General features: G+C 40.5%; 1 long non-coding RNA gene across 1 annotated transcript; it reads left to right on the plus strand.

Annotated features, from left to right (window-relative positions):
• Window positions 1–16,864: 16,864 nt before the first annotated feature.
• On the plus strand, window positions 16,865–31,180 carry LOC138066626 (uncharacterized). The gene is made up of 3 exons (XR_011139912.1): window positions 16,865–16,955; window positions 30,078–30,132; window positions 31,146–31,180. It is a non-coding gene; the product is annotated as an uncharacterized lncRNA (long non-coding RNA).
• The last annotated feature ends 40,909 nt before the right edge of the window (window positions 31,181–72,089 follow it).

A 72,089-nucleotide genomic window follows, 5' to 3' on the forward strand; every position in this document is an offset into this window, starting at 1 on the left:
GAACGCTAGTCCTGGTTTTCCCAGCAGTTATCGGGGAATGCAAAAGGAGGCCTCTCCAGGAGGAGGCTGGCAAACTGAAAAGCGGCAAAAAACCCCAGGCCTTTCCCCAACTATGATTGAAGAGACATGAGTGACGGACACCAGTGATGAGAGAGTGAAACAATACTGAGTAATTTCTGGGCAGTGGCTTCTGCCCACCACCGCCAGCAGCAATTTTATTAATTTTTGAAGGTATTTTCACAAATGAGAGTGCTTAGTTGGTATTTGAAGGGGGAAAATAATGTAATATTTATTTATAACTATGAACCCTTCCCTCTCTGGAGAAGAGCACATTTTTGAGAACGTAGCAGGAATTTGTTACAAATGTGGTGTTCTAGGTCCTCTGGAGTTAGAAGCAGTTCTTGCTCTGTGGTCTAAGAGCAGAGAAAAATAAAAAAGCTGTGGGGAAGAAAAAGCCAAAATTGCATCCAAGCTTGGACTAACTGAATATCCTTCAACTGCTGAGCTCTGCAGTAGATCATAATCTACTTTTGCTCAGGTGTAGGCTTCCACGTGTAGAATAACATTTGTATAATTCATATAGCAGTATAATGAAATAAAGCATCAGGACAACTGAGTTAATCACTCTTACGCTTTAAAAAGCAAAATAACCCTGTGCATTAGATTATTGATATTTTGAGATCTGAAGTGAACATGTGGAATGTACACCTGAGTGTCTTCAAACAAGTACTGCTTGCATGTCCCACGTGCATGTCTCCTTAAAACAGACCTATGAGTAGAAAACTGTTGTAGGGATTTGCAGGTGAATATTTAATCAAGTGTGCCACACGTTAAGCAAAATGTTGCATCTGATGGGGGAGTGGGGGTTCAGTCTTCACTGATCTTCCAGTGTTCTAGTTTTAGCCATTTTTTGTTGTTTCCTTATATTTAGTCATTAATATAAGGGAAAAGGGAACAATCCTGCAAATCCTTGTGGATCAAAACTGTGTTGAGGCTAAGGAAACCAAGGGTTTGTTAGTGTTCCCAGGGGTGCAAGTCATACAAACTGATTTGCAGAGAAGGAAGTTACTCTGGTAGTGACATTTGAAGCACCACCATACTGTCACAGGAGCATTCATAGTTAAGCTACCAATCAGATAAAGTAACTTCAGATCAATTTCTTTTTGCATTTTATGTTTTCAACTCAATAGCCTTCCTTTTTTTTTTTTTTTTTTTTTTAAAAAAAGGGCAGGGGGAGGGGGAAATAAGTGCCCCCGAGTGACAATTTGGAAAATGTCTCTGGATGAATAAAGTGTTTTTGTAAAACATAAGCTAACAGCTGAAGCCTACAGTTAAAATGACTTAAAATTGCACAGCTGGAGTAAAGTGCCGAATTATAATTTCTGTTTTATTACCAATTTCAATTCCTCTACATTAAAACTTAATGAAAGCGCTATTAAGAAGAGCACAGCCCAGATGTTACTGCTACTTTTTTCCTTTTGCATATAAAAAAATAATACCTAATTTCTCTTGGAAAACACTGTGGAGATAAATGTAACCATCAGAATTGGATTTAAATGATGTTGCTACAAGTATGATACACTTTCCATTTCCCTGAACCCTAAAGCCTCTTACGGTGTCTCAAGTACAATGCACTTTCCAGAAGTCTGTGATATATTTGTAGAATTATGTAAAGTTATCACTCAGAGCAACTTTACAACACTTTACCGGCAAGAAAATTAAGATTGCTTGGCCTCAATTGGAGAAAAGCAAATAAAGTTTGAGCACAGTTTCAGGTAGCTTCTCGGATGTTACAGATTCCCAGAGATGCCTCTATTTTCACGAGATATTCTGGTTTTTAGGATCACAGAATACTTTCAACCGGAAAGACCTCTGGAGGCCTCTAGCCTAACCCTTTGCTCAAAACTGGGCCAGCTTCAGAGTTAGATCAGGTTGCTCACAGCCTTGTTCAGTAGAGCTTTGATTATGTTCAGGGGTAGAGAACCCATAGCCTCTTTGGGCCCTTGTTTCAGTATTTAACCAGCCTTATTCTGGAAAAAATTTCTCTCGAATTGGAATTTACTGTGCTCCAGCTTGTTTCCGTTCCCTCTTTCCATGTGTCTGTGCAGCTGAGAAGGCCCTTCTCTATACCTTCCCAGTAGGTAGCTGCAGGCAGCGGTGAGGTCTCGCTTTCACCTTTTTTTTGAGGCTGAACAAGCCCAGCCCTGTCAGCCTCCCTTTGCACACCATGTGGTCCAGCCCTCTGGCCATCCTCATGGGCTCTGGGCTCGCTCCAGTATGTCTGTGTTGTCCTGAGGAGACCAACTGTTGACGTGGCACTCCAGATGTGGTCTCACCAGTGCTGGAGAGAGGGGAAGGATCATCGCCCTCGACCTGGTAGCTGCCTTCTTGCTAACGCAGCCCAACGGCTGGCCTCTTTTGTGGCAAGGGCACTCTGCCGATTCATGTTCGACTGGTTGACCTTCAGGACTCCCCCAGCCCATTTCTGCAAAGCCCCTCTATGTCCAATTGGTGCCCAGCATAGCTTCTTATAGCAGGGCACCCTCTGAGGTCTTTTGGCATATCTAGACAGATGCAATTTTTCAACCCAAAATTTGATATATTGTTTTCTTATCCAGGTCATTCTTTTTATTTAGAGAAAGAACTATTCCTTTTATGTAATGTCTTTGGACTCACTGTTATCTCTTGCTCTTAGCTGACTAAGGAGCAATATCTTGCCTAAACAGGTGGGGGAAAAAATTCTTCTCCTCTTCCTTTGGTGACTTGCTGGCGTATTTAAGCATGAGTTATTGCATGCTCAACTATACTTTTGTATTTATGCCTTAACAGACATGTGTGATGCAAATGCCTTTGGGATAAATGTAGGTAACTATTGGCCATTGACAAAGACCAGATATGATAGTAAGCAATTAGGTGTGACTGATTTCCATTCTGTTTGTCCTAAGCATGTTCTAGCCATCACTTGCACTGGATCTGTTAATACACTCTTAATTGTAATGCGTTTTGAATAAATGGAAAAGTGCCCTTATGGTAAGATTTGCTTGCTATTAATATAAAACATCGTTAGAGACAATTAGCTATTGCTATGTGGTTATCACAGGTAGCCACCTGTTTTCTGGCAGGGAAAAAGTCTGGCACACTTGAACTTCTTGGTGTATGTAAATGCCTGCTTTATACTGCTGACCCTGACACTGTTAATTACGGTATTCTGCTTGGCTAAGGACATACACCTGTAGGCTGTGAAGCTCATTGTGCAGCCTCTTCTCTAATGTTTCCTCAGAAAAAAATCTGACTGAAAAGGCTTAAATCCTTTTTCCTCGTTTTTGCTTTGAAAAAACTGATTGACATTGTTATCCCAAACAAGCAAATTTGTGTGCAGCGTTTAAAAGCTGTTGATGTGCATGCTTTGACACAGCCTTCATCTTGACATGCATAGATTACTCTTTATACCCACGGGATAAGAGTCACTTTGAGTTTGTGAGTCATTGACTGGTTATAATTAATGTACACATGCATATTCAAAATGCAGCGCGCAGACTGTCAGGGTGACAGGACAATGTTCTCGTGTGGCTCCAGCAGCATTTCCTGTGCAATTGTTGATGGCATCGCAGTCTCAGCAAGTCACTCCTGCTATCAAAAAAGTGATAAAACGGCCAGGAACAAATCAGTATGCTTTGTATCTAACTGCCCCTTGATAGCATCTCACTGAATTATGCTTGGCAGTGTGCCCAGAAGACCTAGTGATGTTTGGTGGGGGAAGAGGCAGCAGATTTGTCAAAAGTTTCGGTGCGTCCCAGACTTCACTTATTGAAGAACAGAACTGAGCCCTGACGCAGTGATCAGGGCTCTCTGGTTGCTTTCTTCCCTTCCCATTCCAGCTTTCCTCTTTCTGAGCAGGAACAACTGTCTCTGATTACCGACAGCAAACGTTCTTGGCATTTTGATGGGACGTGATGCCCGTTCACTCGGACCTAAGCATCAAGTGCTTCATGACTGCGCTTCGCGGGCTCCGTCTCTGGGACGTGTGCTCTGGAGGGCAGGTCCCGAGCACAGGAAAAGTCGGAGCTGCTAGCGACAGCTCGAGCGCTGCAGCTTTGGGCCCCAAGCTCAGGTGTCTCTGGGTGCACGGAGACGCGTCTTTGAGGCAGGTCGCGGCGTGCTCTGTGGACCCGGTCGCTCAACTGTCCACGCAGGAGCTCTGTGGCTTCTGCCCAGACTACGCACCCAGGTGTTTTTTCTGTCGGTGGCCAGTGGAATGGATATCACCCTGGCATGGAGACCAGAATAACTTACTCTGTTGAACTCAATCACATGTTTCAATTAAGTTCAGTACTAATGTTTTCTGCATACCCTACAGGTTCGTGTGAAGTGTTACTCGGTTCTTTATTTTCTCCTGTTATCTAAGTTTCCTGAAGGACTGTATATTTCATACGGTGCAGGCTTCCTCTGGACAACATGGGTGCTGGCTCTGTCACGGGAACTGCAGGACTATGAGGGCACTTTGAGACGTTTCTGAGCACGCAGCTTGTCCCACTGCAGTTGGGTAAAAAATGTCTTTCCCCCATTCCACAAACCATTTGAGACTTAGACTTGTTCCTGGTTTTTCTATGGGTCAAAAATGAGTTTTGCTTTATTTTTCTTGAAAAACAAAAGTGAGAGCCTGGACTAAACGACTGTGTTGTGGTGAAAGAGAGGAAAGATTTGGCTTCAAGCCTGCAGTGTAATAGCAGCTGGGCTGTGAGTTGAGTTTATGGATCACTTGGCTATTTTGGAGCATGAATCTTTTTGTTTTCCTTCTGAAATTCCATTTGATACCTAAAAGCCTAATTAAAAAAGTAGTAGTATGCTGCTAGAAAAAGTTTTGGATATGAATAACTGCCTTTTTTTTTTTTTGGATAGAAATAGCAGAGGAATTGATTGGAAAAAAAAAAAACCCTAATGGATATAATATCTCACTGGGGAAAATAAGGGCTTCAAGTTCCCCCATTGACATCTACGAGAAAGTATATCCCAGAAAGGAAAAATAGCATTTAAATGACTTTGAAAAATCAATTCTCTTTATAGCAAAACAGTTCAGTGCTTTTTGTTCTGCAAAATCTATGAATATTTCAGCTTTTCATCTTGATTTGGGATGAAAATAGATATTGAATTATCAAAAATTGCCACTGGGCAGCAGATCTGAATTTCAATGAGTTCTACTAAGTACCCAGCAATGAGGTTTTCTTTACAGATTTTATTCTGTATTTCACACTGTGTGTGTGCAAGGAAACATGATATTGAGGCTCAGAGCTAGTGAAGTAATTAGTTTTTTCCAGTGAAAAAATTTATAGGAAAATGCACTTAGATTTTATTTGCCTTAACATTTTGGGCTTCTATTAAAAAAAAAAAATCAAACATTGAAAACCCTTATTAAGTCTTCCGTGAAGATCCCAACTTTTCTTAATAAAATTAGTCTTTATTTTCCACAAAAGTTTCAGTTGAAAGTGAGGGAGAACCTCTTTGAAAATCACCTTTGAAAATCCTTCTTTTACATCTGTTTGAAAGTGGATTAGGCGATGTTGCATTCAGTGGCACTCACCCTGAGTTTTACCAGTGAAAATAAGAACCACAATGAGTTTCTCTGATAACTTGCTTATAATAATAATAATAGGCTGATTATCTGGCTGCTTTTCCAGTCTCTTGCAATTGCTTTGCTTTGTGATCAAGCCATTTAGCCGCCCTATGTTTCAGATTATCTGGCTGTGAAAACAGACTGTATTAACCTACGTCAGAGTTGTGCTACAGTGGATGCAAACTGCAGTCTCAAGCCGCTAGCATGGATCTTCACCTCAGGCTCAGAAACCGAACTCCAACTGGAAAACATTTTGGAGTTTAGAGAGACATCTTTGACTTCCCCACACGTGCAGTGTGTCTACTCGGACCAAAGGAGGAAGCTGTTTTTGTGGGGTTTTGAGGAGTGAACCCTGCTCAGACATCAGATGCGTGAAATGCTGGAGTCGGAGCCGCCAGGCAGAACTTCCACTTGAGCACCATCTTTGATTTGAATTACATATTCTTTATGCAGCCCATACCTGTTGTGTGTGTTTTTCTATTAAATGTTTTAAGTTCAGTTATCACTTTATGCCATCTGCTGCAGTGATCATTATACCTACAAATTCCCTTCACGTGCATGTTTGTGAGAGGACATAATAGAAAGGATAACGATAAAGCTATCACTTAAAATAACTATTAAGAAATGCGCTAGATAATAACATATGTAATGATTAATCTGAGAAAAGAGTGAGTTGGAGAATGAGCAAGAGGTATTAGTACTCTGTAATTTGCCCTGCACAAAACGCTCTACTTTGTGAAGAGACATTCAGGAGCGAGTGGATGATTCATAAGACAGGGATACCACTTCCTGAAACTTGTGCAGGATAAACAATGTAAGTAATAGGGAGCGATGTATGTTGTGTAGTGCATCTGAGTAAAATCACATGGTAAAATGCAAATGAAATGGCTTTCTAGCAGTGTCTTTCCACCCATACCCTTCCAGTAGTAGATCTGAGATTGGGAGTATGATGCCAGGCCCAACTGAAGTAGCATCAGCACAGTGCTGGAAGGTGCCTCCCCCTGATGTTCCTGGAGGAAATACTTTCAGCAGTGACTATAACTTCTACCTGGACCTTGTGGTGAGCACAGCTTTGAAGTGGAAACACCTAGCACCTTTCCTGTGGAAGTTCTTCAAAGTTCTCCAAAGGCTTTTACTCAAAATCAACACTTAATTTTACTAAAAAGTAAAATATATTTCTTCAGAGAGAGGAAACCCAAAGTGACAAGATCAGAAAGTATATAAATGAAAGGGACTAAACACAACTTTTCTCCCTGCCTGCTGTGTCTTGGCAGGTGTGTTCTTGTGTCCAAGTTGTTGTGTCCATCCAGCTCAGTGGCTTTCTGAATTGCACTGAACCATGCTTGCTCCCCTCTGTTTGCTGCGAGGGTTTGTTCCTTCTCCTTCGGCAGCCGTCCAGCCCTTCCCAGCCGCTCACTGCAGCCTCTCGTTCTCTGCCTGAGCTGCAGGCTCCTGGCTTCCCGCTGGGGCTCTCCTGCCTGCTTTGGCCTCCCCATCTTTCTTGCTGGAGCTGCCTCAGCCACTTGCTTGTGGAAGGATGAAACTGCCCCATACAGCCAGGGTTTCCCCTGGACCCACTCCCTTCTTAAAAACAAAACCGAGAGCACTCAAAGCAAATACCGCCTGTTGCAGTTCGTACCGCCTGTTGCAGTTCGTACCGCCTGCACCATCCTGCCAACATGCAAGGGAGAGCTTTAACAGACTTTTCACATTTTGGTGACAAACCGAAGACAAGGAGAGTGATATGGCAAAGTCATACCCATTGGACCCAGGAGACGTCTGCATGCGTGTCCACTATGCTCAATGCGCTCTCAAGCTAGCGGAGTGTTTTGTTTGCACCTGTAGAGCATCACAGCTATGTTATTTTGGCCTTGCATCCGACTTTTACAGGGGTAAATCTTGAGTTTGTGTTTTCAGAAAGTTCACTGTTTGTTTCCTTGTTTTCTTTGTGAAGAATTGTGATATTCTGGATAGAAAAGAAAGTGAGAATGGCGTTTGGATGTCTTGTACCATCACTGTGAAGGGTCCCCTTATAATGCACCCTCTGGTGCGTTGTTCACTCTCTGCTCCAGTACTAAAGGAAAGCTCAGGGAGAGAGGGCCAGATGTCAGGGGAACTGGCAAGATGAACAGCTTCCACAAAGTCCTCCAGAAACAAATCCTCCCTCTTCCCCTAAGGAATAGCTGACATCTTACATGGAAAGCAGACAATTTTCCTACAGAGACGTTAAATTGAAAACCTAATCTGCCGTTACTGGAACTTTTTCCATCCTGCCTGTGGAATAGTGGGAATACTGACGAACCATCTCCCTTCTGCACTGACACACGAGAGGTCCTGAAATCTCACTCTCTGGGTGGCGAGAGAGGAGGATTAAATGCGGCACCGTTTATCTGAGTTCTTCTGAACTATGGAGTCCCTGCCTGAATAAATGCAGTCTAGTTCCAAACTCTGATTTCATCAGGCTAGAAAAAAATCTTTCTTTCATTCATTCTTTGTTTTTGTTTAATAAGTGTTTTCTGTAGTTCATATGTAGATGTTCCTGTCTAGGCCTGGCTTGGTCAAGTAGAAGCTGTTGCTTTGTTGCAGTGGTAAAACATATGAATGAGAAGTTATTTTTAACTTCAGCCTCTCTGCCAGTCTCTGTGCCCTGCTGTGTTAACTATATGCTGTGCAATGTTTTGCTGCCTCTACAGTGCCTTCAAACAAGCACCTGTGTGACTGCTTTTATTTCTAATTCTCCATTACCTTACAGCATCTCTGTTTTTTCTTTTCTTTTTTATTTTTTCTCCACTTGGACTGTATTAGAGGTTTTAAGCGTTTATGTTGCCACTTTTTTATCGTTCTGTTTATAGATGGTATATTGTGCAACGGGTCAAAAGCAGGGGTAATTTCAAATGCATCAAGATGATAAGAAGTATGAGTAAATAAAATCATTAGGTATTGAACTTGTAGCATTTACTTACCCCTCCTTGTTTTTTTATGTATGTCACAACGTTATATGCTGCTAACATGGTTTTCCTATTGTAGTTACTCTGAGTGAAGTATGTTGGGGAATGGGGAGTTTCCACTGAACCTCAGCAGAGGCAGCAACAAGTCCTTGATTTCCAGAAAAACACATGACCTAAAAAATAGTGGTTCTAGATCCCCATATGTAACCATCCAAAGTCATGCTGCTGAGGTCTTGGACATATTCTGACAAGTCCACGGAATCCATCTGCAGCTCTGAAAAAGCAGTGGATATAAAAAAACATAGAGGAATAAAGAAAAGAAACAGCACAAAGTGTAAAAATGATAAACACACACTTTGGAAGTGGTTGTGAAACCACTGTTGTTGTTCACGTTTGCAATCCTGTGAATAGTTACTGTCTAGCACACTCACAGCCCTTTGTGTAGTTGCCGTTTAGCACTTAAGTCCCGCTATCCTGACTGCAGTAGCAATATCTAAGATAAGCAGAGGTGAGAAGAGTTTATACCATTGCTGCTTTGCGAAAGTAGCTTCACTTGTACTCTCTGAAAATTCAGTATTAAAAAAAGTCTTAACACACTTTAGGCAGATTTATATTATGATTTCCTATACCTGCCTCCTGCTGTTCTGCTAAGAGATTGTATCTTGAGTGCTAGCACATCAAATGCCATTATTACTGCTGTTATCATTAGAAGAGAACAACTTAAACTCAATTGCTAAAATGGCTATTTTCCAAGGCACTGATACTAGTGCAGAACATATTCATTTCAAGTAGAGATATTTAGAGAAATGCACAGAACGCTTCACCTGTTGGATGAAAGAAAAAGCAGTATCTGTCGTTCTGCTTCTCTCTAGATGGGAAGACACTAATCAAGAAGGGTTTAAATATAGATAAATCTGTATATATACACACATGTTCTGCTTTATCTTTCAAAAGGTAAGACATCGTGCGTACTTTCCTGAATACATGTACATAGGCACATCTTTATATGTGTGTGTTAGTAGGTACTTAGCTCAATAAAATTAGCTTTCTCCGAAGTATGCTAAAAATGAGGTGCAGGAGTGTATTTTTGATTTCTGTGGGACATGGGAAGGCATAATGATTAGGGGGCTGATCCCCATGATGTGTCAGACACACACAGTTCTGAGCACTGGAGGAGAATTTTCATCTGACTGAACTCTCCCTTTTGGGCACACATAGTAATCCCTTTCCTTGAATGCTTCTGACTTGCTGGGGAGATGCCAAGTGCCTGTTAGCTGTTTGCATTAAGGATAGGCTTCACCAATGACTATCGGGGGTAACCAAGCACACCTATCGAAAATTCAGCACTTGGATTTTGGAGCTGCATGGCAGGTGCACACCCTCCTCATGCTGCAGACCTTACAGTTATGCCTGTGCTCATCTTTAGGAAAGAAGAAGCATTTTCATTGTTTCTTAATGTCATGTATTTTAGATTGTTGATAATACTTAACAGGAATTCAAAAGGTTTTCCCCCTATGTCTGTGTTACCCCTATCAATATCTACCTGGCTTCATACCCAGGTCAGCCGTGTATTCTGTAAGATTTAGTTCAAAGGATGGGGACAGCTTGGTGACTGTAAGAGATGCAGCTGTCATACAAATGACCTGGTTAGTGAAACTCAACAAGCCGTTGCTGGGGATGAGGGAAGCAGGTGAAAGGAAACAAAAACAATACAAGGCACTTTAGAAAAAAATAGCATAGTGTGAGAGATGTCTTTTGGACATTTTGTTGATTTTTCTTTTACAATGCTGCTACTAACGTCACTGGCTTTTTGCACATTTTGAATATGTTGCTACAGATTTTGAGCCAAATGGTGTCATCCGTAAATACTCTCAAGATGTGATGTTCTCAGTCAAAATATTCTCCTAAGGAGTGATTCGAGGCCGTATCAGTTTAAAGCCCTATTCCTTTAGTGTTCTTGTATCCAGACCAAAAGTAGGTGGAAGGCATCATCCAGTTAACAACTGGATTAAAGGCATAAGAAGGAAAAGGTCTTTCAAATTCTCCATCTGTGCTTTGTTCTTTTACCCTTTATGTTGCACACACGCAAATAACATTTTGGAGTGAGTTGTTGCTTGACTGACAGACTATCCTGTGGGATTGGAGCCCCCATGAGAAAGCTGGGCAAGTAAATTCCTTGGCTGAAGGAAATGCTGCTGTGTGTTTATTCAGGCCCCAAATCGCTGTAGCTGCTTCTTGGCAGAATGGACTCCAAAAATAATAGATTAGACTTTTTAATTGTATGTTTTCTTTTGGTGCTAGACAATGGGAGGAGGTAAGGAAGAAAAGCATTAGTAGAGGGATAAGCTTAAGACTTTAAATAGAAGCTGTTCTACCGAATTATGCAGCTTGTGTCTCAGGTTCCTTCATTGCCAAAAATCTGTGTTTTAGAATAAATTCAGTTTTGTTCTAATCTTGATTTGGGTGCTGGTTCTGCCTCTGTTCAGTCCAGTCATAAATCCCCTACTGAGAATAACGTATCACATTCAGCCTTTTCACAAAGGAACAGATTGTAAGATATATTTTGCTGAAGAACTTCTAGAATATTTTTCTGTTTTTCCTAAAAGAACGCTTATGAGAGTTATTGTTGGCCATCCTTTTAATTGTAATCTTTGTGGCCTCAGACTTAGGAAGAAACTGAGATGCAGCAAAGTGCCATGTGGAATATGCAGAACTTCCTTGTGCCTACCGAGTAAATAATGCCTATGGAAAACATGTGATATTTAGAAATTTAATGTTGGAGGTCATTCAGCCTCTGAAGACTAGGCAGAGCTGACTTAAAACCACAGTATTCTGCAAGAGTAGCCTCAGTTGTTATCAGAAATTGTATCTTTTGGGGTAGCATCTTTTGGAAGAAGCATTGTACTTACTAGGGAACTTGCAGTTTTAGCAGATGATAGGCATGTTTTTGTAGCAGAGGGGATGCTTAGTGCAAAAGACCTGATCTGTTGCTGCCATCGGTCCTGCTATTAGGGTTGCTATTGGTAGCTGTGGAATGGAAAATAAAAATAAATGAGGGATGAATTGCAGTTTTTTTCCTCTCAGATGGGAAACTAGATAACAGAATATGAATATTCAATAAGGCTTTGATTATTCTTGATGTTATTTGAATCTTCAAAATCATTCTGTTTAGTAGAAATTCCTCATTATTGAGTATTTAGTGTTGTCACAAATTGCATATAATAATCACTTTTGTAGATCCACATAGTCCTCTCTCAGCCAGTGAAGGATTAAAAACAAAAGTTGTTATTGGCAGGTGAAATCCGAGTATTGTGCCCTTGTTATCCTTTAGTGTATTTTCTTATCCTTTATTGTTTCTCTCATCCCCTTTTCCTCAATTTACTCTGGATGTTCTATGAGGGAAGTGGGTATGGTTTATAAAAAGGTGATCAAAGCATGAAGGGAATAATTGTCATTCTTGATTTCAGGGTCTCACCTGAGTATTGCAATTTGGCGATGAACTGTTTTTGGTTAAGATGTAAATGCCTCTATGTAATTTCTTGGTTTGGCAGTGTTTCTGAGATTGTACAGGTTAGACCATCTGCGCTCCCATAAGCCCTATTATACTCTGTTATGCTTCCCTGGCATCCACTCCACATACATAAAAACAAGTTTAAATAGATGTAACTTATATGCTCAGGAGTTGGAAGAATACTGGACTCCAGATTTACACCTTCCCCTCGCTAAGTTCCTTATAATTTATACCACAGAAGACGAGTACAGTCAGATGTCTACCCGAAAGCCGCAGCCTCTGTTACTCTAAGGATGATCTAACATCCTTTTTCTTATAACACCTCATCCATCATCCGGGTTTAACTCAGTGTTGAAAGACTAAAAGAAAATTTCAAAAATGTAACAAACATTGTTTCCTCAAAGTTTTGGAGGTATCACAGAATCGTTTAGGTTGGAAGGGACCTCTGGAGATCATCTAGTCCAACCTCCCTGCTCAAGCAGGGACCTCTAGAGCATATTGCCCAGGATCACATTCAGACGGGTTTTGAATATCTCCAGGGAAGGAGACTCCACTACCTCTCTGGGCAACCTGTTCCAGTACTCTGTCACCCTCAGAGTGAAGAAGTTTTTTCTCAGGTTTAGGTGGAACTTCCTGTGGTTAAGTTTCTGCCCGTTGCCTCTTGTCCTGTTGCTGGGCACCACAGAGAAGAGACTGGCCTCATCCTCTTGACACTCCCCCTTCAGATACTTATACATGTTTATGAGATCGCCAGGACCTTGCAAAGATGATGGAGTGTGGCCTAGCAATAACATCTGCCAGTTTCCTCAGCACTCGTGGGTGCATCCCATCAGGGCCCATGGATTTATGGATGTCAGGTTTGGACAAATAATCTCTAACCCGATCCTCCTCAACCAAGAGAGGAGAGTCTTCCTTTCTCCAGACTTTCTCTCTTGTCCCCAAGGTCTGGAATTCCTGAGGACTGGCCTTAGCAGTGAAGGCTGAAGCAAAGGCAGCGTTCAATAACTCTGCCTTCTCTATATCCTTTGTTACCAGGGCACCCGCCCCATTCAGCAGCGGGCCCACGTTTTCCCTAGTCTTCCTTTTGCTGTTGATGTATTTGAAAAACCCCTTCTTGTTGTCCTTGACATCTCTTACCAGATTTGATTCCAACTGGGCCTTAGCCTTCCTTGTTGCATCCCTGCACACTCTGACAACGTCCCTGTATTCCTCCCAAGTGGCCCTTGTCCACATTCTGTACACTTCCTTCTTCTGCTGGAGTTTTGCCAGGAGCTCCTTGCTCATCCGGGCAGGTCTCCTGCCCGCTTTGCTCGACTTCTTACTCAGAGGGATGCGCCGATCTTGAGCCTGGAGGAGGTGATGCTTGAATATTAACCAGCTTTCTTGGATCCCTCTTCCTTCTAGGGCCCTACCCCATGAGATTTCTCCAAGTAGGTCCCTGAAGAGGCCAAAGTCAGCTCTCCTGAAGTCCAGCGTTGCAGTCCTACTCATTGCCCTGCTCCCTCCTCGTAGGATCCTGAACTCCACCATCTCATGGTCACTGCAGTCAAGGCTGCCTCCAACCTTCACATCTCCAACTAGACCCTCTCTGTTCGTTAGTACAAGGTAAAACGAATACTGGCTGTATTCAGCTGTCCCAGGATGCGAAGAACACACAGGTTGTTCCTATGACTGTGAGGCAAGGAAGGAGTAAGTTGTACTGACAAAGCTGAATGACAAAACTGATTATAGACATATTGTGTGAGAGGAGCCATAAAAAGAGAGATTGTAGGGTAAGTCTCCTGACAAACTTATTTAGCTGGGAATTAATATTCTCTTATTTTTTCCACTGGTGCATGAGAGGAAAAGGTGAAGTTAGTGTAAGTATCTTTTTTCAGGCACCACCTATACTAATGAGAAGAGCCCAGTTACCAACAGTTACTTGCCTTACTGTCGAGCTAATAATAACAATGACAGGTGATGATCTACCAGTCCTTAACTGACTGTAGTTGAAAATCCTACATCAGCTGCCCCTGACCCACATAGCACACTTAGCCAGTTCTCACTCTGTTTCTAGAAGACTTCAGTAACTTGATATAGTTTTTTCTTAGCAGCTATGACAGTACTGGGAAGGAGGGCTGAGGAACCTGGAAAAGCATCTCAAAATATTTTAAATATATGACTGTACCTCCATTCTGTAAAACCCAGTTATCTTTTGTTGCCCCATGCAAACTCTTCTTGAAATATAGCCCAATTATTTTTACTTCTCAGCTTATATTAAGCTTTGCATCCAGTTTTTGTGAGATCTTCACAGGGGGCTTGCTTCATTCTTGAGGAAAAATGAGAGTAAAATTTCCTTCGTGCTCTGAAAGTGATATCTTATGTATTTACGTACTTGTCTTGGAAAATCGTTTTTGAAAATAATCTAAATAAATAAATATATATGTTTCAGCATCCTTTTGTTGACTTTTCATTGTTACTGAAGGAATGCCATGCAGTTTTGAGCAAATTGGAAAACCTCCTGTATCCCAGACAATGATGGCAGCATGGAGTTAGTGCAGCCTTGTTTACTCAGCTGAGAAATATTGTGAAAAAGCCTAGCTCACTTTATGTTGTCTTGGGTATTTCGACATAGTGTGACAGTCTCTCATATAACATAACGTGGTATAGCTGTTTAGGTGGACTTTAGAAATAATTTGTGCAAAGTTCCAAAAACATTAGAGTCACTAAAGCAATGTTACAAAATAACATTCCTAACCACGTCTTTTCAGCTTTCTCTGGACGTTGTTGTGTACTAGTCCTACAACAGCTTTTTTCATCAAACACAGACCAAATCCAGCCACGCGTTTAAGAATGTGAACTGTTTAGTCTATGTTCTTGCTTATGCACATGGTTAGATGTTTTACTTGATTTACTCGAAAGAATTCATGTCCAAAAACTTTGAAGAGCTCATAATCTTGTGCATCAGTGGTGGGGGAGAGGGACACCATAACCTCTGATCTGAATCCAGAGTTCCTGACTAGTATCTGAAGCTGAAGTAAGTATTGTCTGCAGTGGCTGTCTTGACCGTAAAGTGGCTGAAAGTAGCATGGGAGAAGATGGGGATTCCAGAGATTTCCTTTCACAGCATCGATCAAAGGCTTGTAAGGGATAAGGATCATAAAGAGATGTGAAGTGAGGTATGAAAGAACACTATTTATAAAAACCTAAGAATGATACTTATCAGCTGTATTTGGATTAGCCTCTGTTGGGGTTAGTCTCAGACAGTCCTAAGGTGGAAACTCAGAAGAAAAAATTCTTGCAGAGTTTTATTTCCCCACCCCCACATTTAAATTCTATTTTTGTTTCCCCCCCGCAGCATCTCTCTTGCAAAGGACAATAGTCAGGCTATAAACAAAAACAGAGTTCTAAAATATAAACTATGCTTCCACTACAACACAGCAGCAGAAAACATGACAAGGAAGTCATCTCCTTGAAAATGGGAGATATTTTCTGGTTGGTGACAGTCTGCTGGCAGGTGTAGCTCCTTTAATTTCTGATGCCGTGTTGACACGAAGAAAGGAGTAAGGCCAATTTTGTCATTTAATTTAGGAATATAAAACCCACGGCATTATAGTGCTGTTCCCCGTTAGGTAACAGCAGCTGCTGATAAGCACTCACAGAACTACTGCTATTTGGGTGCAATGTATAGTAATTTCCCTGGTAATGCGAACTGAATAAACCTGTGAGACACACCTCCTGCTGTTCCCAGCGTAATACACAGATATCTCTCTTTTGTGCTACGTAGAATTTCGTATGGACACCAAGGAAGTGGACCTTCAAGGGCTCCCTGATTTGTATGTTATCTGGTTTTACACCAAGCACGCTATAGATGAACGCCTCCCTTTCAGGCCAATGTTTTTCAAGGGCGCAGCTTCTCCTCTAGTCCTGCGGAAATCTTGGCTGAGAGCTGGAGTCAGTGCTTCATTTTGGGCTTTGGAAGCTATGCTGCTCTCACTTATATTTCATCCCTTAAATCACTGCTTTTTGGTGCTGTTTTATGTTCAAGCTATCATGACTAGTTAACAATATCTCCCTTCATATCTTCCTGCAGCGCAGGCAGAAATGAGAGCTCAGATCGCAGCAGGATCTTGCTTCCCACTTGGAAGCCTTGGGGATTCGCTCTGTTGCTGGGCTATTGTACATCCTTGGTAGTTCTTGTCTCTGGACCGTTACTCCAGGGATTACTGTTACCTTCAGTGAAAATAGTCTCTGTCCCATGACAGTGGATGATTCAGTCTGTGGGATTCTCATTTTTGGGTTCATGTCGCTTGTGCAAAAAATGTCCTACATCCAAACTGGTATCATACCTCTGCAAGGAGCAGCTTTGTGCGGTACTGGTCTGGGAGATGAAAGAGTATGAATAATTCCTCTTTTTTCAACTTCTAGAAAAAACTACAAGCTTTCACCTGCTTACATTTAAAATTGTTGCTGGTCTCTGATCTAAGTCTGAAACTAGTAAGGAGAAATGGCTGTCACCATGCTTCTTGTCAGCAGATTTCTAACCGCTTTAAGAAAGGTGATAGTAATATCATTCCCATTTTTTTGCAGTTGTGGAAATAAAGGCACAGAGGGATGATGGGAGTTGCCTCATGTTACTAAGGCAGCCAATGGAAAACAATTTTTGGTGAGCACAGTGAGCACACTGGAGCAGTGCCCAGAGACGCTGTGGAATCGCCTTCCTTGGACATCTTCAAAACTCAGCTGGACAAGCCCTGAGCAACCTGCTTTAACTTTGAAGTTAACTCTACTTCTAGCAGGCGGTAGGACCGGATAAACTCCAGCCAATATCATGCTGAAAACTTCAGAGACAGGAATGAGACTCAGAATCCCAGTGCTTTGTTTGGTCTCTGCTGCTTCATGCAAGGTAAAGCAAATGCATATATTCTATTAGAAATGAAATTTTTTTTTTCTTTTGCACAGTTATTTTTTGTTGCCCAAAACAATGTGGGAGGGAACTCAAGAGCAGAGTCGCGCTTACAGCCAGAGCAAAAACAGCCAGCTCAATGTCAACCTATTGCTCGATACTCAGTCAGTGCAAAGCTGGTACAATAAGTGAAGTTGATATGAAAGAAGTGTGACTGCTGAGCAGAGCAAAAGAGTATTTATTGAAGAGTGTTCATACAGACAGAGCAAACACAAATGGCATCCTCCGTCTGTGAAATCCGGTTGCATCGCATTTTATAGACGCACAGCTAACGTAATTGAGTAATTCTGTTTATACAGAAATCATTCCTGCAGCTAGTTTGCTCAGTCAGAAATCTAATGTCACTGGTAACCATGGCACCATGCTCTTTGCATTTTATCCGACTCCTCACACTTCATTCTGTGCTGGCCTATAAAAATAAATAAATAAAAATAGCATTAGGCCTTTATCTTCATCTTTCTGGTGGCTTTGTGATAAGTGCAGCAGTCTGTGTTTTAGTTTCTGCATCTAGAAGTCTCTGTGCTGGAGACAACTGCCATTTCATGATCAGTTCAGATGCCATCCAGCACAGAGAAGTGCCCGCTGTCCTTGCATGCGAAGAGCTGTGCCTTTCTGGTCTTCAGGGTTTCTTTTGGGCCCTGAATGGTATCTGAATGCTCTCACAATGCTCCCCCGCATGGTGGGGAGCTCCCGCAGGTCCCCCCTGTCCATGCTGTACCATCTGGTGGAGAACACTGATGTTTCAGTGCCATCTCCAAAGACTAGTGTATTTTATCCAGCAATGGTTTGCTGTAAAAGACACAAAAATTCCCCTCCTAGGAGAATGTCCTAACCATTAGGTTAGCAAGTTGTATACACACATGCTCTGTCCTTCACACATTTCATAGGTGATTTGTTTTGTTTTTGTTTTACAGGGTGGAGTGGATATCTCTGCTCTGACTGCTCCCCCTTTTCCTCATTCTTTAATGGCATCTTTGTGGAAAATGAAAAAGATGGTTTTGAAATCCCATAAAACTGGGTAGGGAGTTGCAAATCTAGATCTTACATTTCGTGAAATGTCCTGGTATCCTTACTTCAGAGCTGTCATATAAAAAGGGTGGTGCCAGTATCTATGCTTTGAAATAAATGCTTGGTTTTCAGGAAAAAAAAAAAAAAGGCTTTGATGGACTTGGCTGCAAAGTGTGAAAGGGAAGATATCTCTGTCCCGTCCCAGGCAAGGTATTAAGTGCTAAATAGGGGCAGAATTGCAGACACTTGATCATTTTTTCCTACAGGTTAGTTCAAAGGGCCCTCTGTTCCACTTGGCTTTGGCTAACAACCTCTGCACCGTGTGGATCTTCTCAGAGCCACCTTAGCATGGAACCTAGCTTGTTTAGCTCTCCTTTAGCTTTGTAGAGGCGACTCTTGTGTCTAGGTGAGAGCTATGGATTTTGCCTTGCTGTCCACACACCTAAAAATTGATTACTGCGTGAAATCTACGGTGATTTTACTGTTAAAGATAGAAAAAAGCCCTAGAGGCAGTAACTGATGGTAAGTTCAGTGGCCGTTTCTTCTGTGTTTCTCTGTGGAGAGTTTCAACAGATATTAACTGTAAGTGTTGTTCCTCCTGTAGGGACAGTCTCTTCTCTAGGTAAAATTAACCCAAAATTATACTCTGTAAGTCAGGAATGAGTGCTGTCCACGTTTATCATAGGTGGCTGAAGCCAGTCCTGTTCAAGGCTGAAGCTTGATTTTTTTTATCACTGAAAACGAGCAGTTTGCAAGTGGACAGAGGACAGTGGTTTCAGCAAAGCCAAAGAAAATGTCTGTCACATAAAAGGAGCCCTTCAAGGAATTGCATTGAGACAAGAAGGTATTAAATCTTACTTTCTGTCTCTACCAAGTTTAGTTTGTGCCACTATTCCAGGATTACAGTGTAAGCAATTGGGTGGTTAGCAGAAGCTATTGGTATAGAAATACTTTGTAACGTAATGCTCTCTTTCTACAACAGAAGATATAAATGTCATCCCCTGGCAATGCTTTTACAGATTTTACTTTGTACATCAAGTTAGAGAAACAGCGCTTTTCAGCTAGGTGGCTTATTTTTGGTAATGTGTTGCGAGTTGCTGGTAGTGCTGCCTTGCGGTACTGATGGGCTGCTTGTAGACAGACCATTAACTGATGAGACAAGGGCTAAGAGCGCCTGGGCGTTTACATTCCCACAGGGGCAGGAGTGTAAATGCAATGAGAATGTGTGGCAATGTCTAGAAAAGCAGCAGGAGAGAGAGAAGGGAAGCGTTGCTCAGCTCAGAGAGCATATGCTCTTCTCTTCCCGCAGGTTAAGCAGACTGGTGCCATAGCTCTTGCAGGATCTTGGCTGCCTCCGGGTATTAGCTGCTTCTCTCAGCGCCTCCAAACCACTGCAGGATGTTCAGTCTGCCTCTGCCTGTGAAGACTGGTTGCTATTTCCTTCCTTTCTGTAATGCCGTTGCTTTGTCTTTATGGTTAGAAATACTTAGATCATCTACTGGAATATGTCTAGCACGGTATTTGGCTGGTAGAGGTGTTTCTTTTAACTAGCCTCTGATGCAAGCTCGCTTTGATGCGACAGTTACTGTGGCAGAGTCGGTACTGTGGCAGAGTCGGGCTTCTTAGCCCGGCACCACATCCCCTTTGCTATGCTGCCTCTATTCACAGCCGTCGTAGGTTTGCGTAACTTGAAGGATGGGCACAGTCAGTGTGCATCCACCTGAAGAAGACCTTGTAGACACCAGCTTTTAATTCGTCTATTCTCTTTATTTTGGAATTACAGCTTTAGATTCATGAGGACTTGACTGGAGCTGAAATTCCGTTTCAGATTAGTACAAATACTGTTACTCTGTAAGGAAGGGGTGTTCCCCCCCCCCCCCCCTTTTAAGGAAAAGATTCTGTCTGTCACACAGAGTGGGTTTCACACAAATGGGCTGTGACCTGTTGTGTGCCTGGACACATCTCTACATGCATTTTTGACCAAGCAGCATAGATTCCTAAAGCAAAAAAACTATAAAGCGACAGTCTAGTGTTTGCAAAATGCCCTATTTTTTGTTAAAGAGTAGCTGTTTTCTTTGAACCTGTGTGTCTGCCAATGGCTGACAGAAATCAGATCTTTCCTGAGAATTTCTTTAATTAAGTTGAACGTTTCATTTAACAAGAGAGAAATAACTATATTGGTGGACGATACTATACTGAAAAAATGGGGCTTTTATTTGAGTAAAAGTAATATCTCCTTAGGCCTTGCCTTAAACTCAAATCAAATATGTATAGATTAGTTAGAAAGCTCTAGAAAATAGACATTTGTATGTAATGGGACATTGTGCTAGCCTTCAGCTATGTTATCCTGAATACTGAAATAACAGTGCATTTCCGATGGAATTATACGCATTGCTCCCACATAAATACCAAGTGTCTTCATTGTGATTAGTGCTTTTCTGAAAAGTGAATAAGAAGTGCATTAATACTGATTAAGCTGCATTACAAAAATAGAACATTTTCACAGGACTGGAAGCTGCTTTGCCAACAAAACTGTACTGGGTACTGGGAACTGTTTCAAACTGCTTAGCATTAATGAATGAGAATTATTAAGTATAAACAATTTTGTTAAGAGGATGGTTCTGCCAGTCTTGCTGATGTTAAGCTATAATGAGAGATGTATTAGCAATTTTGAGGCTACTTACATAACATCACGCTTGCCACCCATGCTCTGTCTTGCGTTTTTTCTTCTTTTTTCTGAAAAGTTTTACCCACCTTTAAGCTAATAAGTAAATGGAATTCTGCAAGGATTGATGTTTGTTTAGGCTCATAATTCAGTGTCTACCCTGTGAGATCACTTGGTATGAGGCAAAGGATAATGGCGCTTGTTCTTAGATGGTACGAAGAATGCAGAACGGTTTATGTAACATTTTCCAGTGACAGTAATAAATAATTTCCATATCTCCGTTTATATATAATATCTTTTTGGCTTGCACTGTAAAGCCTCATTATCAAAAGCATTTGCTCGTGGACTTTACCTAAAAGCCATATGATAAAGGTAACTTCATTTTTTTTAACATAACTAAGACCTACACTAAGGAGTTACCACTGAAATATTTATTGCAGTTGTACTAGGACGGTTTTCTGCGTTTTGCTGACTGCACCTTTTCATGAGGGAGTAATGATACAGAGATTTTTTTAGAGGAGCATTGAGGCAAAAGAATACAGACATCCAGACTGTGTTTCGTCTCTGCCCTGTGTTTTAAAGACATTTATGAAGCACTGAAAAAACAAGAAAGAGCAATATACTTTTAGGACTAACATTTAATACTAAAAATTATATCAATTGAAAATAGTTCCAGTGAAGCCAGAGAACCTGGAAATAATCAGAAGTGAAGCTGAAGCACATTAAATGGATGTCCTAATGCGCAGGCAGTTTAAAAGAAGGGTCCAGGATTTGAATGGAAAACAGGCAGGCTTTTCCTTCAGGAGCCTTATTTGGTACTTTATTTAGTAGTTTCTTCTATGCTTAGAGAATAGATTGCATCAGTTGGACGTGATGGAAAAGGAGCATCATTTTGCCAAGAAGGCACCTGGGCTTAAATCATAGACGAACATTTGCCAAGATTATAAAGCTGGCATGAATCAGACAGCCCAGTCAGGCAGCTCCCCTCTTGCGTTGGCCTCAGGCTGGCTGGCAGGATTAGCCGGGAGCAAGCCTCGTGGGCTGGACCTGTCACATCCGAAACAGCCTCCGAGACCAAGAAAGGCTTTTCGGAAGCATCCTCTGTTCCACAGCTGAGCTAGAGATGAGTAAAGTAAGTTGCGTTTAAGCAGACCCTCCCTTAGCAGAAGTGGAAGACTTGAATCAGATGAAAACCCTGTTATTAATATATGATTTGCCACTGGCAAGTGGTCCTAGTATCCCAAATAGCAGGCAGCTTCTGAACTTTGTTCCCCCCAAACTGTGAGAAGTGCAAGGAGTTGCTCTTACTATGAGATTTCAGTTTGCTGGAGGCTGAAACCCAAGTATGTCCTTTAAGCTTGTTTCTCCTCTGTTATAGGCCTTCCGTATGACAAAGGCTGGTGCCCAGCAATTTCTGGGGCTGCTGTAGCTGCCCTCAGATTTTCTGTCACTTAGTTTTGAGAAAGAAAAATGAAACCTCTCCCCAAATCTCATAATTCATTCAGTTGAAGTCAAGTCATTCAGTGGCTTGAAGTATGTTTTCCAGGGCTTTCTGTTGACAGCCTGGATTGGCAGCAGAAAGTATTAAACTGCTAGGAGAAAGCCGACAGCACTGGAAATTTCCCAAACTCTCATTTTTTCTGACCAGCTTCAAAAAAACAAAATTTTTCAGGGAATATGGTTTGACCTCTTTGCATGACGGTGTGTGGGCAGTCTGAGTTTGATCCCTTGTGGAGCTTGCAAGGGTTCCCCTCAACAATGTTCTTCTGACGCTCCCAGGTGCTGTGATGATTTCTTCTTGTTTTCTGCACAGCTGCACACTTACCTGTGAGAGCTCCAGTCCTGAGTAGTGGACTTCCCTCTGATGGGTGTGTGGTATTTCTGTTCCTTACTGCCCGCACAACACCATGCCAAATTTTCGTTGCACTCTCTCTTTGGAGGGAAAAAGTGGAAAAAGGTAAAGAACACAGATTTCTTCCTTCCTTTTACTCTCCGGTCATCTATCTAAATAGATCTTGTCTAAGATTAACACTTACCACCCTTTGTTATTCTGTAGCAATATGTAGAGTAAAATCTTTTCCTTTGACTAAACGCCAAGAAATCCACAGAATGGGAGAGTAGCGAATTAGCAGCTGACAATCCTTTTATATTCCTATACATATACGCATACACGCAAACATAGCGTCAGGGATCTTCATGGGAATGATTGCAAGATTTTCACGAGATAAATCATTTAAGAACAAAACCAAACCCATTCCACCAAGCCCTAGTTAATAATATTAAAAATACTGATTTAATTGTCTAGTAAAATGTATGAGTAGAACAAACTACTGCCACTTGTCATCAGAAATTATTTTCAGGGAACTTTCGTCATTTTTCCCTGCTGATAGGTAGTCTGAGCATGGTATTTGTAGTATGTTATGGGCCCCCAGTGTTGCATAGCTGACCTGTAGTCTACCCTCAGGAAAAGATGGAAAGCTGCGTATTTTGCGGTCAGGTACTAAATATCATTGGCTGCAGTGAAGCCATGGTACTCCAAGGATGAAGTTCATTTTCACAATGGTAAAGCTTTGAATTCTGCTGGCTGCTTGGGTCCATTTCTGCATTACTCTGTTTTGTTTTTCTTCAGTGTTGAGATTAGTAAGAGCAGTAGCATGGAGGATGTTAGATTTTTGTTATATGGAGTTGGAGTCATCGGCTTCATGTGTCAAATTTGTATTTGTTCCTCTTGATAACTAACTAATTAATCTGCACTGGATGAAATCGAATTAAATACAGGTGTTTACCTATAATGTGCATCAGATTTGAAACCCAAATGATTCAAATTTGGCTACAAAGGCACTTTCCAAATACCTTTTTGCTTTTGAATGCCTCCTCTGATTCACTGAACTGAAGTTAGACTTTGAAGTTCCCTATGTGTGTTGGGAAGTGAAAAAGAAGTCACACAGGAGGTGAAGAAGAGGCAAGTAGGAAAGCAGGTAAATGAAAAAGATGCAAGAAGAAAATAAAAACATTGCATAAAAAGCAAATGAAAAGCTAGCATTTAAGATGGCATTTAATATACAGGAAATAGCCATACTGGGTCCTTTTAAGGAACTATTTGTCTCCCAATGAAAAGATGCAGCAGTCTAACCACTAGAGGGGACCCTTGCATTTAACATATAGGCCATTGCTTTACGTTACCCCCATCACAGCCGGTTTAAAACAAGCGCTATGTACTAGGGAGGCCAGTGACAGACATTTTCAAAAGAGACTGAAAACACTCAGGGTGGATTTTTAAGGTAGATTGGTACTTGAAGAGGAAACTCTTTTCTAAGGGAATTTTCAAAAAGCCCATGGTGCCTGAGATAAATGAAAGATCCACATTCCTAATCCAGGTAGCTGCTTTTAATTTTTATTTCTCAAAATAACCAGTTCGTGACTGTTCTGAACTATTTCTTACTTTCTCAGGGTTTACACAATTAAGATAACTGGCAGTCATCCTGCATCTAGTTACATTTGCTTTAAGAACACTAAGAAAAATTCGAGGAGGCTTTTAAAACATGCAGCATTGGTCTAATTCTGATGCAGCTGAATTTGTTTTTGGTGTGAGCTTGGCTAGGGCATCACGAATTGTAAAATCATCCTCTTTCTCCCTCCTCCCCTGGTGCTTAAGTAGGAGAGATTCCAAGTCAGTGCTAGCATTTATGTGAAATAAAAATAGACTGAATGTTAATGCATGGTTACAGGGTATATATTACTATAGCTTATAATTTGTAGGAAGGAAAATGTGAAGGTTGATGGAGTGCATGAGGCAACAAATATGACTCAAGCAGACCTTGACTGCATGGCAAAATATTAGCCAAGGAGGAGGAGAAAAATTCTTGAGATGCAGAGGACGGGGGTGCCGAGGGAGCTATGCTAGGAGGATGTGAGTGTGCAGTAGGAAAGGCTCTTGTGCCATGCTAAAAGGACTCTGTGGGAATTGTCTGTGGGGTTTGCAGCTTATAAAGGCCAGAGCTACTAACACATCAGAGAAAAAATTCTTCATAGAAAGGTTAGTTGAAATACGGTAGGAATTGCCAAAGTGGGAAATTAAGTGTTCTGTGAAGGAGTGCAGAGGATAATTGGATGTCGTCTAGTGAACAAAGGGACTGGCAAATTATGTCTGTGTAAATATGCAGCTTGGCTAAATAACATTTTATATGAACCAGCCCTCAAAAGTGTTCATTCCTGAGGAATAAAAATGTGCAGCATAAATTTGTGTATGAGATATCATATCAAGGATGGCTTATGATCACTGCTTGGGTGCCCCTATGATATGAAAAATGACAGAGAAAATCATTGTCCTGATGAAATATATGGCAGATTTTCAGTTGACTCTACTGGGAGAGGGATCTCATTGTGTATTTCTAAGCAAAAGCACTGTGCAACGCATGTTTGTGTTTAACTGGATGGCATATGTGAAGAAAGCATCAAGTCTTGAATCAGCGATTGCTTCTTGATCAGAGAAGCAATCCACCATTTCCCTTGGTTGCTTATCACTCTGCACAGACAAAAAGGGATGCCAGATCCCTGGTGATCTGGGGATTTGGGTTTAAAACTAGTTATCCAAATCTGAAGACTCAAAGAAGTTCTTAGACCAAGCAGATGAAGATTTTATTGAAAAAACAATTTAGGTCAGCATTTATCAGCATTTAAACAGACAAATCAGATGACAACCCAAAGTTGTTAATAAACAAACAAAAATCCAGTGAATTAAGTACTCAGTCTCCTCATCTCTGGGAGGGTTGGTGAGAAGATACCAACATGTTGTGGGTTCTTAGATTGTGGTTTGTTACTTGGAGGATCTGCTCATGTTATTGATGCATGAAGTATTCAATATATGCAGATCTTCGGTTATGCGCACCACAGACGGGGTGGGTCTCTTAACATGTCATTTGTTTATAAACATACGCAAAACAGACGTTGTGTCAGTTCTTTGCTATTTCTTGGTGGCTACTACTCGCAGGGTTATCTGCATCTATTATCATTTGGGTTTCAGCTGGTTACAATGCTTGATAATTCCCCTAGTAAGTGAACAGTTCTGCTTGTTTCTTATGATACTTTGTTTGACTATTTTGTCTTGATCCCTCTGACTTAAAAAAAAAAAAAGGTGGTTTTAATTTAGACAAGGCTCAAGTGAATGTGATACAGCCTGTACAGGCTTCTTAGCCAAATGGAAATGCGCCATCTTTTTTCTCTGCAGTGAGAATTCCCACTTCCTTTTGGTGTTTCTTCTGCCTCCTAGCACTGGCATACAAACAACTGAAAATGTTTTGTCTTTGCCTTGTTTGTCATATCCGTTAATTTGTTGCTGAAGTACTGAGTTAGAACTGTATTTTAACTTCTTAGCACCCGCTCTTCTTGTATTGTTATGCCACTGGCCTGACCACTGCTGCTTCTCTCCAGTTGTGAAGATTAACTCCTGCACCTGTGAGCTACAATCCATCATGCATAGGAAGTCTGTTCCCCTGGAATGTGTATTGCACAGCTGAAAGCTCGTCTATGAATTTACTTTCAGTGTTTTCAGCTTTCTTTGGGACTAGCGAAAGTTCTGAGAGTATGATTTCTTTGAAAGATGATGTTTTTCATCTCATGAAGTACCAGAAGCAATCCTTGATCCCTGCAGCTCCAGATGAAACCAGATTTTTGATACGAACATTTTTGTCATCACTAGTCACGATTTTGCCACCCAGATTTATGTTCTGGTCCAATTTTCTGCTCGTATTTTATGTTTTTGCCCCAGGAGAACAGAACATGGTGTTCCTTTCCTAGTTCTCTGTCTGCTCTTAGTTTGAAGTCACTGATGAGGACTGTTTAGTTCGCAAAACAGTTGAAAAACCCCTCTTTCTAGTTACTTTGACTACATACGTGTTCAGTGTTCACTGTACTACATCCATGTCTCTGTCTCCTTGTTATTTTTCACCTCAGGAGGCAAGTTGCTTGGTAGTGCAGTTGCTGAGAACCTGGTAGCAACGGGTCACTTGTAGCTAGGCTTCTTGCCTTTTGGCTTTCTCTTGCTTTTGATTACAAAGCTTATGTCCATGAGGTACCATTCAGTTCCATGTAAATGTATTTGAGCCACTCAAGATTAGATAGAATGTCTAAAGAGAGGAGGGCGGTAATCCAGAGAGACCTGAGTCCCTCTGGTCGTGCAAACAGTGAAACTGCTGGCATTCCCCTTGCGGGAATACAGGACTAAGTTGCCCAGGTAGAGGCTAACTAAGGAGACGACATTGCTGTCAGGATTCAATCTTCTTTAGGTGTTTTTCAGTGGCAGCGTACTGTGTTGCGTCAGCGTACCAAAGTGCAGTGCGGTATTGGATTCCTTGTTGTCACGTTCCCAGATCCTTGAGCAACTGAGTTTTCTCAAGGTAAAAAATTGGGAAAAACACATTTTGCAGACCAACTATCTGTCACTGAGAAAACCCATGAATAATTCTGAGTGAGAAATAGACCTGAGAACTTTGCAGTCTGCTCACAAACAAATGAAGAAGTTTCTCTGAATAAATAATTGGTTGGGAATCTGTCAGCCCTCTCTGCTTGTTACCAAATCTCTCTCACAAGAAAATTTCGTCCTTCTGGGAAACTAGTAACAGAAAAAAGTTTTTGGAACAGATCCAGGAAGGAATATTTGAATTTCAGGTCAATGAGAACAAAATATTATGAACTGAGCAGAGAGCAAAAGAAAGAACAAAAGGCAGACATTTAATGACATACCATTAAAATTTACTGTTGTGTTATCAAAGTGGGGATTTTAACAGAGGAAGGCTGAAATACAGATACCTCCAGTGGCATTATTATTGCATTGAACTGTTTCAGTGGTATAAAGTAATTTCAGTGGTAGCAAACTGCCACTGGCAGAAGTCCCTGGCATTATTCAGCTGGCTGCTATCCCACCTGTGACTAGGCTACAGCATACAGTATAAAAAAAATAAATAAATCTGTGAATGACAGATCTGAGCCTTGTTCTGCTTTATAAAAAGAGCCAAGCTGTTTCCCTGGGCTGCTCCAAGGGAAGTAGAAGAGAGAGAAGCAGACGGGTGGCTAGACGTCATTTTTGCCTTGCATCCTAAGTTTCACCACTGCTACTTGGATCAGACGAACAAGAATATGACAACCTACAAAAAGGCTTATGTGTCTGTAGGCCCTGATGTAGAAGGGGTGGTCCTTTGCCACTGCTCAGAGCCCTCCTAAACAGATGGGAGAATTTAACAGTGCATCTGAAGGGAGCATCTTATAAGTGAAAAGCATGAAATGGCAACACAGGTGAATGGTGTGATGCAGTGGTCCTACATCAGAAGACATCTCAGGAGCAAAACTGAATGGGAATTCATTAAAATGTGATACAGAGAAGGAAGCAGCGGTGTGCATATTAAACTCGACGCTGAATCTTGAACATGAGTCAGACAGCAATGATTTCCCTAGAAATATCCATCAGGAAGTTTACTTTGCTGCCTGCAGAACACAGTTTGAATAGAGCATGGGAGATAATACCAAAAGTCACACAACTGAACAGTAAGGATAAAATAGATGTTTTGCAGAGGCCCTTAGCTGCCCTCTATTTATTCCACTGAATTAGGAAGAGTCTTGAGCAAAGAGGGTGTAATGGTGTCATAAAATTTCAGCGTGATGCTTGTGCACAGAAGGATCTCAGGAACATTTCTTCGCTTTTCGGAGCTTGACATTGCAAACATGAGGTTCCATTAACGACAGTTTGGTCCATGCTAACAATTACCGTTAGACGACTTCTGCCCCTGCAGAACAAACACCAACCGGAGAGGGGATAGACTCTGGCCAGCTCAGGCCTTGACATTAAAACAGTTCACCAGGAGCATATCTACCAAGCGTAACCTCGTTGTGCAGAGGCTAAGTTGCCGGACTCCCCCTCTGCAGTTGGCGTGAGAGAGACGCTCTGCCAGCAGGTGGTTCAGAGCAGCGAAAGCACAGAAATGCAGAGTCTGAATCCCCTCCCAGAAAGGCCTTTCTCTCCCCATTGATGGTGAGACATGCTCTCCCCGTGGAGGAAGCCCGAGGACACTAGTCTCCCTAGGTCTAAGTTAGACTTTTTGACTGTCCAGCGTAGTCTAAGGTGCTGCATTTTCGTTGCTAGCGATGACATTAAAAGGGAAAAATATCACAGCTTCACTTCCAGGTGTCAGACTGAGTTTGCAGGACTGACAATTACAAAAGCCACCTTGTCCTTCTAAGGCACAGACAGAGAAAAACCTTTTGCTGTTGGTGTTGCATTTCAGAAAAAACTGTGTACTACGAAAGCCCCACTGCCAACAGTGAAGACTGGGGTAGGTTCTCAGCCTCCTGTGAAATCTCCTGAACTGGCAGCAGTTTGGTCTGTAGCAGAGTGTCGCTGTCGTTGTAGAGCACCTTTGCTCTGTGAGATTGCCCCTTTTACAAGTGTGGGCACTGCCCACTATTTCCCTTTCAGATGAAAGAACTGAGGACAAATGAATTAAATGATACCACATCTCAACTAATACAAGTTTCTTTTGCTTTGTGGCTACCTTATTTCAGATATTACCAAAACAGTTTTGGTAGATACAGGTAAATCTGAGGACTTGCATGCAGTAGCAGGTGGGATACAGTGTTTTGGCACAGCTGCGGTACTACTAAGTTTTGGAGTTTTAACCTTGCCCCTGATTTTTTCTGGCATTCCTGGGGAGAAAACAAGTGAGAAGGTTAATGCACCATGTAGTAGCTTTCTGTGTTGGGACTGAACCTTGCACACCTTCATTCCCCAGGAGGCTAGATCAGCTGAGAAGTTAGTGTGCTGATAAGTACCTGCAGTGTTCCCACTGGCTATGTTTAAATCATTCTTTTCCTTTTAGATCTGTACTCATGAGCTGGTTTGACCAGAGACTAATGGCTCTAGATTTGCCTACAAAATTGAATTCTATTCATCTTCATTTCTAAACGTAAAAGTAATGCCTGCACTTTGGAAGACTAGCCATCATTCACAGGCCCGGTACAAATCATATCCAGTGCCTCCCGCAAGATGAAATGCTTCTGTAAGCTAAGTTTCTCTCCTGATCTAAACAACAGGTCTAAAAAAAAGTTTTTGTTTTCCTAAGAAAGAGGATAGTAAAATGATGTATGCTTCCAGTTAGCTACTTAACGATGTGATCAGTTAAGAAGGTTTTAGTATTTAATTATTACAGAGCACTCATTCATTTGGGTCATATGTCTGGAAAGACACCAAAGAGAAAAGAAAAGAAAACAGCATAGCATAAAAACGTCCTCCGCTCCTTTTGTCCCTGGTCGGACACAGCTCCTCCCGAACAGTTGCTGCCCAGACTTTAAGCTAACAAACCAAGCGTCCGTCGTCACTCACTGATGCTTCTCTTCTTTAGGTTGTGCTTTCTGCAGATTCAGTCACTTGCACTGCTCCTGAATGGAAACAAGCAGGTAATTCAGTAAGCTAAAAGCAAGGTACAAGCCAGATCCGTTCTGTTGTTCCATTGTCTGTGTGACGAGTGATTGTCAAGCAAGACCAGTGGGAACAATAAGCGCTAGCAGTATTTGTTATGTCAGAGTGATGAGTATGGAGTGCCAAGGAATTCCAAAACATAAATAATTCAGCCTGATCCTTTGTAGGTACAGGGGAATGAATTGCTGAAGGCCTAGCTCTTGAAAGAAGTTTAGGACGTTAACCCAGCTGCACTTGGTCTTTCACTGTGAAATTATAGCAGAAGTTGCACCTCGGATGGCTTTGCATTTGCATTTTTATTAAATATTTATTCCCTCTCCTGCAAGAACCCATTATGTAGTAGATATCCTATATATTTTTTATATTCCCATTTTCGCCTAGTCTACATATACTGCTCCCGGAAATAAACATACTCAATCACAAAAAATCATAATTTCCAAGGTTACTTGAGCATTTCATTTCCTGAGGTTTCATCCAATTAGCATTTATTTCTTAAAAATATAATGATTTCCCTGACAATAGGGAAAAAAAATAAAGAAAGAGGATGAAGCAGGGTATGTATTTATGAGTCAATAAAAAAAAAAGATGTTAATAGTAATGCTGTGCTTTTAGGGTGCCTTTCCTCTGACTTTTTTAAAATGCAGCATATAAATTAATTATAAATGTACCTTTCCCAGACATCTCTGAGGTAGGTTCTACTAATTGAGCTTCATAGGCAAAGCAACTGAATGACAAAGGTATATATTCCAAACCTCATCTTCCCTGTTAAGACCTTTAATGCATTTATTAGCTGTACCAGAAAGCACGATTTAATAGAAATATTTTCAAGTGCAGGGGAATCTTAAGCGAGGGTCCATTGGTGCCTCACTTGAAGGGATATGAAAGAAGACAAGATGTTAATGTAAATGTTTGTGGTAATTCCTGAAAAAAAATTTTTGAACATGTTGCTCAGAGAAACTGCTTTCTGAGCCACCACTTCTCTCCTGTGTAGCCCTGAAGTGTGAGTATCCAGTGGGTGGTGGCAAGCACTTTTCATTGATAACCTTCCTGGAAGGAGCTACAAGACAAACGTGTTTTGTATCAGATAAAATCAGAAGTACAAAAGCCAGCCGGTCCCCGCTGAGGACTCTCACCCTGAATAGTGCTATCTCAAATTCGCTCACCAACAAACTGGAGCAATCATGGATGTTTCTTGGGAGATGCACCAAGGAGGGCTCCGGCAGAAGAGGTCATTATATACTTAAAGCTCAACTACTGCTCACATGGAAGTACAGTCAGTGGCACTATATACTGAACATGATGCAATTCCGTGTTGCACAAGTGGCAGCAACTGGCTGTAAATGGGTAATAACGGCAGCTAGCCCCAAGACCCTGGGAGTTGTAGTTTCACTGTGAAGACATTTATCTACCACTGCTGCATCATCTTTTCTTGCTGCTCCATTTATTCTCCTTCCTGGAGTGACTGAGTTTGTGGACAATTTAGACATACTTTTTGTATTATCTGCACAACTAAGGAAGAGTTTTGTCCCTGTTCTTGTTTGCTCAGTACAGTTGCAAAGAACAAGGCAGACTTTGCTATCGCTCTGTGTGCAGGGCAGCTGCAGGATGAGGCCCAGAAGTAGCATCTAGGATCAGGAAGTGGGGATCAAAGAGAGCTCAAAACATGAACAAAAGCCAGGAGCTGACAAGGAGGGCTTATTGCTGCAGACGGGTTAAAAGACGAGAGTACTAAAAAAAAGGGCGGAGGAGCGGGTAGAGGCATTGGCAGGCTTTGCAGGGTTGGACTGACGATTAAAGCACATCCTCGATGGGGCAACTACTGTAAATGAAATTGGCAAGCGAGAGGCGGTATCCTGGCTTTTATAACTGCATGAGCTTCTAAGAGCTTATTTTCTGTAAGCGTCCACAACGAATACAAGCTGATGAAGCACTGGTGGGTTTTCTGCTTTTGTGTTTGGTAATTCATGTTGAAAAACAGGGTTTTGAGTTTCAGCCAGGTTGCAACTTATATTGCAAATTTAATTGCAAATGTAAACTAAGCAAATAAATTTCTTAGGATAATGAACTCTAAAACAGGCGCTGTGTTGTGTAGCTGGAATATTTTCTGCCTAGATTTATCCCGTGTACTCGTTAAACTGCTCGAAGCGTTCTTTTAGAACCCATTGATATTTTAACTGCCTTATTAAATCTAAATTAAATACTTTTTTTCAGACAGTTATAGCGCTACCATTTGCCCCAGCAGGGAATATGTTAAAGAACTGTGTTGAAAGAAATCAGGGCTTACTCTCTGGTACGCTTTTATAACGACAGGGAAAAGCCAGCACTGTGTTGGGTATCACCGCAGGTGTTCTGGACTTTGCTATTTGATTCCGGTTCTGCTGATTAAAAAGCCTTAATATATTTGGATGGGAGCTGTAAACAGTTAGGTCTTTAAAGTGGCACTAACAAATAGGGTTCAAGCTGTGGCCTTTTGCTGTATTACAGGCACGGGGGGAAGCTCCCGAACCTGTACTAGCCACCCCACCGTTACCGTGACATGGCGGAGAGTCACCCCATATGTAAGTACTGCGGGGAGCCGAGGGGAGGCGAAGCACCAGAGGTGGATCACGGGCAGGTAAGGACGGGTGGCTCTACTTCGCGCTAAGCTGAGGAGCTAGCTGGATTTGGGCAAACTGATCGTGTTTAGCCCCAGCTGCATTTTCTGACCCGCTCCCTCCCCCAGCCAAAGATTCAGATCCTCAGCGCCCTGGAGCCAGCTGCAAGGCCCAGGCCCATCGGGGACGTGGTGTCAACCCCATCGGGGGGTCACCCAGCACCTGCGCAGGCCACAGGAGCCCCGTCTGGCCGTCTCGGTGCCGGCAGCTTGGCTGCAGCCGAGAAGGCAGATCCCAGGGCTCCGCTCTCATCGCTGCCGTGGCCAGGGAGGCTGCTAAATGACACCGTGCCTCTGCCTCCTCTGGGCTCGACCCATCTTCTCTGCTTAGGAGGCCAGGCTTGAACAACGTTGTTAGCTGTCGCTGCCAATTCTCACCTTTCCTCAGTGTAAGAAAATACCTGAGTTATAAGACTGTTGTGGGGAATTTTCGGAATAATCATAGCATAATCACATCTCTGCAGTTGCTCTGTAGGACAAGCTCGTGTTAAAAGAGGGTAGAGGATGTCAAGTCTAGCAGTTGCCTAATGCCACCCTCAGCACCAATCCCTCTCCTCGAGTACATTCAAGACCGAGGTACAGGAAATTTGCACTGCTGTAAATGTTTTTCTTTTTTTTCGCTGTACTTCTGATTTTACCTTGAGGCAAAGTAATGTTAATGGCTGATCCGCAGTTCTCCCCAGATGTAAACTGTGGACAAAATCCTGGCCCTCTGGAAATCACTGGGAGTTGCGCTGGTCGTGGCAGTAGGGTTAGGGCGTCACACAGGATTTTTTTTTTTTTTTTTTTGCCTGTTAGTCTGTTTGGTAGAACTGCCTGAAGACTTCTTCTAAAAAAGAAAAGCCGCAGCAGAGACTGTCACAGCCCTGCCCCTTTCATTGGCAACTGGCACAGATTTGGTCCTTGGACATGTCTGCGTTTACGGCACAGCAGCAAATGCCTCGCTCCCACCCTCCCTAGTTCGGTGCCAATGTTTCCATTTAAATATGGTGGGTTTTTTTGAGTGGATACAGGTAGTTCTCCCTGATAAAGGTATCAGTGTTACTATGGCTACAGCTTTTCATTGGAGTTTAGAGTGTGAAAAAGAGAAAAATTAGTCCCAAAGTGATTGTTGCATATTATTGTTAAAAATAGACAATGATGGAGATATACATTGCCTACCTCACATATCTCATATTTCGTATTGTCTGAAGTAAATCTGTATTCCTTTCGACTTGCTGCTTTTGTTCCTGAGACTGCTCTATCAATAGCTGACATACTTCACACAGTCTGGAATCAGAAAAGTATGTAGTATTCAAGATTTTCTTGACTTACAGCAGAACTCCTGGTGTTGCTGGCATTATGATTAATATTTTCTGAATTCTTCTACTCCTTTGTGCCTTTTCTCTGTCCTTCTCCTGGGCTACATTTAGGACTGAAGTGCAGGAAATGCTGAGTATCTTTGGCTTGGCTGTTATTTCCCAAGCCACTAAATTCAGGGTAGTGTGCGTTCCTGAGGCCAGAGTATGAGGGCCAGGGCTAGGATTTTCTTAATATTTTATTTCTAGATAATGGATATTTTTCTGAAAATGAGGACATTTTTTGCAAGGTGTCTCTTACCTTCCTGTTTAAAAGAAAGCACCAAAACCGCTAAATGGTCGTCTCTATCTCACTGATTGCAAACGATACCACTTTTCACATCAGAACTGATGGGAAAATGACAAGGAGGTCTTTCAGGAGAAATACTTTTGTTTGCAGACAGTTAGAAAACAAAAATATATGTTGCTCTTGTAACAGGTACAAACTAGACTTGCCTTTACTTGGCTCACCTGTGATAAACACTGTCAAAAATAGTAAAAAAAAGATTAAAATTATGGATATTTTCTGTGGGCAACAATTAAGTAACTTCCATTATGTAATTGTTTACGAATTTCCCATCTTCAGGTACGTTTATAAACCTGACTCTCAGCCACAGCGGACTGACACTCAGCGTTTTTTCCTAGCTCAGGGATCTCTGTGGTGCCTGAGGTTCCCCACTCTGGTCTGTGCCTGCATTTCATGGCACTGTTTTGAGGACTTTTTTTTTTTAGCTTAAACAGCTGGAAGCCCACTTCATTGCTTTTTAATAGCAGTCAAGGTAAGGAGTGGGGAAGAGTTGGACCCTTCAAAGAGAGACCTACACCTCATGGAAAGGAGCATGCCGGTTTTGTTCTTAGATTTTGGCGTACACAAGATGCTCTTCTTTTGCTGGATGAGAGTCAGGTTCTGGTGCAAATACTACGGATTTCAGGTTTGAGAAGAATTTGAGTAAATGTTCCAGGCAGTAAACATGTATGCTGGGATACTGAACACACCATATGCAAAGTGGTCTAAAGTTAAAACCGTGTGTTCACAGACCATTTTCTGAGGTGTTGGCCAAGGTCTCGCAGAAGCTTTAAATTATTCATTCACTCCATAATAAATTACACGGTCTAAGTAGGGAAGTAGGATAATTTGGAAATAGAGGGTGTTACTTCTACCATCCTAATTAACAAGGTCTGCAATTTATACTTTGGAAGGTTTTTCTATATTTTCAATATTTAATAAGTGAACCTTTCAAGTTATTTAAGAGCTTAAATTGCCTGTGAATTCCTGGCCTTTAACACTCAGATACTAATGAGTTGATTTTTTGTATTTATAGTGATCTCAGCAACAATTTAACTTAAATTAGAATAATTTAATATTCAGAAAGTGTTTTAGCATTTAAAGATATTTCATGTAATTTTTAATGCGATACTCTTAGGAGAAGAATTATGAGATTGTCTGTGATAGCAGCATACTGCACTCATGAACCCAGGAGATTCCTTTCAAGTCTGTGTTACGGTGCTCGACTCCAAAAGAAATTCTTAATTCAGACATGTTATTTGCTCAGAAAGAAGGATCTTGTGTAGAGAGTCCGTATAATGCATGGTAGACTGTGCTCAGTGTTAGACTGGGACACAGTATCCTAATTAGGGGATTCAGAGACACATGTGCCTCCTAAAACCTAGAGGCTGAGATTCATGACTGTATGGAGGGCTCATGTAAGGCCTGTGCACATTCAAATGCTAGATGTAAATAGGATTATTCTTAAACCCGAGGTAGCTTTTAACTCTACCTTCAGTGAACTTTCAGAAGGAATAACAGTTATTTTATCAAATATCTTGAAGGCCGCAAGAAGAAAAGAATGACTCTGTCATTTAGCTTATATTTGACTGCCTCCTACCTTCACAAAGAAACATTTCTGAAAGATGAGGTATTTAATGTAATATATTTATTTTCCCATTTTACATAAGAGACAGGAGAGAGCAAAAGTGTTTACAAACCCATCTATCCCCCCCCCTTTTTTTTAAGAAATTTGTATGATATTCAAATGATATTCTTGACCATTCAGAGGAACTTGTTTGAAAAGCCAGGGGTTACATTTTGCTAATACATTTTTTCATTGGAGAGCTGGTAAAAAGTGTTGGTTCAGAAAGCAGGAGTCTGTGACACTGGCTGTGACACTGGCTGTGACACTGGCTATTCATTGCAGGAAAGAAGAGTCCCTGGGACAAAATCATATTTTAATTAAGAGTTTAATCTTGAAAGGTATAGCAAGAAGCAAGGCTTTACAGTGTAGCTCTTTTTACTGTAAGCTGAAGTAAATCAGTGCATCGCAACATCATGCAGCACTAAAGCCCATGTATTTCCCTACCACTTACATTTCCTTAAACCTGCCTATATTAACCTATTCTGCCTAAATATTTGTTCTGCCTAAATATAAGTAAGTTTCTGGCTTCCCTAGGCACGCCACTATACAAGAAAATCCTACCAGAATAGAAAGAGATATACCAAGCTAAGAGTTCCCACTCCAGGGAAAGTATACGCGCACACACACACACGTATAAATATATATATATATGTGTGAGTGTGTGTGTGTGTATGTATGTATATGTATATATATGTATGTATATGTATATATATATGTGGCAGGGCACAGGAGATGACATCACGCCCCATGTGAAGGATTTTGCTACCCAGCCCGCTCCTTGGCTATAGTGTTGCTGACAGCACCATTACTGCCTTTCCTTTTTTATCCAGTGCCTTGGTTTCTGTACATGTGTTTACCACCAGGGCTCATTGGCTGTGCTTGGCAAATTAATACTGCTTAAAGCCGCCTAAATTATTAGAGGTCTGAGTTAACCTGTCCTTTTGGAGGGATGCTCTACCTCCACCCTGAGGCCTGGGCAGGCCAAGCCTGCTTTATTCACACCTGTACAACTGGTTAAGTTCTAAGGTCTAGACATAACTAGACAGTGTAGTTTTGGTAAAGGAAAGTTATTCCTCGAGAGATTACTTTTTTGAAGGAGCAAATCTGGAACATTGACTTTCTAGAGTCACACAGATGGGAAAAGAGAGTCAAATGTTTTTCTTTCGGGGCTAGGTTTCTGAGTTAGCTTGGTCCTTCTGAAAACTCTGTTTGTCTCAAACTGATATTAAAAGATTATTTTTTGATCACAGTGTTTGAGACATCACTGATCTCCTATTCCTCATAAGTGCGTGCAGCCTCTGAATAATAATATAAGCCAAAGAAGAGACAGTTGCTTCATAAATATGTGGGTAAGGGTGACTTCATGAGTGCTGGAAAATCATTAACTCTTTTTGAAAAATGAGCATTTGGAGGAATTTGAACTGCTGCACTCCTTTGGAAAGCGGCTGTGTTGAAACAGCACATTGCAACTCAACGTATCTGTCTCTTGGGCATGTCCAAAAAGAACTGTGTGTTTATGTTGCAGAGCTAATTATTACTCTTACTCTTTTTGTTACTGCAGGTAGTATGCAGTGGATCTGTGCTAATACGTGACATTGAGGATCTGGCACGAGAGGCAGGATCAAAAAAATTATTTCCTAATTCTAATGGCCTGAACTTTTACAATCTTGCTGCAAATGGGATTTCAGAGGGCATTATTGAAATGTAACACCTTTACAAAAGCTTGATTTCCCCCCCTCTCCTTTTAAACAACTGATAATAAGTAATAAGAGGTGAAAAACTTAGTTGAGGTGTTAAAATTCAGATCAGTTTTGCAGGGAAGTTTCAGGCTGTATGTGATGTGGAAATGATACGTATTTTCACCAGAAAAGTATCTAGGTAGAACTGCACAAAACTGCAGCTAAGAGCTATAGTTGGTATTGGAGCGTTTGTACTTAGATTACTGATTGCTGCCTTTAAAACATGCTCTTTGAATATACCTTATTTGGTGAAAAAAAGTGGAGTGTTTTTCCATTAGGAGAACTTCTGGTTTGTAGCCCTGATAACACCTCCGAATGTTTCTGAGTCGTTCAGTGAGTTGAGAAGAGGATGTTGGTAGCCACTTTTTGTGCCTGTATCATAATGAGTTTGAAGTACATACTGGATCGTGTAGGTACTGTTTACCAAAGTGATAGGAGTATATTTGCAATATGAGAAATTCTGGTGTACACAACTCTGCAGATGTAAAAATGTCTCAATTTAATATAGCCATCAAAGCAAGATTACTGATACATATTTTTAGGCAGGAAACTTTTCATGTATACAGTAACATATCTTTTTTACTTTAAAACTTACGAAATAACTTTATTGGGGAAACAGCACAAGGAAATAGCTAATGAATTGTCCAATATAAGGAAAAATGCAAAACATCAAAGATACAGTGCTAGGTGATCGGCAGCTGGATACATTAAATTTTAATGACTTTGAGAAAAGCAATTGCCTCATCTTTGATTAATAAAGCATTACATTCAGAATGTTCATCTAGCATATATAATAATATAAGAAAGGAAAAACATAATTATTTTGTTTCCAGTAGATTTGTCATGTTTGTGCATTAATTGAGTTATGCACGGGTGTGTTTACTTTATAATAGAAAGGGAGGACATCTGTTTGGGTAGGAACACATCGACATATACTCAGGAGACATTTTTTCCACTTAGCTTTCATTCCTAGAGTTTCTGGCAAAGGCAGCATTTTGAGCAACGTATTGTAAGAAAAACTGTGGCTACAAGGATAGCAGTTTGCCTGTATGAGGATTTTTAGATCTGATCTTGAGTCTAGGATCCTACACGTGCTATAAAGAGTGATTGTATGCTTTTTTAAGTCTTTTATTTATAGATTTGTCTCTTTTTTTTTTCCCAGGGGAAGTATACTCATTTTTTATTAGAAGTGCCCTAGCAACCAGCCTATCAGCCAGTTGAAGCTGGCCACCTTTTAGAAAGGAGGGAGAGATTTTCTCACTTGTGGACAGAGAAGAGGTGGATAAACGAGCTGTAGTCTAGCATTTAGGGCACAGCCCTGGAGCCTTTGCTTTCCGAACAACTTCTATCTAATGATTTCGGAACCGGCTGCATAAACCTACCAGGGAGCAAAGACCAGAACCTCGGCCTCCCCGCGCTCCGAGTTGAGTACTTGTGGCCGTGGTTATAGAGCTGTGTTAACCTTTCGTGCACGCTCCTTGTGGAGTCTTAAATCTCGTACTGCTTCTTGCACGTGGCCCAGCTTCATCGCGAGGGGCAGCGGATGTCCTGTGTACCGTAACCTATCGGTTTGCTCTTGCCGGTCTCCCTGAGAAGCAGAGATAGGAGGTCTAAATCTCCATAGAATCGGAGGGGATAAAAGTGTGTAGTTTTCCTAAGCCTTGCTCTGGCAGTTTCATTTTAGAAGGAAAAGGCTGCCTTTTGTGAGGTCCAGATATGGGTAAGGAGCTTGTGGCTAGCATCAGGCCCGCTGGGAGCCCAGAGGTGAAGGAACACCTAATTCCTGGATCACACTGTGATCTCTGTGACAGGAAAAAGGATGACTACTCAGGCAATTCTGTACGCATCTGCAAAAGCAAGAAAATAAGTGCTTGACAAAAAGCTGTACTGTTTCAGAAAGAGGCACTGGCATATGACTTCGGACTGTTTCATTTACTGAGGCCGTGCTGCCTTGGGTCACGTGCTCTTGTCTGAAGTAGCTGTTGAACGCACCGACCTGTCGCCATGTGGCTGATTACCCAGAGGAGAATCACACTGCATTTTATGATGATGTTGTATTAAATGCTGCAACTATTTGAGTATTATGATGTATTATTTACATATCCAAAAGTGGATTGCTATAAACAGAGAAATCCAGTTGCTAAACTCACTATTGCTCACATGTCAAGTGTTGTATCAGAACTGTGTGCAGCAGATTGACAGGAAAAAAAAGGAACAAGGTAGTCTAATCTCATATATTTACTTCTATAAGAAGCCTTTGATTTTCATTTTGGTTTTGTTTGGATGTTTTTGCTGAGGCTGCTCATCACATCTGATACCAGAAACTTTTTAGTTCCCAGATCTTACTTGCTTTTGCCTTATCTTTCTGCTCTTCCACAGAATTCAGTACTCTGGCTGGAGATTTGGTTGGATCTGGCCAAAATACTGCTGCTGCGCAGGCTGGAGTACGCTTAGAAGCTGTGTATGAACTCAGAGGGTCACGTGCCCCTTGAGAAGGGAGCAGCGTCCAACTTTGTTTCCACATATTCCTTGCCTTCGTTGCCAAAGAACAAACAAAAATCTTCTACAAAAATCTTTTTCTACAAAATGTTCACTCACTTTGACTTGGGCACTGTCTTCTCTCTTCTCTTCATCTCTCCAGAAACCTCCAGATGCTGTCTTCTGCTTTGAAATCTGTGCTTCTCAGCTGTTTTGCCTTGTCAAGCTTTTCCAGCACCACCCTGTCACTCAAGAGCTCTTAGACAGAGTGCAGAAAGCTGTGTAATTATGTCTTACCAGAGACTGCAATTTCTAGCTTGATGTCTTCAGGAATGCAGGTCTGCACAATCGATTTTTCTGTGTCTTGGTCCTTGTCCCCTCAACTGTTCCGCAGATATTTTGGACTGATGTGTCCTTTCAATCAGATATGACAACGAGGTACAACATCCCGAATTTGAAGTCCCTCCTTTTGTGATCATCTTTTCCTCAGAACTCAATTCTCAGTCAAAATTTAAATGGTTTATGAATCTTGCCACACTGGCTTGCGGTACTGGGTTTGTGAGGACACATTAAGGAACGTGATTTTCATCTGCTAGCTTGTATATATGGAGGGGAGGGATTGTATAGATTTTTTCTTTTTTCTTTTATTTTGTCATGAGTTCTTTTGGTCTTAACTAAAATGCGATAAAGCTTTACATGCTATCGCTTTTAATCTTCTTTTTTTTGGTAGCACTCCTGGATTCTCACATCCCTTCACTGCCTATTCACTTTACTGTAATTCATGCTCTGTAATTGCTCAGTTAACCACTCCATCATTACAAGGCAGCTCTAGTGGAATTAGGAAGCAGAGGAGGGTTGAGTGGAATACCATGTGTTTTTGTTTTTGTTTTTATTTTTCTTCTAGGTATATCAAATCTTTAGAAGAAGCAGCAGTAAACATGTTACATTTAACTATAGCTGACAAAAGTCTGTAGGTCATAGATTCACTTGCAAAGTTGCGGGGACAGGTCCTCAGGTAGTACGGATGTTACCGCTCCATTGATGTCTGTTTACGCTCATTCGTTGTTGCTGGTTAGAGGTCGCATCTATATAAAAAGACAAAAAAGCTGGTCAGAGCTTGCACTGGCAATTGGATTATATTTTCCACTGGGGTAAGTAGGTAAAGGTGGTTACATTCATACAGATATGGGAGCATAAAGAAGGCCAGGAGAACGCAGCATAGATTGAGAGCAGTTCTGCAATGTTGAAAAGGTGGTATGCATGGAAATGAACACTGACAAATTCATTAGCACATGTATCCTTTAAGGTGTTATTTTTATTATTCATGTAACATGCAACTTATATGACAGTATACTAGCAAGCCCCATAAAATATTATGCATATGCTTTACGTCGGTGTGGTAATGGATGTAAAAGATGGCAAACAGTTACATTTCTTTTTTGTTTGGAAAGTCCATAAAATTTTGCATTAGGTTCAGGGTTTTTCATTTGCTGTTGTTCGTTCAAGTGAGTCTGGAATAGTGGTGGTGCGATAAGGGCAAAAGGGCCAGGCAGTGTGTTCAGGCGGCAGGCATTTTTATGTACACAGGTACACATGTATATTTTTACATGCTGTATAAAACAGCCTGTGTTTTCTGTCTCCTGCCTCTGCTTGCCAGCTTGCTCCACTACCTTCCCTCAGCTCCCACCCCAGACGCGCAGCATGGTCTCAGCAGAGGAGGAGCAGAGGAGAGTTGTCTCACAACTGTCGTGTGAGACAGCTACTCCCTATAATGCAGCAAAATGAAAAAAAGTGCTCGGAGCCCCTCAAGCTGCCGGGGCGCAGCCCGGCTCGCCAAGGCCCGCTCTGGCCACCCATGCCGGAGGGCTGCGCGGCTGCCTGCTGCCCTACCTCCTCCCCCTACATGTGCACGAAGGAGAAGGAAGGGGACATCTGTTTCCTTTTTATCTCGTCTCCTGAAAATGACTGATATAATCATCTTTCTTTTTAAAATCTGTGAGTGCACAGACAAGTCCAAATTGAATTTAGATGTAATGGCTCCCCCTTCCCCATTCCTACTCGCCACTAAGAACGCTTACTTGGCAATCCATCCTGATTGCACGTTTGCCCTTGCTCAGGCATTATTATGAATGATTCCTGACGTACCGGAGCCTGCCATCCCACTAGTTCCACGTATAATAATTTCACGGAGAAATCCAATATACCTGAGCCAAGATCTGCATCTCTAAAACAAGGCCGTCAAATCAAGACTGAACTTGGCCCTAAAATATAAGACTGCAAAAACGCTATTTTGACAAATGTGTTACATATAGTAAACTAATTCAGCTCAATCCAATCACAAGGGAACTTGGCCTGTGTGGAAGTTTCATGTTTTGAAACAAGTTTGGTTTCATGTTTTGTTTCATACTTTTCTGCCTCACCTTTTTTTACCCAAAGAATAATCACTCAGCTAAGGTTTAGAAAGATCATCCTCTTCCCCTGGCTGAAACTGCACTGGAGTCATCTTCTACCTCTTGTTTTGCTTTTTCCCCAGAGAGCTGTAGTGAATTAGCTGTTAGAGGGACGGGACAGCTTCATGCTTCCTTTTTGGTCATACAATGATGACCTAAATGTAGTTGTTTGAATTTCGTTTGGGCAGTGCAGAATACTCTGTCTTACACCACGCTTTCAGAACTTGCAGAGGCAGAGTAGAGCAAGGATCAATAATATAAATCTTTCAGGATGCTCCTGGATAGTGGCACACTTTCCACCCTTTCAACGTGGGTGTATAACACAGTAGTGACTTATTTGCATTTGCATTTCATTTTTGGTTTTCATGACATTTAGTCAGTTCTAATGTCCGGATAAAAACTGTAAAACCACCACTGAAAACAGCACTTCCTTCAGCTTTAGTTAGTCTTTTCTTGGAGTGAGCATAAAGTGAAATAGGCATGGAGTATTTCCTTTTTAAGAGTCATATATAAAATGAATTCTGAAATGTTTATCTACATTGGACAGCAAAATCCAAAGCGATGTCTCTGTAGTTGCCAGGCAGATGTTTCCTTTACGCTTCTATTTTGTGCTCTATAAGACAAAATTGTAGAGTTTTACATTTTAAAAAAGGGCTGAAGGTTTTGAGCTGTTTTGTTTAAAGCCTCTCAGCTGATGACAGAAAATTCTTATGAATGCAAGTTTTTTTTATAAGGCAATTTGCAAAGGAAATCCTAAGCATTTTCACCATGATGGGATTGTAATAGCAGATAGCACTCTCTTTTGGATGTTTTACAATAGGATATACGTGTAGCTAATGGGCGTTACTTAGTAAAGTATATTATTACAAACTGAAAAGCTAAATAAATGTCAGAAGGAAACCACTGAGCGGTTGCATTGTATCTCGTATCTTAGAAATAACTCTTGAGATTTAAAAATGTTGAAATAATTTCAGAACTCCCATGGAGCAGAAGGAGTTTAGGGTATTCTTTATGATGATAAAACAACTATAATAATTCCTGTAATTTAACCCTAGGAAATACTAATACTAAAGAGCTGAAATGTATGAAGTTGTTAGCAAAAGTCAAATAACTACAAATGTGCCTTGAATATCATTTTATCATTTATACTTGAAGGACACCAGGGAATTTGGCAGCTGGAACCAAAATCAAGCAGAGGACAAAGTAAGGGTAACAAGTGATAAAAGAGCCATGAATAATGTATATTAACTCAAAAGTCAGCTCAATGCAGCACCTGACAGGGAGGCAAAAAACCCCTTAGCAGAGCTCTCCCAGGCGCTATGCAGTATGTACAAGAAGCCTCCGTAATCAGCTCCCTGCAGTGCATCTTCTATACCCCAGAGAAACCACCGCCACTTAAAAAATTTGCATTCTATCACTTGAGTTGAATTAGACGCTTTTCTTAATGTGATATGACAAATGTTCCTAGGATCTTGCTTCTGGAAGGGAAGGGAGTGTCAAACATTTGACACTTCCACATACATTTCCCGAAGCTTCAAACTTCACCTGTATCTCAGAGGTACAGTGAGAGAGATTCTGATCTTTCTAATTATGCACCCAAATTTGCTTCCTTGCGTCTGCACCCCCAGACTCATCTTATTTTTTATTCTTGTTCATAAAAAAGGACATTATCTACAGCACAGGTACAGTGCGTTTAACTTCAGTCAGAGTAGAAATGAGACACATGTAGATAGTGTGTGATGGAGTAGTATTAGACTAGCTTGTGAGCAGATGAGAGAGAGGATTTGGATTAGTGGATTATATCAAGGAAAATGAATCATTGCATCTTCTGAGTTCTAAAGATCCAGATTTTCAACAATAAACTGAATTCTGTGCTAAAGGAAATTGCTAAAATGAGAAGCATAGCAGTAATGCAGCAAATGCATTTTAGCATTTAGCAAATGCTAAAATGAGAAGCATAGCAAAGAGAGATGGTATAGTTTAGCTCCAAGAGATAGGAGCTGGATAAATAGATGGATGATAGAAACTGTTTACCTTGATTCATTTGAAGTAATTCATTTCAGTTCACAGAGCTGGGGTGGGACCATCCAGCTACATTTTGCCATTTGGAAATAGAAAACGCAAATCTGAAATTATGAACTTTTCAAGGTTTTGTTAACAACCGTTAGCCATTTTCCTGTGCTGCAAAATATGTCACTGATTTACTATATGTCACCTGGCTCTACCAGTGTAGCTACACTTTGAACTGCAGCAGCCTAGGCAATTTGAATATTGTGGAAGGTGCCCTAATTTGAAGTAGAGACAGTGTGTGGTAAATCCAAAGTGGTGTGTTGGACATCTGACAGAACCCCACTGGTTATGAGGACGTTCGTTAAAGATCCATTACTCCTGAATTACGCAGTAATTTTTTGTCCGAAGGGGACCTTATGCTAGATATGCTCCCTCTGCCAACTTAGACTGCCAGTGGTATATTAGGAAAAAATTGGGAATGATGCATCAAGCTGTTTTTACCTAATCTTAATGAATTCTGATCTTAGCTTGAGTGTTCACTTCTAAATGCCTGCATTTCCCCACTGAGAGAAGATTTTCTACATATAAAGTATTCTGCATATAAAGTATCCCTGCAAGCTTGGGATAGTCCATGAAAACAGCTTGTATTTCGGTTCTTGATTCGGCATATCTCTGGATTTTCCCGCTGTTTCCTTACTGGGTACCTTGTGCCGAGTCTCCCCTGCTCCTCTTCTCTGCGTCTGCTGCAGGAGAAGGTGGCTGCTCTGTAGGGAAGCTGACCTTTGCTGTTTTAAGTCTCCTGTTCAGAAATAGGAAGCTTCAGATGCTGGAGTTGTCAGATGATGTCCTCTCCCTGTCCAGCTTCATCTACTCTGTCCTTGTTGGATTAGCGATATGCCAGAGCGCTAAAACAACGTGCTTTCCTTACTTTCCAACATACTGCAAAGTTCCCATGTGTGAGCAAACCATGGAAACAATGTTTTAAGAGAGAGAATCTCTGAAGACTGAAAACTCTCAGCAAACAAAACATCAAACGCTGTGCTGCAGTCTCCTCCTAAGGGACCTTTCCCCTCCCTACCTTCCCCTTCATCACAAGGGCGAGGGCATCCTGCCCTTAGGAGGCAGGATGCCCCAGCAGTAAGCGCCAGCCTTGACGAAGCAGAGGATTTCTTGTTCACCTTTCTTGGCTTTGCTAGACTTCCTAGAAGCACTGGACACAAGAGGACAACTTATGGCTTTTTTTTTTTTTTTAAATAACCTCTCCTTGAGTACAAAAGGTGAATCTTTTTCACATAATTCATGTGATACTTCAGCTCAGACAGCAACAGGAAAAAACTTTGCAGGGCACAGAATCACAGAACGGTTGAGGTCGCTAGGGACCTCTGGAGTTCATCTAGTCCAACCCCCCTGCTCAAGCAGGGTCCTCTAGAGCACGTTTCACAGGATTGTGTCCAGGCGGCTTTTGAATATCTCCAGAGAAGGAGACACCACAACCTGTCTGGGCAGCCTGTAAATGGGCAACGAGCATATGGCCGCAAAGCGCTGGCAACCAGGGAGCTTCTGCAGAGTTGTACTCAGAGTCATTGCTCTTCGCCATGTTTTATGACTTAAAGTCACAGCAGGTACTAATAGCACGCAGCCCAGGAGGCACTGATCCCAGAGTCCCGCTTAGGCTAGTGACACATTCAGATGTGTTTAAACTTGAATAGAGATCCCATCCTGAAATGAAGCTTTAAGAAAAGCAGCAGTCCCTCCCACTCAGTGCTTAACTTTTAGGATATCTAGGCTGGAGAAAGAAATAGTGAGAGTGCTCCTGGTTCATTTCAGAGAAGACTTGTTCTCAGTAATCGTGAGAGACCCACGTTTATTGAAATTTGATAACAAAGATCTCACACACACACAAATACTTTGCCCAGTGGATTTATCCAAGTCTGTATTTGCCTGGTCCATGCTGTTGATAAAGATTTAGGAAAAGCTGGACTAAGCATTTCATTGTTCTCCAGTCTCAGTGTGGTACAATCAGTTGTTTAAGACAGTTGACAAGAATGTACTAAAAGCCAATGCTCATTGCTCTTTTATATCTCTAGGACCTTTATGATAATATTTCAACCATTAAAAAGTGAAACAAGAAAGAGATTCATTTAGAGAAGGCAATTATTAGAGGTATCCAAAGCAGCTTTTGAAATTAAAATCCATCAGTGTTGCCATTTAAGCAGAGCATGCCCTTTTACAGTACTGGATAATTTGTTTTTGCTGATTTTAATTTGACAGCCAGACTAACTGTATTCACACTGACTCCTGGTTCTCCTGCACCAGCTGCTGCTCTCCCCTAATTCATTATTCAAAAGATCATTAATGCTGTTTATGGGAATTGACCTCAGAATGGCTCACCCTTTTCTTACCACTGTTGTTTAGGGTATGTCTTTCAAATGGCATCTTAATTATCCTTTGGCCTTAAGTACCAAGGCTGAGGCTTTAATGGAAGTGTGAGGTGGTGTTGCTCACCCAACTAACAGATGGCTACAAAACTGTGCAGATAAAGATACTTGTCACCCAGCGGAGGAAGAGAGCAGGAGGCAGAACAAGGTCTGAGACATGGATTAGTGCTGTGCTGACAGGTGCTGATTTGGCGACAAGGGCTGATATGCCAACTCCCGCGTTCTTCCTTTTTGTGAACCTTGCCATTTTGCTTTTTTTTCCTGCTCCTTCAACCGCTGAAAGCCAAAGGACCAATGGAGGAAATGCAGCATGTCTTTTCTTCATCAGACTAACAGAAAATGGTGAGTTTTTCACTGAGGAGCATTAAAAAAAATGAATGTTTTTAAAATATAGCTTCTTAATGACTCACAAGCTTATTTTGATTTCTTTAAAAGTATCAGCTGATTTGTTCATACTCGAAGAAGCAAATTCTCTTCTATACTATGACTCTTAGTGATGTGCAAACATTTGTAATACTCTTGCTCATGTTTTTCTCTGAAGAAAAGCAGTGTTACATATGCAGAATTTTTGAGTTAAGATTATACCTGTTTATTATACCTATATTATCATCTCCCTTTTCTTACCTACTCGGCAAAGGGATTACTTCACCTCTTAAAATAGCAGTCATAGACACTAGCAGGTTCAGATTAACGAGGTTAGTATCGCTGCTGGCACTGGCAGTGTGATACAGAGCTCCCCTGAGATACTGTTTTTTTGGTGCACAGGATATAGTTCTTCTGGGTCTGACTGTGGCTTGAGCCTTGCATAGCCTATCAAATATCCCGATAAACCTTCATCTCTTTATTTTCCGGGGGCAGTTAGCTTCATGTTTGAGTTCAAGTTTTTAGCATGACAAAAAGAGACAGAGAAGAGAATCTGCAGATTTTAGAAAAAGTTAAGACTGTTTTTTTTTTTCGAGTATTGCCTGTTGAGCAAATCACAGCGTAGAAAATGGCTGTGAAAGAAACAGCAACTACATATGCTGCGTTTCTGTTTTCCCCTTTCCCTGAGTAAGCCCAGCTTACCCAGTTTCTTCACAGCAGGCGACTGCTTCCCAGACCTGTAAGGTTTGTCCTATAGTGTCCTGACCCTTGTGCACTGACAACCTGTAGCCTGTGATCTGACTTTAACAGCCTTATTCATGCCAGGACACTGATTCCTTCTGGAGACTTAAGCAAACACTGTGACTCCCCAAGCAAAACTCGAGCCCTTATGGTGTCACTGGCATAAACTCCTTGCTTAAGGAAAATCAGCTTTCCTTTTCTCTCTGTCTTCTGGTAAATGAGAGAGGGAGAGAGGGTGTGTGGAGCCTAGTGTTATAGATGTATTCTAAAAAACAATAATCAATTTCAACTAAAAAAAATATATATAGGCATCATATATATGTCCATATGCATTTGCATATATATGATTTTATATATAGCTATCTGACATCTGTATTTATTTTTCTAGTTGAAACTTCTTGGTGGTGGTCAGGAAGTATCTGTGATGCTATGGTCCAGATTAGGCTGCAGACACACAGTAAGATGGGGAGGCAAAAAGCCACTCCTACAGTGGCCTCTGGTGTAAAATTCACCCTGGAAGCCTCAGGCCCTTCCTCTTTCTTTCTCCATCAGGCCAGCTGCTTCAAGGACTGCATTACAGAAACTGAAAGGACTAACGTGAAGAACTCTTAGCACACAACAGCAAAGAATATGGAAGTGGAAACTCCCCTAGCTCCTTCCCTCGGGCACAACAGAATCTGTATTTTTATATGAAAAAATCTTTCTGTGGAATTTTTCCAAGTAGATTTCTCTATGTTTGTGTATTTTTTTTTCCATTTTGCATATAATTGTAAAGAAATCATTTTCTATACTCTTTTAAATCATCTCAGGCTTTGGAAGGCTGATTCTGGCAATGTCCTTCATGTAGCATGAGATCTGAAAGGGAAGGATCAAGGGAAAAAAGCACAAACGGAGTGCCAGTGTTAGGTCCGGATGAATTCCTCCAGTACGAAGAGTTGTCCTACGCATTGCTATTAACAAACAGTGAGGCAAGAAAACAGGCATAGGAATCAAAGATCAAAAATCTGAACCACAGTGCAAGATCAAAAGAATAAAAGTACAGCTGAGCTGTGCGTAGCCATTGTTCTGCCTCTGTTTCCTTCTAACCAAGGGACAAAAAGAGAGAATCTCAAAATATTTATTCTGCCACTGACTATCGAAGATAGGGAGTTTGACAACAGTATTTTTGTAAATGCAGAAACAATGAGGAGCAAAAGCAGCTTTCAAATAGCATTGCCAGGATTCATATTAGCTATCAATTACTTATTTGTCTGATTTATAGAAAGTGACCTGTGGTGTAAATGTTCTTGATGAACAATGCTCCGAGGTGATTCTGCTCTGATGCTAGGTGTCTTTTAAAATAAATTATTCTAATTAAATTATTTTTTTCCTATCACTGAATTTTTAACATTTCACGCTGCTCTTGTATAATATCACTTGTACAAAGGCAAGCATAGATCTGTGTTTGGGTTTGTGCCTCAGATTTTGAGAGACGCTTGGGGGAATCCGACTGCTTTCTTAGCGCCAATCTCACTGCAACTGGGATCGAGGCCATACTTGAATGATAAATGAGGCAGCCAGGCAAAAGAATGGGTTGTGTATTAATCCATGGATTAGTACCGACTGTGAAAGTCTGCACGCAAGCCTTGTTAAAGAAGAGGAGAACCATAAGCTGGTCTTTTCCGTATGTAGGACAGTTCTACTCTGCAGAGCCTTTGTGGTGTAGCCAGTGGAAGAGTTGCCTTGACTCTGGCAGGAGTTAACCCGTAACCTGCATCCCTCAGTGTAGGCTGGTGCTCCTGCAAGGCTCTGCCCTGCAGGTCGAATGTACCGTTTTTGCTTTCAGCTCCACACTTCCTGGGTTTCCCAGCTATAATGAATTCCCTGCACCTTGGTGAAAGTAGTCGAGACACCAAACGGTGCTAGTCTGACACAAAGTCAGCAAAATAGCCTGAATTTAAAAGGATTACGTAGTCTGGCAAGCATTTACAAAATTCTGTCCTCTGTTGCTTATGGTTGTATATCATTTACAGTCACCAGTACCAGAGGACACTTCTTTTATATATTTGTTGCTACTCCTACCAAAGGTTATAAAGCAGTAAGTAGTTTACAGGGCTTGAAGGACAGTTTGCCTGCCAATGTATTATTTAAATAGTTTTCAGAAGACCTGTGCTAGGCTATCTGGCGTAATTCTGGCAGTTGGCTATTGATGGCGTTAGCTCTGACGTGAATGCAGAATGTGACCAGTTAGCATTCAGCGCACTGCTTCGTATTAGTGCCATAAGGTTCATACCTAGAATATAGCATAGTAGGGCCCATTTGCAAGTAAAGTGAAAGCACTGAATTTTTTATCAGTGCCTCATTAATTCAAATGTTTTAATAAAAATTACTTTCATCCTCTGAGTTTAAGGCAGTTTGGTTGGGATTTTTGCTGAGGCGGGTGAGGCTTTCAAAACAGGGATGATTATCAGCAAAGGGTGGAAAAATTAGGAAAGCAGTGAAATGAAGTTACATTGGAAATGAGAAAAGAATCTTAAATATGCTAAAGAAATTTTAAAAGATGTCTCTAAGACCAAAATCATAGACTTCTCTCTTCTGTAATCTTGATTGATTGTAACAGGCAATTAGATGACTTACCTTGCACTTCTGCTATGAAAAATATCATTTCGCTCTGTCTGTGCGTGTGTGTGTGTGTGCGCGCGCACGCATTTGTGTGTGTGAGTTCTTCCTAGATTTAAATGCAGATTGGTTGCTGAGATGTGTAAAAGCAGAACCTAGCATAATTTTATATTAAACTAGGAGGCAGCTGTGCAATTCAGCTGTCTCTGGGGAGAGGTGGGAAATCCAGAAGTCCCAGCTAAGATGCCTACATGACACTTTACACACAAGTGTTCACTGGATATAGTTGTGATTTTAGGTATGATTTGAGCCTAACTTGCTTTTGAAAGATAGTATTGTGATGTTTAATATTTGATAGATTTCCTATTTCCGTATCAAGTAAATTTAGTGTACAGATTAAAAAATGAAAAAATCCTGTCCCTTGTCTCCTTCCAATTCCCAGTCTCGTGAATGTTTTGTCTATATACAGGGTCAAGCTAGATTGTCAAACTGTTCTTCTATTACTGTTCTGTGTTCTGTGTGTAATTCCTCCATGAATGTGCCATAATGAAATGATCAGAGATCACTGTAAGTTGTTCCAGATATAAAACCGTTCAGCAAAAGACCTCCAGAGACATAGAGGCAATTTACTGTGAACTTTCTATAGGAATAGCTATATCAAGCGATCAAATTCGATTAGACAGATACAATTCTCGCTTTTAAAACAAAGTTGAGGCCATAAGACACATACACATTTTCATTATATGCATTTTCCTTATACATATCTTCATTGAAGGAATCTAATTGGCATTATCGCTATTTCTTTAAAAAATGCTTTCTATGTGTTCATAACTCAGCTTGTCCAGCAGAAGAAAAAGAAATGCTTGTCACAGGTGTTCTCTGATTCTTTGTTGTATATCACATAAGTTGAAAGACTAGTTGGAAACTGCATTCTATGGGACTGTCTTAAGATGTGATAGAGCACGTCCCTTTGTGATCCATAAAACAAAATGTGTTTGGTATTTTTTTAATTAAGTACCTCTTCCTTTTCTACTGAGCGATGTTTTAGGCACTACAAACCTAACTATTACCTAGTAAATGACAGGTATAAACACAACCAGCATTTTGGTTTTGCAAAATGTAAATCTTCATCATTGCCACAAATGCAGTGTAATATCAATGTAGTTTTGCCTGTTATTTACTATTTTAAAATCTTTATGTATATTTTGAGAACAAGTCTATGAAACAGTAGTTAGATCTGTGTATCACAGTGTAGACTTTGTACTCTGGTTCACGGCCATGCCATGTCAGCTGCCTTTCTCAGTTTATTCTAGAAAAAAAAAGTCAAATCTACTTGCAACCGTAAGTGGGATTTTGAAATTGAAGAATTAGTTAATTTTCCTAGAAGGCAGGAATAAAATGTCAGCCTTTTTTTCTTCTTTTTGCCCTTAAGAAATGCAGATGCTGATTGACTTTCCCATTTTCACGCAAGAAATCTATTAACAATCATCCTATTTGTTGTTTGTCCTATCATGTGCTCAGTTTTAAATACCACACTGGAAAGACCTAAGACTACTCAGTAACTACCAAATTAACAGCTCCCTAAAACTGTCCTAAAGAATCATAAGACTGTGAAACAGGTTTATTAGCAGGGTAATTTGAAGGTAAGATTTGAGCCTAAACTAAATTACAAAGTACAGAACAGTGGTGGTTGTATTTTGGTTGGCAAATAGTTTGGCTAAAAAAAATTACCTTGAAGGATAACTAGAAAATTGCTTTCTCTCCGCTTTTTATCCAGTAGCTCGGTGATTACAGGCTGTGGATCAGCCACTGTGTTCCCTTGGGCTGTAGAGGGTCTGGTCAGATTCTTCTAACATAGAGATTTACACTTTACAGAATAAAAGAATTGCTGAGGTTGGGAGGCACCTCTGGAGAGCATCAAGTTCCAGCACAGGGTCACCACAGGTCTGCCTAGTCAAGCAGGGTCACCCAGAGCAGGCTGCCCAGGGCCGTGTCCAGTTCGGTTTTGAATATCTCCAAGAACGGAGACTGTACAACCTCCCTGGGCAACCTTTTCCAGTGTTTGACCGCTCTCACAGTAGAAAAGTTTTTTTACAATGTTTAAGTGGAATTTCCTGTGTTTTGATCTGTGCCCTTTGCCTCCTGTCGTGTCACTGGATGCTACTGAGAAGAGTCTGGCTTCTCTTCTTTATGCCCTCCCATTAGGTATTTATACACGTTGATCAGATCCCTTCTGAGCCCTCACTTCTCCAGGCCAAACAGCCCCAACTTCCTCAGCCTCTCCTCACATGTCAGATGCTCCAGTCCCTCCAGCCCTTTAGTCACGCTAAATTTGGGGTCACTTCTTGTTTTGCGGGAAGATCCTGGCCCCCTAGGAGTTGACTCTTGGATCTCTACCTGCTGTAACCCAAATGGGTTCTTCCAAGATGAAAACCAGGCAGAGCATACAACAGGGGATAGTTTGGTTCAGGATTTATTCCCTGCCAGCCATGATTATGTCTGTTCTAATAAGCAAAACAAGACCAGGATATGGGCATGAGCACTAGAGCATGAACATCTGCACTCTTTGTTAGCACGGTCCCTGGCACAGTTTTGCCCACAGTTGTGTTGTTGGTGTGCTACCAGACAGCACATGGCTCAGGGAGCAGCACATGTTGGAGACCATCCCCGGGCAGCAGATGCGGCCACACTGTTTGGGGGAGGCAGACGGATGGGCTGTATGGGCAGGCGCCACGCTATGCCACTCGGCTTTAGGATTAGAGAAGACGCCTTGGACTGCAGTAGCTACTAGTACTGGCGTGGTTCTGTGTCTCAGGAGAGTGCTGGGTTTCTGGGAACTAGCAGCTCCACTGCCAGTTAGACACCACCCTGGCAAATTTCAGCCAGGAGATGCTACTGCACCTGAGAAGGCTATTCTGCACCAAACATCAAAGTGGCCGGCCGCGTTACAGCTTACGCAGATAGCGGAGGTACACGATGGCTCCTTATAATGTATGAGAGATCACTGTAGTTGTGTCTTCCATAAACCTGTAATAACTGCAGACACAAAGTTGTTCTGCAAAGAGATAGAGCTGTTTCAATTTTACAGGTAAATTTATTTCCTAAGTTAATATGCCCCAACTTCATTGCCTTCTCTTTTTCAGGCAACTGTTTATAAATTACGCTATCTCTTTCTATATATTCTCATTTTAGGGCACTGGGGTTCCAGTTACAAAAAGGGAAAAAACGGGGAAGAGTTAGAAAAACTGGATGGGGATGATAGGTATTTCCTCCCTCACAGAGCACATAAAAAGACATTCCAGTGACATAAGAGTGTCATCAGAGTAAGAGACAGCATTCAGCAGTATCTGAATGATTTTTCAGTAGAATGACTGATTTACATAGATACTGAAATATTGCATGTCCTCCCTTGTCCCTTTCTCTATATGGCTTCTAGATAAGTGTGCTTTGTTAAAGGATGCCAGGAATTGTCTTTGTTCTGTAGTTTCAAAGTTATGCTTAGACTCTAATGATACTAAGCTTTTGCAATTGCAAGCACAGTTCAGTGGAAAGATTAAATAATAAAAAATAGTTGATCATCATGTATATAGTTAATTAGTATAATGATGTCTCATCAAATAATTAGGGTAAATGTGCAGTCCAATTTTCCTATGTACCACAGCATGTTTATCATGTATAATGATATATTTATAATGTGTAATGATGTTACTAAGTTGTACATACTGAGTTAAAAATGAGTAGGTGTTCACTTCCTAGGTACCTTGTCTACCTTTAAAAGTTTAATATACTGACTACTTTTACTTAAGGTACCTAAAAATCAGTAATTCAAAGAATTGTATGTTACTAAACATCACTGGAAGTTGCACACTTAGATTGCATATTACTTTCAAAGTGATCATCATCATCTGTCTTTGGTATCATCATCTTGACCTCTATATATAAGGAATAAAATGCCATCATTCTGATCTGGTGGCAGTCCCTTTAAGTTAACCAATACATTTTAGCTTATATATTCAGGGCTGCATGGCTTCATATTGCACATAATGCCAGTTAAGTACCTGACCACTTGGGCAGCCGAGGAGGAAGAGAGTGAAGTAACTGCTAGTGGGTTAGACTGATATCAGATTATCTGGAAATGAAAATAAAAGAGAAAGAGGAAGTGATTCAAAATATTTAACAGATTTCTGATCTGTAAAGCAGCCAAAAATGTTAGAAATTCAACTCTTTTGCTGAAAACATTCATTTTCCTATTCTTATAAAGCATATATTTCCATATCAGTGGAGACCCTGTCTTCTGCAGTTGTTTTTCTCATTGATTTTTCTCTTCCAGTATAACACTCAAAATTCATTTCATGAATCTAATTGTCTTTGAAATTAGTGGCAAGTACTTCTCCATGAAAACATACAAAGAAGCGATTAGTCTGAAGATCTAAAGAGCCATTAGTTAGAGTACATAGCCCTACACTAATAAATAGATAACACATCAATCTTTAGTGTAAACCACAAAAACAGTCATAAGGTAGGCTCAGTTTCAAAATAAATAGGTCCACATTGCTTTGTAAAACACAATGCATGACCTGACTTTGATCAGCTTACCGTAGACATGCAATGAACTAGCACTGAAAAGACGGAGAGTAGTAAAATCAGAAGTTTTTGTTGGTGAACTATAATTTTTTAATGCTGAAGAAACGACTCAGATGTGAAATTATGGTCACAATGAAGTTAATGAAAAAACTCTCTTTGCTCTCATGGTAACCAAAGTTTAACAGTACTGTGTTGTTGGTAAACGTGTCATATGTGATGACCTTTTTAAATGCATTCAAACACAGAAAAACTACATGTATGTGTATGTAGAAAGAAATGATTATAGAATGATTGTTTTGTACTATTTATCTTATTTATCTGCTGAACTGATGTTATGGTCCTTGCTTTTTTATGGTGCTCATCTCTGTCAGCAGGACTTCATTTCTAGTTGCCAAAAAGTTGCAGTACAAATACCTGAGGTGAAGTACTCAGACAGTAATGCTTTATATTTCAAGAATATAAAGCTCAGTGAAGAATGCATTTGTTGCCATATTTCACATTTTTCAGGAGACAGTGCACAAACATCTTGGGAGGTTTCTTTGCAGATGTACTGATATCTGCATAAATTCGTAACAGGAAAAAAAGTCAGTCTCATACATTATTCTCCAAATATGTTCTGAAATAATTAGGGAATAAAGCGTTTGTGCTGTGAGGGGAAGAAAAGGTTCAGTCAGCTGGTGAATGAAATCTTCCAAAACTGGAAGAAAGCAGTCAATGAGATTTCAAGACACTCATGTGAACATTTTGAGCTTGACCTTAGCTTGGGGAAACCTTTGCATAAGAATGAGGGTTTTTTCCAGGAAGATTCTTATGAGGGTTTTGAAACTCATGTTGCCACTCCATTCCTCTCAGTCACAGAGTATTTCTTTTTCTTGCAGTATTTATACATCCATACTAATGAAGCATTAGCTGAACAGCTCTCTCTTATCCAAGGCTGTGGTGAGTCTGCTACTTCAGTGGTCTTCAGGGCAAGTCCTCTATATGACATCTCTTTCTCCTATCTAAACTTAGGAGTATGTTCTATTTTATGTTTAAAAAAGTGAAGAACCTTCCAAAAGCGGAATACATGAGGATTTTTTTCATTTTTTTCCCTTAAATTTCCAGTTTTTTAAAGTTGACAAAAATCAACCTTTTTCTCATAAATATGTTAATCATTGTAGCTCTTCTGAAATTAAATTGAGAATTACTGAGCTGAGTTTGTTACAGGTGTGTTGGTTGGTGTGTTGGTTGGTGTGTTGGTTGGTGTGTTGGTTGGTTTTGTTGTTTTTGTTTTGCCATGACCTCAGTTAAACAACAGGTATTTTTATTAAGAACTTTACCTGAAAAAGCACACCTTCACTTCCTTATAAACTGTACTGTCTTGCTGTACTGTCTAATTGGTTTGATCCTTAACTCTCCCCATCAGAGGGGCCCATTGACTTTTTCTGTGTTTGTTAGTGAACACACACAGTAGTTGAAAGATTGTTCTATACTGTCAGTCATTGCATGCATGGTATATGGAAATACTAGTGCTCTGGTGGAATCTTTGAATTAGAAATTAGATAGGAAGTACAGTTTTTAATTAACAAAGAGGATAAAGGTTTACCCCTAGACCAGTGATAGGCAGCGTCTGCTGCACTCCATTCCTAAAGAGCTGGTCAAATGAGCTCTTCCTGTGGAAGGAATAATAGTAGAATTAGATGAGTTTGAGATATGGAATATAGACTGAATGAAGTATCTTTTCAACATTTGCATGTGTTTCAGACAATTCAGAAGCTGAAATTCTTTTTCTGAAAGTGCTATAGACACCAGAGTAATGAGATACTGTTGACATTTATTGAGGGCAGAGCCTGCTAAGTGATGTGGGTGTATTTGAAGGTTCTGTTATAGCACCTAATGTAACTGACATATTTATTTGAATTTCTTGATAATGAATTAGTTATGACTAAGTGGTTTCCCTTTCCCTTTGTTTGCCCATACACACAATATACCAATTAGTTTTCTCCTGACAATATTTGTGGCAACCTCAAATTTTGAGCTAATACTACCAGAGTTTTGGGAAGTCATAGAATGAGCCCAGTGATCTGGAGGTGGAAGGGAGGCAGAGAGTGGCCGATCAGAAGTATTAGGAGAGGCATTTCCCTAATCAGGTGAAAGTCTACCAGAAGGAGCTGATCAATTTTAAGCCCTTAGTTCTGTGCAATGTAAAATCCTGATATATTTCCTGACCTTATCTAAACCCCTTGGGTCTGCAAATCTGGGCTAGAAGTCTCAGCTGATAACCTGTTCATGTGACATTTGCATAGTCTGTGCTTCTGGGCAGGTCATAAATAACATGAAAACAGCTGGGCTGGTCGTTATTTTTTGCAATATCTCTGAAATGGGGACCTTAAAAGTTCTGAACGCTTTGCACACGCTACTGAAGAGTCAAGCACAACTGTCTCTAGTAAAAGCAGGGGCTGCACATTCTGCATGGGTGTGCGCTCCCTAAAACCCACCGAATTGCTGAAACCGCTCATCTATAATAAACATTCTGGCTTTGGATTTAGTGTAAATTCAGACTTTTGTCTGGACAAACTGTGCATGTTCCGCAGCGCCCGGTTGCAGCCTGGCTTAGGTACCGTGGCAGGGAAGACGTGGGTGCGGAGGAAGGCCTGGGCTCGCTTCTGTCGCGTGACTGGTGAAGAGCCCAGCAGCGCCCATTGGATCTCTTGAAATGCAAGAGCAAGTGCGGGCAGGAAGGAATGGGGTCCACAATATTTGTCTTTATGTGGGAGGCTTAGTTTTTCCTGAGTTTATGCCATGTGCATTGCAATTGATCTTTTCTATCACTGGCTCTCTATAAAACTAGTAGTTGCACACAGGCGCTTTAAACACCCTGCATCGATTGTTATCTGTCATGTATATGTAATGGAATAGCTGTGGACAGCAGGGCTGTGAAAACTGAAGTTCAAATTCACTGTAGTGGTAAAACATCGAAACTATCCCAAACTGCAAGAGTAAGTTGCCTCCCTTGTTTATTATAATGCTTTGTTTTGTTTCATTTTATTTTACTTTTGGCCGGTTAAATATCTAGTACTATCTAACAAATTCTGAGACCAAACTGTTTATCCTTTCCCACCTCTGTTAATAACTGCTGAAGTTCTCATTCAGATTGCAACCTTGGCCTTAACACAGTATCTCCTTAGTAGCAGGGACTATGAGCAAATCTTGTAATAAAATCAACTGGTCTATATGGTTTCCTTTTAGTTACTACTCCTCTGCTATTTCTTTTTGAGTAGTTTTGAGGCACTAGAAAGACAAGATGAATTAATAACTCCAACATACTTCAGAAAATGCTTTCTTGGACCACTGCAGCCCTTCTTGTAAGACAGAGCCAAGAGGTGTTGACTTCATATCCAATAAACTATCCAGCATATGTCTTTATATGTAAGTGTATGGCCCCATTCTGACATCCATTTTGAATCCTAATGCTAGTGAAGCAGAAATCCGTCTTCTACAGAAATGGTTCAGTGATTCTCGGTTTACTTTTTTCTTGCCAGCTTAACAGAGGAGGGCCTAGACCAAAGCCAGGGTTGGCTTTGAAACTTAACATTGATGCTGGAGCTGGTGGGGTGTTTTAACATACTTGTACAACTCCATGCAGCTTTGTTTTCTCTTTTAACTCCAGTCATATATTTCTATCTGAAGCTTCGCAACAGGCCAGTAACGGTACACTGCATAAAACACCATTCCTTTGATGGCATTCACAGAATCAGACAGAGAGGAAAGGGATTACAGGTTTCTTTGAAGAGGAACCGTATCACTGCTTAGACAAACAGTGTGATTTTGGAGAAAACAAAACAATGATTCATTTTCGTTTTTCTCAAATAACATTACTATTTCTTGAAGAATACCAGACATCTCTCTTACTGTACAATGAACCTTGGAATGTTTTTATACATGCCAAAAGCCAGCCTTAGCCTTTTCTTGATGATTTGCAGATATTTGTTTTTATCTTTTTTGTTTCTTTAACATTCCTAAGTCCCTCCCTTTTTTGGATTAAATAGACACTTTATATAGGTATTAGCTAACAAAAGGTCCTTCTAGTGGTGCGATTTAATATTATTTGAGATCAGTTACTTATAAATAAAGGCTAATACCAATGCCAGTTGGAAGAAGAGTCAATGAAACAAAGTCACAGGCGTTCCCCGTTGTTAGCCGCGTGGGATGTTTTATTTCTTTCTTGCAAGAGAGTAGCTGGAGTCTGTTAGAAACTGGGAGTGAATGAAATATACTCAGGTAATGTATATCTCTGATAACCTTTATCCTATTAAAAGTACAAACACATGAAACAAGTTTTCAAAGAACGTGCACAGAAGCAGGCACAGGAGGCAGCAGGCAGGAGGAATCAGAGGGGAAAGAGAACTGCGGAGATAAATAAAGTAAGAAGGCCAGGATTTCAGATAGGAAACAGCTTATGAGGGGCAGAGAAAAGTATTAAATCTAGTTCGTTGCTAAATACTGAGAAGTAAAGTATTTCTGCTTCTCATGGTCCACGTGGCGTACACTCACTCCATGACCAAGATGAGATTTTGCTGAGTATTGATTGCATGGGATGACTGGAATGGGACATCCCAAGCGCCAGGATGACTATGTGGGAGCATGAATATGAGGCTGTTCATTTTTGTCCCTTCTGCAGAAAGTTTCAGTAGTCCACTGTGGAGCGCCACCATGCCAGTAAGCCTACACTCTGCTGGTTGCTGTATGCGGAAAAAAAACATCCCCATTACAGGAAATACGTGAAAGCCCACTGCTTCATCCCAGTCTTTCTTTCATTTTGTTAGCAGTTCACTGAGACGCTAGGAATCAAAAATCTGCACTGCAGGAGAAAAAAAAAATGTAAATCAGTTAAAGAAAAATTGCAAAGTCCAACTGCATCTATTAAAAACTGCAACTCAGGACCAGATAAGACAAGGCAGCATTTATATTAGAATTACTTATGTTTAAAAATTCAATTACAAATCACTGGAAGACATTTTTCTTCCCTGTCTGAAAGAATAAATACTTTCCACAAGCATGGGTAATTAAAATTTTCATTTACTTATTCATTTTATATGATTTGCCTTTATTGAATATATTTGCCTCTGGGTATGGCATTTTGTGTGGTTTTGTTTAGTTCAAGAAGAAAAGATAAATAAATAAATAAAAGATAACAAGAATGTCTCCAGTATGCAGACAGATGGGGGTTTGTATCACTTCAGCCTTCAGGGTAAATGTTGTGTGAATTCACCTGTAGATGAATATTAAAGTCCTTAAATATGCATTAGATCTTAGGTTGTAAACTTTACATTAGACCTTTTTCTGTATTTTTTCTAGGCATTTCCATACCAAAAAATCTTGTCCCTTAGCAGAAGTGAGGTTTGTTTTCAGTCATCCTAAAAAATTTCCAAAATATATCATGGGACAACTATAAAAGAATGGGCCAGAAATAGTCAAAACTTTGGCTTTTTCTCTAGACCTTATTAGAGCCTTCCAAGTCCTGGGAGTTGACTATAGCCATCTCACCTAACTGCTAGTCAAAAAAATGCCACCCAGAACAGGAGAGTGGGAAGACCTTGCTTCTTTTTTTGCTCAGTGACCCTCCAAAATGAGAGACCGATCTATCAAGATGCCATCCTAAGCTAGGCCTATCTGTGTCCAGCGTCTGAGAGAGTCCACATCTCGATGCTTCATATTTTAGGGATGCTTTATTACCTGCCTGCAGCTCTAAGTTCAAGCCACATCTCTAATAGCTGGAGATGATCGATCACTTCTTCCCAATGAAAATAGTTGGATATTCTTCAGAATCACAGTTCTCCTGTCCTTTTGTTTCAAGTCCAGCTGAATATCTTGTCTCACTGTGTTGCTGAGAAAATAATCTTCCTTGTTTAATTGCATATTATTAGAATATAGTTTGGGTTGGGTTTCCTGCCTTTCAGTTTCTCTCCTTTTCTTGTGTTGGACGAAAAGACAAGGAGAATCTTAGGATCTGCCTTTGCTATATCATTGTTATTTTATGAACCCATATAATATCTTCTCCAGCTTGCTTTTTCTCCAGGGAGAACAATCTTTAAACCCTTCGGCCTAGGAGAACTGTTTTTGAATATTCTTTTGTGAACTACTTCTAGTTTTGTTATGTCCTTTTTGGGGTAAAGATTACAATCACTGTATAAAGAGAGAAAATAAGGAGGAACAGTATTCTGTATTTGATTCATGATCCTAATATTTGTGTTGTCACCTCTCTCTGCTTTTTTTGATCTAGACTTTGCATAAAGCTGTCTACAAGATCCTTATTCAGACTTTCGCAGAATCTTGAGACTTGGTTCAGTTCAAGGGGAAAGTAAGGCATGTTTTAAATGCACGATCTATTAACGTGCAGCTGCATTTTCTCTTTCCCTTTCTTTTTGTACCTGTTTCTGTTTCCTTCTTGCAGCCTTTTCTCTCTCCCCGGCTTCAACCACATGGAAATTTAATCAAAGACTTTTTGACATTATAAGCTAGTAAATGATATGGCAGGAATGCGCATTAGCAGAGAAATTAGTTCAGAGCAACTGAGCTTAGGCAACTGGAGCAAGGATATTTCATATCATTGTAGTCATTGTTCAAGCCAAAGCATAATGACTTCTTGAAGAGAATAGTGCAATCAGCCCAGTGCTCTTAAATTGTCAGGAACGTATATATCCAGAAGAAGCCAGAATCTGAGATACGAGGCTTCTTTCTACAATGTGGAGAGCAGAGTGCATTGAGAGAGCAGCTGTCATACACTGAAGTCGTAGATAATCATGCTTGGATAACAGTTTCCACAGGAGAACAACCTTGTTCTCAGTTGCTTGCTAAGAGAGATTACCACTCCATTAGGGGTATGCAACTTGATAATAAAATAAAAATAATCTTTGCTAATCTCTGTAGATTTAGAGATGCCAAATATTTAGTTGCTACTTCCCATGTCTTTTTGTTTGAATTTTAGTCTGCAAACGACAAGTATTTATTCATACAAGTACACCTAATAATTTTCCTTTAGTTTTCTTCTTATTACTTTTCATTCTTACATGCTTCCACTGTTCTTGTGGGTTACTGGCAGACCTGGCAGGGGCAGAGCTGTGCTTTCAATTCATAGGCAGAAAAGCATCAGGTCCTTTTCCTTCAGCTCCTATGACTGAAAAGCATTGCTTCTGAAGCATTGCTTCTGCTGGACTTGAAAGTACTGAATGACAGAGTTCTAACTTTCAAATATGGGCATCCTAACAGGATGTAAAAATGAGGCATTTGAATGCTTCATCCCAGACTTGCCCACATAATTATCTGCTTTGGCTGCTTAAGTGCTCTTTTGCGTAGCCAAAAGAGACATTTGGGCAGCCTGTTAATGTGCCCACATGAGTTGTTCTACAATTAAATGACCCTGCAGAAGCAAATTGATTTTTTTGCTGGTACCAAATGATTTTAGTCATGCAATTCAAAGTTCATATTTGTTGCTCAATATATTTCCCCATGAAAAAGAAACTAGAGCCTCATTTGATGTCTGTCTTCCTTGCCTCTTCTAATCATATTTCCTATTGAACAAACAGCATCTGATAAAAGAGTTGTTTTGTGTGACACCCTTTAACCAGCACTGATTGTGTAAGTTGCTTCACCTTGGGTCCACTTTACTTTTTGCCATCACAACATACTTTTTATTAACGAAGGATGTGTAAGCCATGACAAACCTGTAGACTTAAAATGACTGTCATGCAGAAAGGTATCAATGTTCTTGGGGCTCTATGCTAAGGTGTACATTTTCTAATTTTTAGTAATTGTTGTATTTGGTGTCCAGGAATGATGAGCTGCTGAGGTATTTAGAGCATGTGGAACTCACTAACCCCATTCAGTGATTATTTAAACTCTAGATAATCATTAAGGAAATGACAAAGGCATATCTGAGACTCATTCTCCTTTAATTTTACTACTCTATTTTATTTCTTCTGTATGAACGTCGTTCGCACTGGAATGGCTCTCTTGCTATATTCAATTACCAGGTTTCAGTGTTGTAAAATTGATCTGCTAAATAGGCAACTGACAAGATGAAGGTATAGTTGGGTTAGGGTCAAGGGATGACAGGGCTATCACAAGCCCAATGTGAGGCAAGGAACATGACTCAGCCACAGAAGGTTTGCATAGAAATGAACCAATGAATAAATCAAAAATGAACCAAAAGAGTGACAATAAAGCAAGCAAAATAAACAAAAGCTTTACCAGTCTCAAAGACAAACCGTTCCTGCCTTCTGGTTAGGGAGGAATCTTTTCCTGAGAGCACTCTCTGCCTGTCATGTTCCCCTTTCATTCTCCCTTCAATCTCTTCATTAAACCTCCACATTTAGCCTCTCAGAAGAGTAGAATGGAAATGGGGAGTTAACTCACAGTGTACCAAAGCCGCTGCTAACCCCTGACCTTTACCAGTCACCGGTTCTTTTGTGTTAGATTGCCATTTATTTATGCACCAAAATTTAAGGAAGAACCGACGCTATTGTTAGTATGCAGCTTTAAGGAGCTGCGTCTGCTAGAGTCCGCACAAAAACTGCTATTGAGGTAAAGCTGTGGGATAAAATAATAAACATGGTGTTACCGTAAAGCAAAAAGTTGGGTGCCAAAGTAAGGAAAGTATTTATGTGAGAATGGAATGGACACTGATCGGACCTATTTGTGAGTATGCATACATAACACGATGGATTTCTACTGCCTGTGTCACACTCGGAGAACCAGGCTCTTCTCAGTGGGTGCCAACAGTGACAGGATAGGAGGCAAAGGGCACAAATTGAAACAGAGGAAATTCCACTTTTTCAGAGGAAACACTTTTTCACTGTGAGCGTAGAGAGGTTGTGGAGTCTCCGTCCTTGGAGATATTCAGAACTTGACTGGACATGGCCCTGGGCAGCCTGCCCTAGCTGACCCTGCTCTGAGCAGGGGTTTGGACCAAATGCTCTCCAGAGGTCCCTGCCAGCCTCAGAAATTCTCTGATTCTGTATCTTCTTGTATTACAGTAAAGTTACTTGTAAAAAGTAAATTCAAAATAGTACCATATGATACTTCTGAAAATTATAATCTCCAATACATCAGTGTAAGAAAAGCTGGAATCTGGCCCAAGATACTGACCTTTGAATATTAGGTGTTATCTGTCTGGCTCTAAGTGCAGGATAAGCAAAATTGGAAGCTGCCTAACTGCAAGGTGGGAATTTCTTCCAGTGGACTGAAATTTCTGAAGTATGATCATTTATTGCCTCACATATTGGCATATACATATTCAAAAATTGACCTATATACATGTATGTATATATGTATATTTATTCTTCAAGAACATGGATGATGATTTTGCATGTGACTCATAATGTAATTATCCAAACAATCTTGGTCATGAGTTTAGAATCACAGTTTTAGATAAACACAGGAAATTCAGCATGCGATATGGTTGCAAGCAGTTCATGTTGAAAGCTGGAGGTGCATCAAGTCATTCTCTCTCTACTAGCACTCTTCTAACTTTCAGAGAAGTTTAAGAAACTGAAAAAAAAAGGGGGGGAGGAAATACGTTTTAGAGCTGGATTTTTTTTTGCACATTAGGTCAGAAGCCAAAATAAAGAAAAAAATACAGACTTTTCTAAGCCTCTCTTAGGTTGACTTCTAAGATATGCCCTGACTTGCATGAGCTGTCTCAGAGCATTGACTATATCAGTGATCATAAAAACGGATCATTCTTTTTAGCTTTCCTACAAAATGTCAGTATTGCTAGGCAAAAAGGAAAAAAAAACATTGGGTAAGAAAATATGATTCCCATAACAGTTTTCATCTGTTTTGAAGCCTCTTCTTTTTATTAAAGAAATGGATTTTATTTAGAGAGTGTTGTTTTCACTCATTAATGACTTCATCTAAAGCACTTACTTTCCTTAGGTATTCTTTAAGACTTTTTTTTCTCTACATAGTGCCTTTGATTCTGCCTACATGTCATTTACTTCTTTTAAATGATAAAGGATCTTGTCAGAGATGATGGTTGGCTCTCTTACTCCGACGTTCAACCAGATATCCAGTTGCTCTACATTGTCTTTTTGCTCCCATCAGGGTGAAAGAAGAAGTATGTCAAATATGCCCTGGAAGCTTCTAAGGTATTCTTGATAACAGCCCAGAGTAATAGTTAATTCAAAGCATTTTCATTCACTTTATGCAACTGTGGGCATGCTGTTTGTGGCCTTCATATAAGTCTTTGTACAGGATGAAAATAATCCATTGTTTTTTCATGTATGTGGGCAATATTATTCCTGAAGATCTCTGGTGACAACCTAAAACATAATTTTGATGACAGCTGATTTCAGCTGCAGTGCAGAAATGTGGCTGCTTCTGGTGACTGTGCACATGACCTTCACGTACACATTGGGTTTCACTAGACTTCCAAAAGTCTTGAACTTTTTGGCTGCTGTGTGAGAAATATGACCTGCAATGCTTAAGAATAAGTAAGAACAATCACTTTTTTTAGTGAAGAGGATATTCATTCACCTTCTCTGGAGTTACTGGTGAGTGAAAAATACCTCACTTCCAAAGATGATTGATATTTGTATGCCCATCCAGCTAAGTTTTGTCACATTAAACAAACAAAGATGATGCAGAATATATTGCAAGTACTTTGACTCTTCACCTTCTCACCCATGTTTTCAAAACTGCATAGGTAGTTTGAAGAGGTGAAATCTTTCCCCACATGTGGAATTTGGTAATGCATAAGACTATATTCTCATCAACAGACCTCAGCAATGGAGCTAAGCCTGCATCAGCCTCAAGCACGTACAGCCTGGTACAGGAGCACAGGCACTTCTGGCCTCTGCTGTTAGGATCAAGCTCATTGGCTTCAATGGGAGTTAGGTTCTTAGGTACTTGTGAGCATTTCCTTTTCTTTTATTTGCATTTTTAGATGATTAATACCTTTTAGAAGTCTGGGCCTCTGACGCTTACCAGTGTCAGTTTATCTGGCAGGGTACCTTAAGTTGGTATTTTCTGTGTGAACCACTTCTGCAGGTGGACTGGGAAGCAGATTCTGAGCTGTGCAAGAGGAAAAGTCAAAAGGAAAAGGTCCCCACAATTCAGCTTTGCACAGTTAATCCTCTAGCTTATAGAAGCTGTTATTCATACTATCTCCTGTATGAAATTAAATGAATGACTTGTCTGTCTTCTGTCACTATAGTGCACCTCACTGAGAGGCCTATAATGACATTCCTGCAGCTACACAAATATGCCTCATACCAGCAGCTCAGCGGCCGTGCTGTCAAACTGCTTAGCTAGAAAATGGAAGTGTTCTTTTGCCCTGCACTTTGCTGCTAAATGCCATCTTTTTTCTTCACTCACTTAAGGTAATTAGGATATAGCTGTCCCACGGAAACAGGGTGATGCTTGCAGAGCTTAATCATGATTTTTTTAATGAGGCAATAATTCACTTTTGTCATCACTACTAATCTGAATATATCAAACCCTGCAGTCAACCTACACTCTTGTTCCTGTTCTAATTTATTAAGTTGAGCAATTTAAAAACACAAAGAAGGTGATCAGGCAACACTTTGAGGAGCTATTTATGTGATAGCCACAATCTGTAATGAATGAACAAAGAGTGTAGTTCAGCTGTCCTTGACATTAATAGGACGTGGATTCAAGGACTTCAGTGGGAGTGTGGCAAGATAGGATATGTGAGGACAGAGCCATTGAGGTAAGGTTAGAGTAGGATGTGTTGACTTTACATGGGTTAAATAGAGTTGTTTTTGTATTTTATTCTCTGATTGTGCAGATGTATACTCAAACCGTAACTGCGGCACGTGAGCAATCTCACTGATTTCGGTAGATAGGTTCCTGCGAAGAAAGTCAAGTGAATACATTTTGGTAGGATCTGAACCTTACGTTATGATTCTGTTTGAAAAACAAGCAAACATACAAACAATCAAACGGTAACTAAGTCACCTGGTTCAATATTTCTAGCAAAATTTATTTGGGTGCAGTTAAAGTAAATATTTTGTTCTCAGTACCAACCCGGCCCAGATGTACAAACACGGCCATCTTCTTGAGTTATGCTTTCAGGAGTGTAGGCATAAATAATAACAGTTCAGCAAAGGTTTCAAAAAGGCAGGAAAGTAATACCTTCATTTAGAGATGGAAAGAACTTTAGATGAGGTGCCTGGAGTCACGAAATTACTGTATTAGATTTGAAACCTGAGCTTACTGTCAACTAAAATTGAAATGTAATTGTCTCAGTTCAATTGTAACTTGATTTTCATCTCCAGATTAATGTTCAGACTTAATGGGTAAGAAGGTCAAATTTTCCTAATAGAAACATTTTTAGTCAAATTCACCCTCTTTATCTAAGACTCACTTTTAATGACTTACTATCTGTAGCTCCTCTAATTGTGACTAATTGCGCCACTGTGCTGTTAAAATAACTTATTTTTCTGTATAGATTGTTTATGTTCACAGGTTATAGCTTTGCTGCTGTTCATTAAAACACACCTAATATTGAACAAAGTCAGTGTACTGGTAGTGGTCTCAAATGTTTCCTTGCACTAGGAAATTTCTGAGGCCATCTCTGTGGTGGTGTCTCTTTGCTTGGTAATGAATCAGAATTTCCTATCCATGCTCATCTGAAATAGCATGCTGCTATTTGCTGCTCTCTTTACGGTGCCACCTCATTCGTTTACGAACAACTTGAGGAGCTCTTTCTCAAATTCAGGGCTCTGCTGTTAGTGACCTGACGGCAGTATAAGCATGGGCTAGGTTGACCTAACAGAAGAGAGAAATGCCTTTACCTGAAAAAGAAACCCGTAAGCAGGAAGGTTTCTGAAGCACTACCCAGGGAAAGAGAGAAAGTGGTCACCTCCAGAATATGATGGATGATGGTTAAGAGCTTCTAGACCAGCTCTAATGAGGAGAGGGAGAGATAAACGAGAGAGAGGTAAAGAAGTAAGAGTAAAAAGAAAGGTGTGCTTCTGGAGCAGCGAGCGCAGGGGGCTGCAGAACAGGAGGGTGGCCGAGGCAGTGCTCTGATTGCAAACTTCTTAAACCACTTGGATTCTGGTAGCTCCAGAAGTCAGAACGTTAAAAGGCTTATTGCATCATTTCCAAACCTTACCCATGCACAGCAATGATAAATACGACTAATATCATTCCCATTTGTAGGAAGACACAATTCTCATCCCTTGTGCTTCCGAGTGAAGGCTCATTTCTGGAGGTCCCTTTAGGCAATAGGGACTGCAAGGCTATTGCATCACTGACCAGAAACTGTGTGTTAGCCATTATCCTTGCCATCCTGGCCACAAGGAGGGTATTACAGTTAATATTCGGTACTTAATTCTCAAGAGTCAATATCCGGATTCAGGGATTTGAGTATGTGATCTCTCTCTGACCTTCCCTTGGTTAAAAAAAATTAAGATAACTCAGTTGACTGGCCTGGATCAAGCCTTAGCCTTGCTTATAGAGAGAAGAGCATGAATTTCCTCTCCAGAGTCATCTATGCGTGCAGTGGACAGGGTGCCTTATGTTCCTAGGCTATGGAGGACTAGGCCTGAGTGACATGTAGTACTTTATAATGCTACCTCAAGGTCCATTTTGAAATTGTCACCTTCTGCTCTCTCATTAGCTCTTACTTCCTTGGAGCATCGTGTACTCGTTTAGAACAATAGCAAATGTGACATTGACTCCAAACTGAACGTGAAGCTGGGAGGGAAATAATTTCATCTGATTGCATTAATATTTTATTGGAAGCAGTATGACAAATTGCAGGTTGATTGCAAACAGCAGACAATCACTGACTGTAGAGAATCCTGGCACTCAGTTGCCACTTCAGATCCTTTAAGGAGCCATTCCAAATCTGCAGGAAAATAGTTCAAACATTTTAATTTTGTAATTTAAATTACATCACTCACTTAAGCTATTTAGCTGATTGTAATTATGAAAACACTGTGATATACTTAGTAAAGTCTTGGAAGTCCTATGACAGGGCCTATTATTAATAGACTTATATGTTTTCCTTATCATTTTCATTACTAGTAATTTATATCAAACCACTGAGAATCTAGCAATCTCCCCTCCAATGCAAAAAAGTATTAGTTTATCTCAATCAGATTCTCTTCCTGGAGTTGCATGCAATAAAAAGATTATTCATGAGTTTATTATACATTCATCTAAAACTGTTACCTTCATTAGGGCATCTTGATTTAATACATGTAAAAGCATTTTGTAATAGAAACCTTCACTATTTATAGAATGACTTTCAATATTTTCTGAGATGCTAGAGTCATTCCTTATTAACAAAGTAAAGTGTAATCCTCCAAGCATCTATCAGCAGCTGTTTTCTGATTTAGCAACAGAAGAAAATGCTGGCAGGTTAGGGTCCTACAAACACTCAGAAAATTTCCAAGGGATTTTTTAGGTCAATGTTGCACCTTTGAAACTTTCAAGTTAACTATCCGTTTCATTGAAACTGGAATGGCATAAACAGAGCTTTCCTTTAACTTACCAATGGCATTTTAAAGCATGATTTGGACCAGAGGGAGAACCCATCACTGTGCTGTGGAAGTTCAGTTCAGTGTATAAGTAAACCCAACCAGTGAACCAAAAATCCCCAAACCAACATACTGATGTAGGTGGGGTGTCACTAGTATCATCCAGAGTATATAAGCTAGATAGAGGTATATTTTTCAACTCTTGGAGACCCTTAGGTGGACAAACAGCTTCTGCCAGGAGTGCAATGACATATGTTTGACATCTCAGACTACAGCAGCGCTTTACTCCATAGCGTAAGCTCTATGACTGTCCTCTTCTGTGTTTTCCTAGGGATATAACCGAGATCAAAGAAAAACGCCTCAAGATTAAGTCAGAAGCTCTGTGCCAAAAGAATATCTGAGCAGACATTTACAATCCTAAAAATAAATCATTTTGACTTTCACAACTGAATATTTAAATAAATGTGCTGCTCTGGCCTGCATCTGGGATAGTTTAAAATTCTCATTATAGTGAAATTGCACTTTCCATGGCTCACAGGGTCTACAAGAGGGGAATTCATATGGTTTCACTTTATTGGGTGATAAAAGGCTGCTGTCACAGATGGAATATATATTTTCATATGTTTATTCTTGTCAAGTAAATATTAGTAATTTGTGCTTAGAGTCACTAATAATTTTTAGTATGTTGTTTTGGAGAAATTTTCTATCATTGCCTGTCCTCTGTTGCCTAAAATAGCAAGCCTTGTTTTGGGTCTGTTGTGTATACCCCCTCAGAAACTTTCAAGACTGTTGGAGTGTTTGCTGTGTTCTGTGTTTCAGATCCTCAGAGAATAGACTGACAAGACAAACTTTCTACTTGATTTAATCCTTAGACATTTCAAAAGAAAGTCTAGCTCCATTTATGTGAAAAATAAAGATTACCGTTGAAAATGGGATAGGTAATAACTTTACACAAAGACAAAAAATTTTTCCCTTTAAAATGCAAAGCTAAGATCAGTCAGATTTTCTTTGCAATGCAGAGATATATAATCAAAACTGGAGCAGAAAATAAGTTGAAAATTTCTATGCTCATAAAGGACCTGAAAGATGTAAAGGGATAAGGAGCAGTAAAATTGCTTTGGAGCTGATTTTGGAGTTGACACTCATTCACTAATGGGTCAAGAACATAATCAGCTATGCAGTAAATGCTTTACTGTCATGCTGTTATGACTGTCTCCCTCCACAAATCTTAAATGTGTTGCTTAATATGTGTTTCTGAATTCACTTATTGTGCCGCTTTATTTCAAACCCCCTCAAATAAAAACAAAAGAAAAATAATAGATGCAGCAAAAAAGCAAAAGGACTAGTTGAGTAGCTAGGAATGGTAATAGTTATATTCTCACTCTTGCATCTGTAGAAGCCAATGCTATATGTTACAAAGTTTACCTGTACTAAAACTAAATCTAAATATTACCCATAGGAGATCTACAATCGTCTTAATCATTTGCTTGAATTATGCATACAAACTATGAGATCTGCTAGCTCAACTTAGATTATTGCTTAGGGACTAATGTAAATGTAACTCTATTATTAGGATGGATAAATTGGACCCAATAGTACAATTAAATGCATCCCAGTTTGCCAGACTCAGTCTTATCTTTAAATGGTAGGCTTAAGGTTTACAGACACTGTACATTGCAATTACAGTTATTCACAATCCCCTCATATCCATGAAGCCCATTTAATAATAGATCTGAACAGCAAGTGTCAGTGTAAAGCATGGTCATTCATTATTCTTTCATGAACTGCCCTGATTTCTTTTCTACACAAAGATCTATTCCGATACAGCGAGCGACAAAAGCGTGACATCCGCACACAAAGGCCTACATGAATATGCACAGGGAATATATTTCAGTAAGTATTCTTTCTGACTGCAAAAGCTCTATGGAACAAAACTATGATGAATGATGGTGTAAGAGGCACAGCTTTAATCATAAGATGTATGTGTGTATGTAGTTTCCACCAAACTGATTCTTGCTCATCCATATACACGCTCTGTTCTTTCCTCCCTTCTCATTAAAATGTCAGCACTTCTTGCAGAGAAAGGTTTATCTTCATAACATTTCTAAAAAGTCAAAACAAGTATCCCACTTCTCGAAA

The sequence above is a fragment of the Struthio camelus genome, chromosome 3, assembly GCF_040807025.1.
Source record: "Struthio camelus isolate bStrCam1 chromosome 3, bStrCam1.hap1, whole genome shotgun sequence".
NCBI lineage: Eukaryota > Metazoa > Chordata > Aves > Struthioniformes > Struthionidae > Struthio > Struthio camelus.